Raw genomic sequence first — 72,089 nt, 5'->3', positions numbered from 1 at the left:
ACTTTATTAAGGAACCTAATGACAATGGGGCATATTTATCAAGCTTCATATGGAGCTTGATGCCCCGTGTTTCTGGCAAACCTTCAGGCTTGCCGGAAACACAAGTTATGAAGCAGCGGTCTGAAGACTGCTGATCCATAACCTGTCCTCCTGCTCTGAGGCGGCGGACAGATATCACCAAAAATCAACCCGATCAAATACGATTGGGTTGATTGACACCCCCTGCTAGCTGCTAATTGGCCGCGAATCTGCAGGGTGCGGCATTGCACCAGCAGTTCTCGATGTGCAGCGGACATGATCCGCAATATCGGATTATGTCCACTCGCACAATCATAATTCAGCCCTATGTGTAGATTAAGAAGAGAAGGGGACAGAGCCTTGCCATACCCTAACAGAAAGTGGTGACGGGACAGAGGATGCCCCAGAGAAGGCAACACTAAAGGTATGGTTAGACAGATAGGAAGAGAACCATGAGAGAGCTGTGTCGCACTTGCAAATGCCGTAGGATTGGAGGGTTTAAAGCAGAAGAAGGTGGTCGATAGTATCAGAGGCTGCAGACAAATCAAGGAGGATAAGCAGAGAGAAGTGGCCTTTGGATTTTGCTGTAAGTAGGTCATTGGTAACCTTAACAATTGCTGACTCTGTGGAGTGATGGGGGGGATATCCAGATTGTAGTGGGTCAAGGAGGAAGTTTAAGGAAATTGGAAATGTAAGGAAATTGGAAAGACGTGCATATACTAGTTTTTCAAGAAGCTTTGAGGCAAGAGGGAGTAGGGAAATAGGGCGGGAGTTGGATGGGGAGGTTTGATCGAGAGAAGGTTTTTTGAGGATAGGTGTGCATTTATTTGAGTAGAGGTTCATGGGAGCCCCTACATGCACATCAAAGTTATATAACTATACCCTTTTTATAAGAGGTTAATCCCTTCTTTTTTTAAAAGAGTTTAGAAAAAGACACATACACACTATTGTTTTCAACCTTATTTACTAAAATATTAATAAAAATATGCACTTTTTTACACTTTTTATTTTACAGTTCTCATGTGTCATGATATATACATAAATAATGGTATAGTATGAATCTGCTGGGTTTACTAAAAAAAAAAAACAATATATTACGGGGCTGAATTATCATTGTGCAAGCGGACATGATCCGATATTGTGGATCATGTCCGCTGCACATCGATAAATGCAGACAGCATACGCTCTCAGCATTTATGATTGCACCAGCAGTTCTTCGGCTTACAATGGTACCGTAATCATAGACCATCAATTGTTTAAGAGATATTACTACATTAAGTGACTGAGTTTATATTGGAGACTGTCTATGGGCTATAAATATGCTGCAGAATCCTGAGGAATTTAAGGAAAGGTACGCAGTACCACTATATACCCCCTGTTTGTATCTATATACAAAAGTATTAAGCCTAGCACTACTTGTGTTTCAACTTTCCAATTTACTTCCATTAAGAAATTTGTGTAAAGTCTTATTAAGTGCACGCTTTCAGGGGATCAAGCTCCTACTGAGCATGTGCACAAGCTCACAGGGTATATGTATGCTGATGTCTGTCACATGATACCGGGGGCAGGAAAATGGAAGAAAAAATAAATTTGCCAGAAAAAAAAAAATCTACTGCTTATTTCAAATTCAGAGTAGGTGTTATTGAATTGTCTTTTTATTATATAGCCATAAAAAAATAAATGTTATACATTTTGAAATTCTCTCTTTTAGATAGAACCAATAACATTCTGAGTACAATCTCTGTTTAAGATGTTTTTTTCTATTATATATGCGGAAAGAATGCCACTGTTCTTTTTCCTCTTTTCTGTGCCTAATCAGTAAGTACATTATTTACAAAATCATCGTCTGATTGACGACATTTGTGACTTTGATTATTCCTAGTTGTTCCTATTTTTAATAACCACCCTGCTGAAGAGAATATGGTAAATCAACAATCTCCCACCAGGCTAACATTAATCCCTCTGGTGCTGAAATGGACAGCAACTGCAGCCTTGCCTCTGTCTCAGCTATACAGCTGTAGGTTGTCAGTTTACAGCTTTTTAGATTTCTTACCTGTTGGTCACCAATTTGATTTTGTTTTTTTCTTGTGACTCACCTGTAAATCACCCACCAGCCACAGATTTGTTATAATATGTCTTCCACAAGGTGAAGTTATTTTTCAGATGACTTTTATCACCTTAGTTTCTGTCTGAGCCAGAGGCAGCTACTGTCAGCGGCAACAAACTAAGAGAAGATACAGTACATTCATACAGCTCCTGACAATGCAACATAAAAACAATCACAACGATTTTATCCTCGTTGCTCTCTAATGTGCTGCAAAAGCAGCCAATGTATGTGCATGTGCTTATAACTTATGACTACAGAGAGCTCACTTAAAGGATCATCTACAAATCATGAGAAACATATTTTTTAAAATAAATCCCCGGAACAGGAGGATTAATGGGGTAGACGTCCTTATTTTCTATAATCCATGACAGACTATATCTTTATAGACTCTTGCAATTTCAAGTCACAATCTGTTCCTTAGGGACAGTCTTGATTCATGTATCTCTGATAAGTAAATCCTGGCAGAGCTAATGAAATATAAGGTTGTGTGACTCTCTTAGGAATGGTCTAATATGCAGATATATCTATGAAAAGATTTGTCTTAGTTGTGGTTGGAATATTATTATGTAAGTGTGTGCATATTTGTAACCCAATGAGCTGTCTGTCTGTTATTTTACTTTAAAGGTAGCAAGACTACAAACTAGAGCTGTTTATTGCGGTTCCTCTGTAGTGCTATATGTTAGTAGCCAAAAACATTACACAATGGTTTTTGTTACCAGAGACAACATATCACATCCAGTTTTTAAAAACCATTCTGTGACACTGTAATTTAGCATATTTTTCTATTTAAACTTATTTGAGTATTTATTCTCAGAATTTTAAACTATGTATGTGACCCCCTTCATCCCAATTTACAATTAGATATTATTATACTGTTCTAATGTCATTTTCTGATGAAAGAAATTAGTAATTGTCAAATCTGTGCGTTTTCTATACATTTACAGAGTAACCACGTTTAATTCATTTTCTGTTCCTCCTCTGTTTAATAGTTACTGTGCATGGTTTTTAATAGAAGACTAAAAGCAAACATTAATTTTATGATCAAACATATTTTCAACACTAGCAACAAAAAAAGTGCTGCATTTCCTTTTTGTCTCATTCTGTTTACATGCACACACACGCCCCTCTTTCACCGGCTTCCTCAATATACTCATGTAAATATATATCTGTGCTCTATAGATACATAATATTACAGAAATTTATTCTCTTCTATCAGCCTATCTTTTTTTTTTTGCCTTCTTTTCTCTCTCTATTTCTTATTTATTCCACTCTCTCTCAGTATATATTTATATCTGCTACTTTTTCTTTATACATATATTTTTTTTTACATTCTAATCCTCTCTCTGTTTCTCTCTGCTGCCTTGTGGGACTACTTGACTGTTTTATTAGTTTTTTTTATGACTGGGTAAGAGATGAAAAAAAGTAAAAAAAAAAAAATTAATAAAAAAAAAAAACAGTTTTCAAAGCTGCCTCTTTGTGTCACTCACTCCTTTGCTCCTTATAGCCCCTGATGTACAAAGTCTTTGTAAATATGGTCTCGTTAATGCCCATGATCTACCCTTTCTGCATGGTGGCAGCTGCCCTCCCTCCTGTCTACTTCAAGTGATTCACCTTTTCTCTAGTTCGCAGCAGAGGCTAGGAATTGGAAATACATTACAAGAATCTTTGGAGGATTTTCCATGGATTTAATTTTAATGAAAATGTGGATCGTAGCAGAGAAACAAAATTGTTTTATCATCAGAGTCTGATTGAGTGATTGCCAGAAGGAAGCCTTGCATCTGGACACATCCTCTGCGTCCCCTTTGCTAAATCCCATAGCTTGGGGTCTGTGTCACTGCAAAGAGGACAAAAATTAGCCTGTGAGGATTGCAGAGCTAGGGTGGTTTATGTCTTCCTTGATTTCAGAGCCAGGCTTAGCTTTTGGGCTAATGACACTAATGAATCTGTGATGAGAATTTTTCTGGTGCCTGTTTTAGATCTTTTTCTTCATTGGCAATTATTATATGACTTTTGCTATTTAATACTTGACTCTAAAGTTCATGTAAACATTGTAGCCATGTATTCATCTGCAAAGCTAGGGCAATAATAGCGCAACATATTATTTAAAGAAAATCCTTTGCTGTTATATTTAAGATCATGAAATATGCATCTGAGTGAAAAATCCCTTGCAGAATTATTTACGTTGATGCCACCCTAGGTACACATTTGTGCTTTGGGGTGTCTCGTGTTCTCACGTGAATTCACTGTTTTTCAACTGCAGTCCTTAGGGCACACATATGTCCAGATTTTCATGATACCTAAACTAGAGAGCAGTTAAAATAATCAGCTCATAGATAACCATGGTTACTACTCTTACCCATCAGCTGAATATTTCACCTGTTCTCTAGTTCAGATAACATGAATATCTGGCCTGGGGCTATGCCTTGAGATCTGGAGTTAAAAAAAATAGAGTGCATTGTAGTATTTTTATTAAAAAAATGAGCATTTAAAAAAAAACAAAAAAAAACTGCACTAGGCAGTTTGGGGGCTTTAAAGTTGGTGGGAGCGGGGTGTTAGAAAAAAACGGCATTTAAAAGTGCCTTTACATTGCGGTCTATGGGGATTGTGTGTTCCCATAGACCGCAATGTAAATATATATGTATATAATTATATTCATATCTAATTATTTGTAAATATGTGTATATACACATATTAACACATACATATATATGTATATATTCATATACATATATATTACAAAATTCAGCCCATTGCTTTCTTACCCCCTTTGCTGCATGAGGTTCTGATTCCGTCTCTGATGACATAGGAATGAGGCTCCCATAGGAGCCTATGGAACGGGTTAGCGCAATGCTTCCTAGCAATGAGAACGTGAGCTTGTGTTCACATTGAGATTTACTTGTAATACCAGTGCACTTTATTGTGCTCTAGTATTACAAAGTTGAGCACTTATATCTAGAAATAACTAACAAAATATTTAACGAGATAAATAACTGGCATTTTTATATCAACCAAATTATACCTATAGGTCATCGACCAATCATTTGAATAAAAGAAACTCTGCTCCAGATGATGACCTAGATTACAATTGGAGCACAAAAATATTAGCTCTACTGAGTATTTACACCAATCAATAGCGCTCCCATTCTTGTGCTCATATTAAAAATTGGAAAAAAAAAAGGTTATCGCTCATTTGAAAGCTTCAGGCACTCTTATACCACGGATTTGTAACACCAGATTGCACACTAATCTTATTGCAGTCCCGTGACATAGCCCTCCACTTGTAATCTAGGCGAATGTATGGTCTCAACTGTCAGAAAAGGAAGTGCATGACAAATTATTTTTTTTTATTTATGCTGCAGTCACCATTTTTCATCATGTTAGTGTTAGTGAAACTAATATCTCAATGAAAGAAACTAAAAGCAATATTGGCAATTTGAAAATAGAGGAATTAATGACGATTTAGACCTGTCTCTCGTCCCAGCCAAAATCAACTCAGTCATATTCAGAGCAATACTTATCTTGTTCACTTATTGAACAAGTTGTGAAGGAGACTGGCATCACAAAAGCAGCTTCAAAACAATACTAATCAAAAGAATTAAAATGAGAAAACATTAAACATGCTATTATATATTTTGTCAGGGTGTAACATGAAATTATTTATTTTTCACGGCATTTCCAAAGTAAATCTCCAACCCTAGCTGCAATTCCAAACTCTAATCCCTTACCCTAATCCCTAATCCTAACCCTAATCTCCAACCATAATCCCTAACCCTAATCCTAGCTGCAATCCCTAACTCCATTTCCTAATCCTAACCATACACTCAGGTGGATTGAATTAAGACTGCATGCATCTCATACCTTAGTTTTTCTCCCTCAGAAGGGTGGGAGGGAGAGAAAAAAGGGAGAGAGAGAGAAAAAAATGTACGATAGGAGAAAAGAAAGGGAGTGGACAGAAATAAAGGATGGAGATGAGAAAAGGGAGGGAGAGGAGAGAAAGAAGGGAGGGAGAGAGAAAAGGAAGGGAGGTAGGGACAGGCTCTCAAAAACACACATTCTGTTTCACACACACTCTGTTTCACACACACTCTGTTTCACACAAACTCTGTTTCACACACACGCTCACATTCTCTCTTTTTTTTTTCTTTATTTCACTTTTTTTTTTAATACACTTATTCTGTAAACATCAAGCAAGATCTTTCAGGGCTGAAAGGTTTTTTTTCGGGTAAAAGACTCAAATTCCATTCACACAACATCCTCTCAAGTGGCTCCTGCAACAAGGCTTGTTCTGAAAGCTAAGTATTTATTTTCTTGTGTAGCGGCATATCACTACTTCTGCACTGTAAGACTTCTTGGATCCCAACATTTTAAAAAGAGGGACACCCTTTGGAGAGTGTGTGTACACACATACATTCTATATATATATATATATACACACAGTATATACGCTCAAATAATCCTCCAGACCCCACAAACCGTAGTACCTGAGAGGGAAGCAGCACTCACTGCTCTTTTAGAATGTAATATTTTAATGTAACATTTTGGGGTGATAAGCCTCTTCTTCAGACAAAAAATAAAGTACAACCTGGCATATTTATACATAAATGTAAATTCAACAACTCACCCCCTCCTGTGAAGCCACATTGTGTTCCGGTGTTTCTAGCTAATTTCCAGGCAAACTGCATACTGTAAATGACCTGTGGTCATAGAAACTTGTAAACAAACTGTGTGCAGCCACCCAGGTGCTGAGTCTACCTAGCTAAGCTTTTCAACAAAGGATACCTAAATAATGAAGCAAATTAGATAGTAGAAGTAAATTGGAAAGTTGTTTAAAATTGTATGCTCTATCTGAATCATGAAAGAAACAGTTTGGATTCCCCGTCCCCTTAATATAGTCAGATACAGGGAAAATGAATTCCCTTTACAAAAAGACATTGACTTCAGAACTTATAGAAAATAGGAAAATAATTTATTAAAGCTTTATTTATAATATTCAAAAAAATATCTCAGATTTCGTTATTCAGACATCAACATACTTCATGAAAACCATTCAAATTAAAATGGAGATGTCTCCTAAATTGCAGGAAGCAATGAAAAGATCACTGTGGTCCTTAATAACTTTCAAATAGATAATACATTCCCTTTAAATAAACCTACAACACATCCACCAATGGGTAACCCCAACTATCTCTAGTTGAGATATGTTACAATGGTATATACACGGTTCTATGAGTAACCAAAATGTTCTTAATGACTTTTCAAATAGATAGTACAAAAATTCCCTTTCAGGAAACCTGCAACACCTCCACCAAATGGTAATCAACTATCTCTAGTTTAGAGGGAATGTGTTACCATGGTATATTTAAAGGGGAGGAAAGTCAAAATTTAACTTGAATGATTCAGATAGAGCGTGTCATTTTAAGAAACTTTTAAGTTCACTTCTATTTTCATATGTGCCTTGTTCTCTTGGTATCTCTTGTGGAAAAATAATATGCACATATCCTACACTAGTGGGAGCTAGCTGCTGATTGGTGCCTGCACATATTCGTCTCTTGGGATTGCCTAACTAGATGTGTTCTACTAGCTGCCAGTAGTGCAATGCTGTTCCTTCAGCAAAGGATAATAAGATAATTAAACAAATTTGATAATAGAAATAAACTGAAAAGTTGTTTAACCTTGTATGTTCTATCCAAATCATGAAAGAAAATGTTGGGGTTTCCTGTCCCTTTAAGGAGGAGTGTTAGTCTTATTGTTTGTATCCAAAGCGCCTTAACTTTATACTTACAGGATCGTCATATGAAATTCTCACCAATCTCTGCAGCTTGACAGTGCTCTCATTAACTGGAAAAGATTTCAGCCAAAAATTAAAACCTTTGTTTTTCCTTAGAAGATCCATTGTCCCATCTCACGCAAACCTTTGCAGAACTCACCAGGTCAATATATTTGGTACAGTCTCACCACAAAAACATTCCTGCAAATGAATGGTGTCTCATAAAACCACCTATGTGCGTTTCATCCCCTTTTTCTCAAAAGGGACTTCTTTAGGGCTATGTATATTATAGGTATATTTAATGAATTTATTAATATTTTTTTCTGTATGGTAGGAATTCTTGTGAAATGCTTGTGCAATGCCGTACCCTGCACATTCGCGGCCAATCGGTCGCTAGCAGGGGGTGTCAATCATCTCAATCGTATCGGATTGGGATGATTGCAGTCCACCTAAAAGGTGGCGGAGAAGTTAAGGAGCAGCGGTCTTATTACGTTTCAGATGATCCTGAAACTTCAGGCGTAGAAAACACCATCTGCTGCTTGTTAAATCTACCCCCTTGTCTCCAGTTGCATTAAATGTTTTAACACTGGCAAATAACTAGCAATTTACCATTTGAGCAATGTTTAGCACTAAACATTTTCTTGTAGTTCTGTTTTATCATGGACCTTTAGGCTCGCCAGAAACAGGAGTTAAGAAGCAGCGGTCTTAAGCTGCTTCTTAACTCGTATGCCACCTCTGAGGCGGCGTACAGCAGTCAGCCCGATCACATACAAATGGGTTGATTGACACCCCCTGCTAGTGGCCGCAAATCTGCAGGGGGCAGCATTGCACAAGCGCGAAGCGGGTCCATCTTCAAGACATCCGATGCGGATCATCCTCTTCATTGCATCGGCCAATAGGATTTTTTCTACCTTAATTCCGATTGGCTGATAGAATTCTATCAGCCAATCGAAAATGAAGGAACGCCATCTTGGATGACGTCACTTAAAGGAACCTTCATTCAGTCGTCGGCCGTCGGATGAAGAGGATGCTCTGCATCGGATGTCTTGAAGATGGATCCGCTCCGCACCGGATAGATGAAGATAGAAGATGCCGTCTGGATGAAGACTTCTGCCCGTCTGGAGGACCTCTTCTGCCCGGCTTGGATGAAGACTTCTGCCCGTCTGGAGGACCACTTCTGCCCGGTTGGGTGAAGACGTCTATCGGTAGGGTGATCTTCAAGGGGTTAGTGTTAGTTTTTTTTAAGGGGGGATTGGGTGGGTTTTAGAGTAGGGTTGGTTGTGTGGGTGGTGGGTTTTAATGTTGGGGGGGTATTTGTACTTTTTTTTTACAGGTAAAAGAGCTGATTACTTTGGGGCAATGCCCCGCAAAAGGCCCTTTTAAGGGCTATTTGTAATTTAGTGTAGGGTAGGGCTTTTTTTTATTTTGGGGAGCTTTTTTATTTTGTTAGGGGATTTAGAGTAGGTGTAATTAGTTTAAAAATCTTGTAATTATTTTATTATTTTCTGTAATTTAGTGTTTGTTTTTTTTCGTACTTTAGATAATTTTTTTAAATTGTAATTAATTGTATTTAGTTTAGGTAATTAAAGAGCCATAGTACCCAAATGTTTAAACACTTTAAAGTGATGTAGCATAGCTGTAAAAAGCTGACTAGAAAATATCACCTGAACATCTCTATGTAAAAAAGAAAGATATTTTACCTCAAAAGTTCCTCAGTAGCCACATCCCATTGTAAAGGATTTCTAAGCAGCATATTAGTATGTCAGTCCTGGGACAGCTGAAGGGATGAGCGTCGTGCACTCTCATGTTATTTCCCTATTCAGTTTAGGGAAGTTTACAATGAAATCTCATGACAGTTAAGTCAAATCTCATGAGATCACAGTAAAATAGTTCATGACCTCAGCACTGCTGATGCTTATTAGCTGCTGTTCATTTCTTCATTTTTTATTTTTTTTTACCTGCAGCTGGGAGCAGCTGAGTTTAACTTTTTACACAGCACTTACTCTGCTGAGCTGAGGAAGTTGTGAGGTAAAATATCTTCCTTTTTTATATAGAGATGCTCATGTGATATTTTCCTGTCAGCTTTTTACAGTTATACTGCATCAGTTTCAAGTGATTTAGCATATGAGTATTATGTCCCTTTAATTTAATTATAGTTTAGTGTTAGGTGTAATTGTAACCTAGGTTAGGTTTTATTTTACAGGTACTCTTGTATTTATTTTAACTAGGTAGTTATTAAATAGTTAATAACTATTTAATAGCTATTGTACTTAGTTAAAAAAAAGTTAGGGGGTGATAGGTTTAGGGGTTAATAGTTTAATTTAGTTTTTTGTGATCTGGGGGACTGGTGGTTTAGGGGTTAATAGGTTTATTTAGTGGCGGTTATGTGGGAGGCCAGAGGTTTAGGGGTTAATAACTTTTATTAATGGCGGAGATGTCGCGGAGCGGCGGAATAGGGGTTAATAGCTTTTATTAGTGACGGCGATGTCGGGAGCGGCAGATAAAGGGTTAATAACTTTATTTAGGTGTCCGCGATGTTTGGGAGCGGCGGAATAGGAGTTTATAACTTTATTATAGTGGTGGCGATGTCGGGGAGCAGCGGAATAGGGGTTAATAACTTTATTAGTGGTGGAGATGTCGGGAGCAGCAGATTAGGTATTAATAACTTTATTTAGGTGGCGGCGATGTCAGGGGCAGCAGATTAGGGGTGTTTAGACTTGGGGTTTATGTTAGGGTGTTAGGTTTAAAAGTAACTTTTTTTTCGCCCATAGACATCAATGGGGTTGCGTTACGGCGATCGCCATTCCGCACTACAGGTGTTAGTTTTTTTTCTAACACTCTCTCCCCATTGATGTCTATGGGGAAAGCGAGCATGTATTCTCAGTCCTTGGCTTTTGTGTGCTTATTGCCACCATATCGCACGCACAATGAGGCTTTTCAGAAACTTGTAATGGCAGCACTATGGAGGGTGAAATAATGCATCTTTTGTTGCGTTCGTTTTGCACCCTCTATAGTGAAAAATTTGTAATCTAGGCGTATGTTAGTTATTGAAATGCTATTTATAGCTTGGAGGATTGAATAAACACAATGGCATCTATTTATCAAGCCGTCAACCGCAAACACGCTGGAATTTCACAGCGTATTTGTGACAAGCCTGATTCCCCTTATTTATCAAACCCTACAGACCGGCAAAAGTAGAATTTTGTGACGTAACATACGATCCGCCGGACTCAGTCCGACACAGATCGATGCTTACGTCATTACAGATGTTCATGCAAGTTCGGCACAATCTGACTACTTTGCTAGTTATCAATTGTCTACCAGGTACGCTCGGCACTATTCCGGCCCAGCGTACCTGGTTTTCAATCCGCCGCCCTGGAGGCCAGGATGCCATAGGAATCAATGGGAGTCTGAAAGCAGCGAAAGCTCATGTTCACTGCTGCCCGATATCCCATTGATTCCTATGGGAACGTTTACACCTAACATCCTAACAACCCTAATCTGCCCCTCCTACACCGCCGCCACCTACATTATACTTATTAACCCCTAAACCACCACTCCCTGAACCCACCGCCACTATAATAAATTTATTAACCCCTAAACCTCCGCTCACGGACCCTGCCGCAACTAAATAAAGTGTCTAACCCCTAAACTTGTATTTATTTTAACTAGGTACAATAGTTACTAAATAGTTATTAACTATTTAATAACTACCAAGCTAAAATAAATACAAATATACCTGTAAAATAAAACTGAACCTAGGTTACAATTACACCTAACACTACACTATAATTAAATTAATTCCCTAAATTAACTACAATTAAATAAAATTAAATAAAATTATCTAAAGTACAAAACCCCCCACTAAATTACAGAAAATAATAAAATAATTACAAGATTTTTAAACTAATTACACCTAATCTAATCCCCCTAACAAAATAAAAAAGCCCCCCAAAATAAAAAAGCCCTACCCTACACTAAATTACAAATAGCCCTTAAAAGGGCCTTTTGCGGGGCATTGCCCCAAAGTAATCAGCTATTTTACCTGTAAAAAAAAATTACAACCCCCCAACATTAAAACCCATCACCCACACAACCCTACTCTAAAACCCACCCAATCCCCCCTTAAAAAAACCTAACACTAACCCCTTGAAGATCATCCTACCTTTAGAAGACTTCACCCAACCGGGCCGAAGTCCTCAATGAAGCCGGGCAAAGTGGTCCTCCAGACGGGCAGAAGTCTTCATCCAAGCCAGGCAGAAGAGGTCCTCCAGACGGGCAGAAGTCTTCATCCAAACGGCATCTTCTATCTTCGTCCAGACGGCATCTTCTATCTTCATCCAGACGGCGCGGAGCGGCTCCATCTTCAAGACATCCGATGCGGAGCATCCACTTCATTCGGAGTCTTCTTCAACAATGACGGGTCCTTTAAGTGACGTCATCCAAGATGGCGTCCCTTCAATTCTGATTGGCTGATAGAATTCTATCAGCCAATCGGAATTAAGGTAGGAAAAATCCTATTGGTTGATGCAATCAGTCAATAGGATTGAAGTTGAATCCTATTGGCTGATCCAATCAGCCAATAGGATTGAGCTTGCATTCTATTAGCTGTTCCAATCAGCCAATAGAATTCAAGCTCAATCCTATTGGCTGAGGATTTTTCCTACCTTAATTCCGATTGGCTGATAGAATTCTATCAGCCAATCGGAATTGAAAGGACGCCATCTTGGATGACGTCAATTAAAGGACCCGTCATTGTTGAAGAAGATTCCGGATGAAGAGGATGCTCCGCGTCGGATGTCTTGAAGATGGAGCCGCTTCGCGCCGGATGGATGAAGATAGAAGATGCTGTCTGGATGAAGACTTCTGCCCATCTGGAGGACCTCTTCTGCCCGGCTTGGATGAAGACTTCTGCCCGTCTGGAGGACAACTTCGCCCGGCTTCGTTGAGGACTTCGGCCCGGTTGGGTGAAGACTTCTCATGATAGGGTGATCTTCAAGGGGTTAGTGTTAGGTTTTATTAAGGGGGGGATTGGGTGGGTTTTAGAGTAGGGTTGGTTGTGTGGGTGGTGGGTTTTAATGTTGGGGGGTTGTAATTTTTTTTACAGTTAAAAGAGCTGATTACTTTGGGGCAATGCCCCGCAAAAGGCCCTTTTAAGGGATATTTGTAATTTAGGGTAGGGCTTTTTTTTATTTTGGGTTGCTTTTTTATTAGACTAGGTGTAATTAGTTTAAAAATCTTGTAATTATTTTATTATTTTCTGTAATTTAGAGTTTGTTTGTTTTTGTACTTTGGAAAATTTTATTTAATTTTATTTAATTGTAGTTAATTTAGGGGGGGGCAGATTAGGGGTTAATAAATATAATGTAGGTGGCGGCGGTGTGGGGGGGCAGATTAGGGGTTAATAAATATAATGTAGGTGGCGGTGGTGTAGGGGGGGCAGATTAGGGGTTAATAAATATAATGTAGGTGGCGGCAGTGTAGGGTGGGCAGATTAGGGGTTAATAAATATAATGCAGGTGGCGGCAGGCTCCAGGAGCTGCGGTTTAGGGGTTAAACACATTATTTAGTTGCGGCGGGGTCTGGGAGCGGCGGTTTAGGGGATAAACACTTTATTTAGTTGCGGCAGGGTCCGGGAGCGCCGGTTTAGGAGTTAATACATTTATTAGAGTTGCGGGGGGCTCCGGGGGCGGCGGTATAGGGAGTAAACAGTTATTACTGGTTGAAGTGGAAAGGGTCAGTTAACTCTTTCTGTGACAAACTGGTGACTGTTGCAGGGTTGGTTAACCCTCTTTCCATTACAATTACTAAAGCACACTATCATCCTTTTACCCTATAATATAAATATTTTCTGTGTGATAACTATGAAATAGTGGAATTTCTAATGGATTGGAAAGACATCAAAAAAACACCATCCAAGTTGAATTTTATGTTTTTGCGTTACAAACTCTAGTGCACTGAATATCACTATAGGCTAGATTACAATTGGAGCACAATCAATAGCAAAGGATGAGTTATCTTTTGCGCAACCTTTCACAAAGAATATCACACAAACTGATACTATAAGTGGATGGTTCCGAAACTTTTTAAGCATGCCCTATACTTTTGATGGATAGCGAGTGCAGAGATATTTGTGCCCTCATCCAAAATACCGCTGTAAAATTCAGTTTTTTTAAGACTGGAAATAAACTATTATAATTAATAGTATAGCACAAAAATACATGATGAACTCCACCACTTGTGCACCATCAGCTATCAGACATGATTTTTACTGTACGTGCCTATAGATGTCTATTATATTAGGAGGGATTTAGTGCACCTGTGCTATTCAATATGCAGAGCCCTAAAATGATCACTTTAGCAATAAAAAAAACTTGTCACTTGTAATATGTGTGAAAAAATAGGAGCGCTATTCATTATGTTAGAGAAATGTTAATGCACAACAGAGCTCCATTTGTAATCCAGGCCTATATGCTTTAAAACTATTTAAAGGGATACTAAACCCAAATTTTTTCTTTTATGATTCAGATAGAGCATGCAATTTTAAGCAACTTTCTAATTTATTCATATTATCAATTTTCTTTCTTCTCTTGGTATCTTTATTTGAAAAAGCAGGAATTAAAGTTTTAGAGCCCGCCTATTTTCGTTTCAGCACCATGGATAGCCCTGACTGATTGGTAACTACATTTACCCACCAATCAGCAAGCAGTACCCAGGTGCTGAACCTAAAATGGGCCAGCCCTTAAGCTCTCATTCCTGCTTTTCAAATAAAGATACATACGGCTAGATTACGAGTTTTTGACGGTAAGGCTTGCGGGGCTAACAAGCCTTTTTTTCCCACCGTTCCCTTAAGACAACGCTGGTATTACAGGTTTTTTTAAACCTGGCGTTAGCCGCAAAAAGGTGAGTGTAGAGAAGAATTTAGCTCCACATCTCACCTCAATACCAGAGTTGCTTAAGTCAGCGGTGTACGTGCTCGTGCACGATTTCCCCATAGGCAACAATGGGGCTGAGCTGGCTGAAAAACACCCGCAGAAAAGCAGCGTCCAGCTCCTAACGCAGCCTCATTGTTTCCTATGGGGAAATGAATTTTATGTCTACACCTAACACCCTAACATGAACCCTGAGTCTAAACACCCCTAATCTTACACTTATTAACCCCTAATCTGCCACCCCCACTATCGCTGACACCTACATTATATTATTAACTCCTAATCTGCCGCTCCGGACACCGCCGCCAACTACATTATCCCTATGAACCCCTAATCTACTGCCCCCAACATCGCCGACACCTACATTATATTTATTAACCCCTAATATTCCGACCCCAACATCACCGCTACTATATGAAATTTATTAACCCCTAAACCTAAGTCTAACGCCCCTAACTTAAATATAATTTAAATTAAACGAAATAATTTTAACATAATTAAATAAATTAATCCTATTTAAAACTAAATACTTACCTATAAAATAAACCCTAAGCTAGCTACAATATAACTAATAGTTACATTGTAGCTAGCTTAGGATTTATATTTATTTTACAGGCAACTTTGTATTTATTTTAACTAGGTACAATAGTTATTAAATAGTTATTAACTATTTAATAACTACCTAGCTAAAATACGTACAAAATTACCTGTAAAATAAGTCCTAACATAAATTACAATTACACCTAACACTACACTATCATTAAATAAATTACCTAAACTACCTTTAATTACAATTAAATTAAATAAACTAAATTTCCAAAAAAAAAAACCCTCTAAATTACAGGAAAAAAAAGAATTACAAGAATTTTAAACTAATTACATCTAATCTAATCCCCCTAATAAAATAAAAAAGCCCTCCAAAATAATTAAATTCCCATCCCTACCCTATACTAAAGCCCACCCAATCCCCCCTTAAAAAAACCTAACACTACCCCCCTGAAGATCTCCCTACCTTGAGCCGTTTTCACCCAGCCGGGCACAAGTGGACCTCCAGAGGGGCAGAAGTCTTCATCCTATCCGGGCAGAAGAGGTCCTCCAAGCGGCAGAAGTCTTCATCCAAGCAGCATCTTCTATCTTCATCCATCTGGAGCGGAGCGGGTCCATCTTCAATCCAGCCGACGCAGAGCCATCCTCTTCAAGCGACGTCCTAACACTGAATGAAGGTTCCTTTAAATGACGTCATCCAAGATGGCATCCCTTGAATTCTTGAATGCCAATCGGAATTAAGGTAGGACAAATCATATTGGCTGATTGGATCAGCCATTAGGATTGAGCTCGCATTCTATTGGCTGATTGGAAAAGCCAATAGAATGCAAGGTCAATCCTATTGGCTGATCCAATCAGCCAATAGGAATGAACTTCAATCCTATTGGCTGATTGGATCAGCCAATAGGATTTTTCCTACCTTAATTCCGATAGGCTGATAGAATCCTATCAGCCAATCGGAATTCAAGGGACGCCATCTTGGATGACGTCATTTAAAGGAACCTTCATTCAGTGTTAGGACGTTGTTTGAAGAGGATGGCTCTGCGTCGGCTGGATTGAAGATGGACCCGCTCCGGATGGATGAAGATAGAAGATGCCGCTTGGATGAAGACTTCTGCCGCTTGGAGGACCTCTTCTGCCCGTATCGGATAAAGACTTCTGCCCCTCTGGAGGTCCACTTGTGCCCGGCTGGGTGAAGATGGCTCAAGGTAGGGAGATCTTCAGGGGGTAGTATTAGGTTTTTTTAAGGGGGATTGGGTGGGTTTTAGAGTAGGGTTGGGTGTGTGGGTGGTGGGTTTTAATGTTGGGGGGTATTGTATTTTTTATACAGGTGAAAGAGCTGATTACTTTGGGGCAATGCCCCGCAAAAGGCCCTTTAAAGGGCTATTTGTAATTTAGTATAGGGTAGGGAATTTTATTATTTTGAGGGACTTTTTTAATTTATTAGGGGGATTAGATTAGGTGTAATTAAATCTTTTTTTTTCTGTAATTTAGTGTTTGTCTTTTTTCGTAATTTAGTTTATTTAATTTAATTGTAATTAATTGTAGGTAGTTTAGGTAATTTATTTAATGATAGTGTAGTGTTAGGTGTAATTGTAACTTAGGTTATGATTTATTTTACAGGTAATTTTGTACTTATTCTAGCTAGGTAGTTATTAAATAGTTAATAACTATTTAATAACTATTGTACCTAGTTAAAATAAATACAAAGTTGCCTGTAAAATAAATATAAATCCTAAGATAGCTACAATGTAACTGTTAGTTATATTGTAGCTAGCTTAGGGTTTATTTTATAGATAAGTATTTAGTTTTAAATAGGATTAATTTATTTAATTATGTTAAATTTATTTTGTTTAATTTAAATTATATTTAAGTTAGGGGGGTAGGGTTAGGGTTAGACTTAGGTTTAGAGGTTAATACCTTTAATATAGTAGCGGCGATGTTGGGGGTGGCAGATTAGGGGTTAATGATACAGTTCTCTCTATCAATGACTGAGGTGGGCGACCCAGACCCCCCCCCTTTGCTGAAAGCTCAGATACCCAGCACAAGCCTAGTCTGTCACAATACACAGAAAGAAAGTATGTTTATTCAGACTGCCTGCTGTGACCAGATAAACATTACAGACCCCCTTACTGATTAAGACACACTTATAACAAACCTGATGTATGAGAGTTAAAAAAAACCCATTTGTTTAAATAGAGAAAATTTGTCACATCTCAAGATCACGGTCTCAGAGAAGAGGTCAGTTCAATAGAGTTATTGTTGTGTGGTTTTCCCAGATTCAAATCTGTAAATTAAATTACCCTGAGAAACATTTTCCCCAGATCACAACCCCCTGGGTTTGAAGGAGATGCAGGGTCTGTACTTTAGTTCATTTAGTTTGAGTTTTAGTTCATTTTAGTTCAATGCTCAAAATCGTCAGGAAGATAGTAAATTAACACTTATATGGTAATCAAATGGCAGATCACCAAGTCCTTTCAAGTCCCAATACACAATATACTGCCTAGAGGAGACATTAACAGGCATGTGAAAGCAGATTGGGATTTTTAATAACCTATATTATAAATTTTCAAATATTTAATTTGTGCCCCAGTATTATATATATATATATATATATATATATATATATATATATATATATATATATATATATATATATATATATATATATATATATATATATATATATGGATTCTGAGGGATATCTCAAGTTTCAACCATGTTGCACAATACATTTAAATATGAAGTGAAATAAATACGTATCTATATTGATATTTAAAATGTTTAACAAATTATTTCAGGATGAATTGCAGTTCATTATTAACATCTGATAAACCAAGAAGGTTCCAAATATGACTGGTATATTCTGAAATGGACAATGCCTGTGTTGTTGGTGCTATGAATTGCATCATATAGTTTTATGCACTCAATATTAAAGTGATATAAACAGATATACAATGTATTCCTATTAGATTAAATAAAATATTCACTTCTAATTACATGTATGTAAATAATATGGATGGAGGAACTCTTCTGCTCCAATCGAATGAAGTCTTCTGCCGCTCCGGATCTCCTTTTTTGGCCCATCGGTGCCTGGCTCGGTGAACACGGCTCAAGGTAGGGTGATCTTCAATGGGGTAGTGTTAGGTTTTTTTAAGGGGGGATCAGGTGGGTTTTAGAGTAGGAGTGTGTGGGTGGTGGGTTGTAATGTTGGGGGGGGGCTCTTGTATTTTATTTAATACAGGTAAAAGAGCTGATTACTTTGGGGCAATGCCCCGCAAAAAGCCCTTTTAAGGGCTGGTAAAAGAGCTGATTACTTTTGTAATTTAGTATAGGGTAGGGAATTTTATTATTTTGGGGGGCTTTTTTATTTTATTAGGGGGCTTAGATTAGGTGTAATTAGATTAAAATCCTTGTAATATTTTTTTATTTTTTGTAATTTAGTGTTTGTTTTTTTTGTAATATAGTTTAGTTTATTTAATTGTATTTTATTTTAGAAAATTGTATTTAATTTATTTAATTAATTTATTGATAGTGTAGTGTTAGGTGTATTTGTAACTTAGGTTAGGATTTATTTTAAAGGTAATTTTGTAATTATTTTAACTAGGTAGCTATTAAATAGTTATTAACTATTTAATAGATATTGTACCTTGTTAAAATAAATACAAAGTTGCCTGTAAAATAAATATAAATCATAAAATAGCTCCAATGTAATTATTAGTTATATTGTAGCTATCTTATGGTTTATTTTATAGATAAGTATTTATTTTTAAATAGGAATAATTTATTTAATTAAAGTAAATTTATTTAGTTTTATTTTAATTATATTTAACTTAGGGGGTGTTAGGGTTAGGGTTAGACTTAGGTTTAGGGGTTAATAACTTTATTATAGTAGCGGAGACATTGGGGGCGGGAGATAAGGGGTTAATAATTGTAGGTAGGTTGCAGCGATGTTAGGGAGGGCAGATTATGGGTTAATAAAATTTATTATAGTGTTTGCGAGGCGGGAGTGCGACGGTTTAGGGGTTAATACATTTATTATAGTGGTGGCGATGTCCAGTCGGCAGATTAGGGGTTAATAAGTGTAGGTAGGTGGCGGCGATGTTGGGTGCGGCAGATTAGGGGTTAATAAATATAATATAGGTGTCGGCGATGTTAGGGATAGCAGATTAGGGGTTCATAGGGATAATGTAGGTGGTGGCGATGTCCGGTCGGCAGATTAGGGGTTAAATAATCTTTTTATAGTGTTTGCGATGTGGGGGGCCTCGGTTTAGGGGTTCATAGGTAGTTTATGGTGTTAGTGTACTTTGTAGCACTGTAGTTAAGAGGTTTATGTTCTGGCGTTAGCCCATAAAACTCTTAACTACTGACTTTTAAATACGGTAGAAGTCTTGGCGGTAGAGGGTCTACCGCTCACTTTCTCCAAGACTCGTAATACCAGCGTTAGGCAAATCCCATTAAAAAGATAGGATACGCAATTGACATAAGGGGATTTTCAGTAGCCTCGAGTCGCGGAAGAAAAGTTAGCGGTACACCTGTACCTGCCAGACTCGTAATACCAGCGGCCGTTAAAAAGCAGCGTTGGGACCTATCAACGCTGCTTTTTAAGGCTAACGCAAAACTTGTAATCTAAGCATTAGTGATTTTTTTTGTGTAACTTAGTTGTTATTTTTTTGTAACGTAGTAATTCTTTATTGTAGATTTAAATAACTTGAGTAGGGTTAGGTTTTTAGAAATGTAATTTAGGGTAGGTTAATTAGTAGTTTAATATAGTTTATTTTAATTCTAAAGGTAAGTTTAAATGTATTATAAGATAGGGATGAGTTAATATTTAATGTAAAGTTAGCTGGTTGTTAGGTTTAGGGGTTAATAGCTTAATTTAGTTTATGGCAATGTAGGGGCTGGCGGTTTAGGGGTTAATAGGTTTAGTAAGTGGTAATGATGTGGGAGGCCAGGGGTTTAGGGGTTAATACATTTATTTAGTTGCGGTGGGCTACGGGAGTAGCAGGATAGGGGTTCATACTTTTATTTAGTTGTGGCGCTGTCGGGGAGGGCGGGATAGGGGTTAATATATTTATTTAGTTGCGGCGGGGTCCGGGGAGTGGTGGGATAGGGGTTAATATATGTATTTAGTTGCGGCAGGGTCAGGGAGCGGCGGGATAGGGGTAAATAACTTTATGTAGGTGGCGGCGATGTCGGGGCGGGTGTTTAGACTCGGGGATTATGTTAAGGTGTTAGGTGTAAACGTAACTTTTATTCTACCATAGAAATCAATGGTATATCTGGCAGCATCGAACATAAGCTTTCGCTGCTTTCAGACTCCCATTAATTCTTATGGCATCCGCGGCCTACAGGGTTGCAGATTGAAAACCAGGTACGCTGGGTCAGAATATTTTCGAGCGTACCTGTTAGAAATTTGATAACTTGCAAAAGTTGTCAGATAGTGTCGAATTTGTATTCGGAGCATCTGTAATGTCGTAAGCATTGATGTGTGTCGGATTGAGACCGGCGGATCGTATGTTATGTCACATATTTCAACTTTTGCCGGTCTGTAGGCTTTGATAAATGGGGCAAATCAGGCTCACCACAATTACTCTGCGGAATTCCAGCATATTTGCTGTTGATGGTTTGATAAATATCCCTCAAGAACTGAATGTGAGGAGTAAAAGAAAGATCTGAGTCAAGTGTGACCCCAAGACATCGGGCATGCGGGGTAGGGGTAATGTTGGAGGTTGGAGTTGTCGACAGTTATAGAGAGACTGGGGGTGTAGATTTTGGAAGAAGGAGAGAAAATAAGGAGCTCAGTTTTGTAGAGATTTAGCTTGAGGTAGTGAGAGGACATCTAGGAAGAGATGTGAGAAAGACAGTTAGTGACACGGGTTAGCATGGAAAGAGATAGGTCTGGTGCAGAGAAGTAGATTTGGGTGTCGTCTGCATACAAATGATATTGGAACCCGTGGGACTTCATTAGGGAACCTAATGATGATGTGTAGATTGAGAAGAGAAGGGGACCAAGGACAGAGCCTTGCGGTACCCCAACAGAAAGTGGTGACAGCGCAGAGGAGGCCCCAGAGAATGAAGCAAAAGGGGGGATCCGGTACACGGTCAAAAACTCCAGTTAGTGCAGAAAAAAAGCCTTATAGCAACAATTGGAACCTCAGTTTACCCGGAGTGCCATAGCAGATGGCTGATCAGGCCAAGAGACAAGACAAAAAGTACAAAAAATTAATAGCAGGCACTGCTCAGCTAGTTAAAATAAAAAATACACATTTTATTAGTACACATAAAAATGGAGAGCTCCCAGAGAGGGGACAACACACAAGGACTGTCTTAGGCGTTTCACGCCCCCTAGTGGCGCTTAATTATAGACTGCAGGTGAAGTGATGAGGCCACCTATTTATGCAAAGAGCAGCAACAGGTTAACCCCCAACTGACCACAAAAAAATTTAAAAACATACTTAAAGGGACGGTCTAGGCCAAAATAAACTTTCATGATTCAGATAGATCATGTCATTTTAAACAATTTTCAAATTTACTTTTATCACCAATTTTGCTTTGTTCTCTTGGTATTCTTAGTTGAAAGCTTAACCTAGGAGGTTCATATGCTAATTTCTTAGACCTTGAAACCCACCTCTTTCAGATTGCATTTTAACAGTTTTTCACCACTAGAGGGTGTTAGTTCACGTATTTCATATAGATAACACTGTGCTCGTGCACAAGAAGTTATCTGTGAGCAGGCACTGATTGGCTAGACTGCAAGTCTGTCAAAAGAACTGAAAAAAGGGGCAGTTTGCAGAGGCTTAGATACAAGATAATCACAGAGGTTAAAAGTGTATTATTATAACTGTGTTGGTTATGCAAAACTGGGAAATGGGTAATAAAGGGATTATCTATCTTTTAAAACAAAATAAAAATTCTGGTGTAGACTGTCCCTTTAATGCAAAGTGGAAAATAAAAAAGCAACATTGCTTATACAATATAATAACAAAGATATTCAAAATAGCAAACAACTCACATGTGTGAATTTATACATATTTGTAAAATTTTACAATTTATGAACTAATATTTAACACAATGGTCTATAGGCAATGCTAAATACTGGAAGGTCAAAATGTTAATACCCATAATAATAATAATATACAAATCTATTATGCATGGGTCCTAATGTTAGAAAATATAGAAGAATATTATGAATTATGCTGAAATTTATGTGAATATAAAACTCAGTCATCAATAAAATAACTGATGTCAAAGTCTCTATTGATACCTGAGGGGGTTTTGGTTTGAAGTTTTAATATCCAAAACAATTCTTTTTTGTCAAGGATTTTGTGTTTGTTACCCCCTCTAATAGGTACCATGCTAAATCTATTATTTGTACCGATATATCTGCTTTATTTGTAAAGCGTATGCCATTGAAATGGCTGGCAACAGCAGATTCTTTCAGATAATTTTTGACATCCCTAACATGTTCTCCTACTCTTTTTCTTAACTCTCTTAATGTTTGTCCTGTATATTGATATTTACATAGGTTGCATGTCAATAAATATACAGCCCATTGGGAACTGCAGTTAGCATAAAAATCAATATCAAAAACTTGGTTGGTGATACTAGAAGTAAATGTATGACCTTTTAGTATTAAGGCACAAGTGTTGCAGTTTCTACTACCACACCTGGAATTGCCTTTGTGTGTTAACCATCTCGATTCTGGCTCTAATGTGTTCATTTTAACCATACTTGGGGAAAGAGACTGACCCAAGCTTCTAGGTTTTTTAGGAACAAATTTACATTTGTCAACACAAGACTTCAATATGTCATCTCCCAAAAGGAGGTGCATATGTTTTTTAAGTATTTTGACAACTGAATCAAATTGTGCGGTATATGCAGAGGTGAACACCACAGAATCTGAAAATTCGTCATTACTTTGTTTTTTCTTAGATTTATGATTAAAACTTAGAGTTTTGACCTATTGGCGGCATTGTGCTAAAGTATCCTTCTTATAGCCTCTTTGTGCCAATCTGTTCTCAAGCTCCATTGCCTGTTGATCATAGACCCCATCTGATTTGGTGTTGCATCTAAGTCTAATAAATTGACCGCTAGGTATTGCTGTGACAAGATGTTTAGGGTGTTGTGATGTGGCACGTAGTATAGTATTCCCTGACGTTGGTTTTCTGAAATTTTTTGTACATATTTGATCATCTTCAATGTATAGGGTCAGGTCTAAGAAATTAACTTCTGTACTACTATATGTGCCTGCGAATTTTAACCCCATATTATTATTGTTAAGGTAATGTAGGAATTTGTGGAATGTGGAGTCATCAAGTAGTTTTTTGACAATAAATAACAGGTCATCAATGTATCTTACAAACATGATGACATACTCATGCCATGGATTCTGTGAGGTGTAAATATGATTGGGTTCCCACCAGGACACATACAAATTGGCAAACGATGGGGTAAATTTTGCCCCCCATCACCGTGCCATAGATTTGTTGGTAAAACTCTTGATCAAATAAGAAAAAGTTATGAGATAACAGATACCTGATAATGTCACCAATGAAATGTTTAGTAATATTGTCCAAATTTAGCTCTTTGGCCAAAAAGGATTCAATGATTTGTACTCCTAAAAAATGTGCGATGCATGTGTACAATGAAGAAATGTCAACTACTATCCAAGTGAAATTGGACTGCCATTGGACATTTTCCAAACTTTCAAGTAGATGGGAGCTATCCTCCAGATAGCTCAACTGTCTAGTGGCAATAGGTTGTAAAATGGCATCCAGCCAGGCACCCATGGGTTCAAAAAGGGAACCGATGCCAGAGACAATTGGTCTACCCGGAGGGTTCTCATAATCCTTGTGCACCTTCGGCACATCGTAGAAAATAGGAGTATTGGGATTTGATGGAACTAAAGTATTCAAATCCTTAGTGCCAAAGATGCTCAAGGATATGCCATCTTCAACCAGTCGTGACAATTCTTTTTTGAATGTCATGGTAGGGTTAGATGGTAATTTACAATACGTTCCTCTATCCGACAATTGTCTGTTGGCCTCAGAAAAATAATACTCCTTATTCATAATAACAATGCTCCCGCCCTTGTCTGAATTTTTTATGACAATGTCATGATTGTTGTGTAGGGATTGAACTGCCATACGTTTCTTATAAATCAGATTAGGGGCAGGAGCATTGTTCCTAATGCTTTGTTCTAACTTCATGATGTCATCCTGTACTGCTTTTTTATAGGCATTTAGCATTGAGCCTCTGTATTGTATAGGGTAAAAATCAGACCTGGTTTTAGAAGGTTTTTGTAGTGGTTTTGTGCTAGAAATAGAGACATCATTGCCATACAAATCATTTAAAGTTGCTAATGTGCAAGCATCTGTAAAAGTCAAATGGGGATGGATATAGGAAATGTGTTTAGATTCATCACTTTCTGGATGATTAGAAATTTCGCCCCTGTCTTCATAGAGAGAAAAAATCATCTTAAATGCTAATTTCCTGATAAATTTATTTACATCCAGAAGAGTGGTGAAACAAGTGAATCTATTGGTTGGAGCAAATCCTAACCCTTTGGCTAATACACATTTTTCACTGATAGTGAGATTGTGTTTGGACAAATTGATGATACTGACATTTTCAGATAAAGAGAAGTCATGATTTAGTGTCCCTTTTTCTTCTTCTTTGCTTTTTTTTTTTTTTTTTTAAAGATTTTTATTGAGGTAATAACAATTACAATAATATATTCATGTACATCAAACTTAGATAGTAATATATCGCTGAGTAGTACAATAGTTATGTATCTAAACAGTAGAAATAAATATTATTGATGTTTTAGAACATGTTAAAATTAGGACCTCATTTTAACAAATATAATTTCCTCCATCAGCACAAGGGGACACTCATGATACCTGATAAGTTTAAATATTATAGAGGGGAAAATCTAATGACACAAATGGCCACTCATGGACCATTGATAAGGTAAACATTGCCGCTTTTAAGCAACAATTAGAAATATATAGAAATAATCATGGTTAGGGAGAATAGATGACAATTTTCACACACAGCATTGTAAAAACTTCCTTATCAAGACACAACCTTTCTATGTAGACTTTGTGTGAGACCGGAGGGTTCTTTAAGATGTGGTAATTAATGATGGGGTGGGGGATAAAACATACTCTTATCTATAGGAGGAATCTATAGCAGTTAACTGTGGGGAATAATAACAGACATGGTGGGTTATCCAGTTAAACTATATGATTGAAAAACGTGAGATTAAATGCAAAGGCACTGCCTTTTCATATAAGGAAGTATAACTAAGGAGAGGTGAACCTGGGAGCTAATAGCCAGAGTGTACGTTTTAAAGGTTAAGACAGGCAACTTAGGTGGCTCTACTGTGTTAGTCCCCCAAACCATATAAGACAATCAGGATTATGGCAAGGTAATGATAGGGAAACAGTTGTTATTGAATAATTTACCCCTTTGAAAATATGTACATTAACTAATAGACTTAGGGTGCACACACATCATACCACCAGCAGAGAAATACATGCTGCACGAACATAGCAGAGCCATAAGAATGATTCAAGAAAATAAATACACAAGTAACATTCCACATTGGACTAATGAATAATTAAGTGTCTAAAGAGTCCATAGTTGAGACTTGTGTTGCTGCTTGTACTCCGTATCTCTATTCTGACCCCTTACCCTGTTGTATCTCCTGCAGCTAAAGCATGGTATAGGTGTGTAAATATAGCTAGATTTACATATAGAAATCAGTGTAATGTTATATCTTTAATGCTAAACTTCAGTTCTTATGCACCGTATTAGCTTAATGCATGTTCTGTACTCTATGTGGGGCCCAAGGCAAACTGGAGGCAAATTCCTAGTAGAGTGCTGATCAAAGTACTTTGTATAAAACGTTTGCACGAATTTAACTATGTGGGCACCTATGTCATCTCACTACATTAAAGTTCAGTACCCACAGCAAATTTGTACTCCAATAGATTGCCGGTATTATATCGCTTAGCAGATTTATGGGGCTATACCTGAGTTGTCTACACACAATCTGCCAGGCAACAGCGGCTTAGGGCTTAAGTTAAACAAGTATACTTCAATACACATACAAGAAAAGAGAGACATGCAGTTCTGCTATTCAGACACAAAATGAAGCTCTATAGCAAACTGGAGCATAAACATGTAGATATACAGTAGTCGTGCAGGGGGATTAGCCACAAATCTGGAAGATATATGGATACTCAATGTTTCAGACTCATAGATCGTCATAAAGAGTTCCAAAAGAAGTGTGTAAGCGTCTCTAAAAGATCCATGAAATGTATATTAGAGCCGGTAAATGTCAGCTCTGTGCAGCATGGTTTAGTATCCTACCCCTCATCAGCTCTCCAGAATCATCAGCCCACTCTGGTCAACGACAAGCTACCTGGGTCTATTAAAGGGATCAGCCATGTCCTAGTTCGTAGGTGCCCCAAGGTATCAGATGAAGCTACACACTCATCATGTAAGAGCCGGTCAGCCCTCCCACTTGCAAACTGAAGAAAGTTAAGACCCATAAGACGTGGCTGCCTCTTCTCGAGCGTGATTCTCCCCTCGGTCTGGGCAGACCCAGCCTCCGCTTCTGAGCATGGTCGTGTAAGATCTTCCAGCTCTAGGACTCCGGCGGCCCCAGCTAGCAGATCAGTGCCAGGTATCACATTGAATTTAGCATGAGCCTTTACATCGCTCAGAGAAACACCTACTGGTATGTGGCTCATTACATCTAGCTGGTCGGCCATCTTAACATAAACAGACTGCCTCGTCAATCTGACCTTTGAAGGAGTGGTAGAACATTCTGTCTGTTCCGGCAGTGCCATAATCTGCTCAGACTCCCTCGGGCTCTCAGCTGCTGTGCGCACTTCAGTAGTCAGAGCATTTTCCAACCCGATCACTACTGTGCTCTCCACGATGTCCAGGGTCGCCACTCCGCTGTCCAAGGGGGCTGTGTCTGATCTCTGGCATACAGACGTGTCATTCCAGGCATTATAGATACTCTTAGACAGGCTCAAGAAGTGTTCACAGAATATGCGCTGTATGTCCTGTACAGTAATGGCGTTGTTAGGTGCACCCATATTATCGTGTAGTTGCAGAAATAATTTGCAGTAGTAGCAGTAATTAGTACTGCCCGTAACCCCAGTCACCTGGGGGGGGAATATGCGATGGCCCTGGCTTCACGAACTGCCCAACAACTGCAGAGCAAAGGCAGAGATGTGAATCCAAAGAGTTTCCCCCTAGGATTATCAATTTCTTGATTCCTATAGTAGTCTGCTGGTCTCTGGTCACAAAATAAAATATTTTCACTATGAAAAACAATAAAATATTGCATACAACTCTGTGATAGACCAGGAGCTCCCACAAGACACGTCCTGCCGCTGCAGCTGTAGGCTCCGTCCCCCCTCTTCTTTGCTTTTTCTTTTCCTCTTTTTTCTCCATCTACATCTTAATCTTTTTCTGATTGGGTTGTCCTGCGAGTATTGGGGTGGACCACTTGCTGGCATTCCCCCGACTCCCCTCCTGAGCTGTCCTGTAAAAAAGAAGAAGAAGAACAGGGAGAGGAAGATGAGGGGGAAGAGGAGGAGTAGGCTACACTAAAGGAGGCCCAAGAGAAGGCAACACTAAAGGTATGGTTTGACAGGTAGGAAGAGAACCACAAGAGGGCTGTGTCACAAATGCTAAAGGATTGGAGGGTTTGAAGCAAAAGATGGTGGTCAACAGTATCAAAGGCTGCAGACAGATCAAGGAGGATAAGCAGAGAGAAGTGGCCTTTTGATTTTGTTGTAAGAAGGTCATTTGTAACCATAACAATTGCTGTCTCTGTGGAGTGATGGGGATAAAATCCAGATTGCAGTGGGTCAAGGAGGGAGTATAATGTAAGGAAATGGCATAAGCATGCATATACTAGCTTTTTGAGAAGCTTTGAGGCAAGAGGGAGTAGGGAAATAGGGCAGTAGTTGGATGGGGAGGTTGGATCAAGAGAAGGTTTTTTGAGGAAAGGTGTGACCAGTGCATGTTTCAGAGATGAGGGGAATATACCGGTGCTGAGGGAGAGGTTAAAAATGTGTGTGAGTATAGGGGTAAGGGTAGAAGAGAGGGAGGGGAGTAGCTTTGAGGGGATAGGGTCAAGAGGTCAAGTAGTGAGGTGAGAGCTCAGTATAAGTGCCGAAACTTCTTCCTCAGTAGCAGGTACTGTATGCATGACGATAAGAAACATCTGGAATATTAAACTCCAAATTGGTTTATTGGTAATGTATTAAGCTGTTTGATGTTGTTATATTTTTAATGTTTTGAAGCTAAAATATTCTTTATTGCTGTAGTTTAATTGAAGCTGGTATTTAAAGAGGTACTTTATAGTTGCAATGCTAGTATTAAATAGACCAGTGTATTTCATATATTAAATATACTAGCGCTAAGTCAATTATTATTGAGAAAAGGGTCAGGCATTAATATTTATAAATTTGATTAAAAAAAATTGCATTTATTATTGTGGTTAAATCTCTGGTTGATGATTTTAAGTTTTATAAGACTATTTTGGGCCAAATAGTTTAATTATATTTTTCTGAAAGTTCTATTAGATTTAGTAAGATTTTGTAAGATTTGTGTTGAAATATTTGGTTATATTAACATAGTAACATAGTAACATAGTAGATAAGGTTGAAAAAAGACTGAAGTCCATCGAGTTCAACCTATACAAATCTAAAATACTTACAAAAAGCTCCAGTTAAGCTTAAATAACCCCATTAAAATGTGACCCATTTAATACTAGCAATCATATCCATAAATTTTGTTTATATACAGAAATTTATCCAGACTATTTTTAAATGTATCTATGGTATTGGCATTCACTACCTCCTTTGGTAATGAGTTCCACAATTTTATTGCTCTTACAGTGAAAAAACGTTTCCGTTGCAGGAGATTAAATCTCCTTTCCTCCAACCTTAAATTATGACCTCTTGTCAGAACCAATTTTCTTGGAATAAAAAGAGCTTCTGCCATCTCTGTATATGGGCCTTGAATATATTTATATAAAGTAATCATGTCACCTCTCAAGCGCCTTTTTTCTGAAGAGAACAGACCCAGTTTGGCTAGCCTCTCCTCATAGGTTAATTTCTCCAATCGCCCTATTAGCTTTGTGGCCCTTCTCTGAACTTTTTCTAGTTCTGCAATATCTTTTTTAGCAATCGGTCCCCAGAACTGCACTCCAAACTCAAGGTGAGGTCTTACCAGGGCTTTATATAATGACAGAATTATGCTTTCCTCCCTTGAATCAATGCCTCTTTTAATACATGCTAGTATCTTATTAGCCTTTGAAGCCACTGCCCTGCATTGTGCACTCATCTTTAGCTTGTTATCTATTACTACTCCCAAATCCCTTTCCTCCTGTGTTTGGCTAAGTCTTGTCCCATTTAAAAAATACATAGCCTGCTTATTTTTACTTCCAAAATGTAGAACCTTACATTTTTCCGTATTAAATCTCATTTTCCATTCACTTGCCCATAGTTCTAATTTTAGCAAATCCCTTTGCAAAGAGAGTTCATCCTGCTCTGACCTAATGACCTTACTTTACTTAGTATCATCTGCAAAAATAGAGATGTCGCTATTTAATCCTTGCTCCAAGTCATTTATAAAAATATTAAAAAGAACAGGGCCCAGTATTGATCCCTGGGGGACGCCACTGATTACCTTTGTCCAATCTGAGTATGATCCATTTACTGCTACTCGTTGCGCCCTATCTTTTATCCAGTTATTTATCCATGAGCTAACATTTTCAGCTATTCCCAGTCCCTTAATTTTGTGCATTAATCTCTCATGTGGCACTGTATCAAATGCCTTTGCAAAATCTAAGTATATCACATCAACTGATTCCCCTTTATCTATATTTTTACTTACTTCCTCGTAGAATCTAATTAGATTAGTTTGACATGATCTATTTCTCCTAAAGCCATGCTGATTAGAACTCATAATCTTGTTTACACGAATATGCTCATCAATATAATCCCTTATAATCCCTTCAAATATCTTCCCCACTATTGATGTCAGACTAACTGGTCTATAGCTTCCTGGATCATCCCTGCTTCCCTTTTTGAAGAGTGGCACCACATCAGCTTTACGCCAATCCTGGGGTACCATGCCGGAGGATAATGAGTCTTGAAAAATTAAGAGTAAAGGTTTGTCTATAACAGTGCTAAGTTCATTTAACACCCTTGGGTGTATTCCATCTGGGCCTGGAGTTTTATTTACCTTAATATTTTTTAGTTTTTTCCTGATATCCTCTAAACAAAACCCAGTTAGTGGTATGGACTGGCATGTTCTATTCTGTTCCAAAGTATCATTCAATGGTTCCTCTCTTGTGTATACTGAAGAAAAAAACTGGTTTAGTACCTCAGCCTTCTCCCTGTCATTATTTATCATGCTACCCTCCACACATTTTAATGTACCTATATTATCCTTCTTAGATTTTTTGCTATTTATGTACTTAAAGAACCTTTTAGGGTTAGACTTAGAATCCTTGGCAATTAATTTTTCATTTTCAATTTTGGCTAATATGATTGCTTTTTTGCATGCTTTGTTACATTCCTTATAAATATTGTATGCTGAGTCTGTATTATTTTCTTTTAATAATTTAAATGCCCTACGTTTTTTCCTAATTTCTTTTAACACATTTTTATTTAGCCATAACGGCTTAGTTTTTTTATTTTTATTTTTATAACCATATGGTATGTATTGATATGTATATTTATTTAACAAATTTTTAAATATTATCCATTTATCCTCTGTATTTTTATTAGAAAATACATTGTCCCAATTTATATTATTTAATGATTTCCTTAAATCGTTGAATTTTGCTTTCTTGAAATTAAAAGTCTTAGTTAAGCCTTTAAAACACTGCATATGAAAAGAGATTTCAACTGTGACCATGTTATGATCACTGTTACCCAAATGTTCTTTAACTTCTATGTTTGATATTATATCTGTATTGTTTAATAGCACTAAATCCAATATAGCTTTACTCCTAGTTGGCTCCTCTATTAATTGTGACAAGAAGTTATCCCTGAGAACATTTAAAAATCTATCCCCCTTAGCTGAATTACTAGTTTCATTGGCCCAGTTTATATCAGGGTAGTTAAAATCTCCCATAATTACAGCACTGTTATTAGCAGCCTTACCTATTTGGATAAGTAGTTGAGTTTCCTCCGGGTCACTAATGTTGGGAGGCTTGTAGCATGTTCCTAGTAATATTTTTTTAGGATTTTTCCCCCCACTCTTTATTTCAACCCACAGGGTCTCTACATTGTCACTTGTATCATAAATATCTTCCCTTATTGTAGGTTTAAGGTCAGGTTTAATATACATGCAGATTCCTCCACCCCTTTTATTATTCCTGTCCCTCCTAAATAATGTATACCCCTCGAAGTTAACTGCCCAGTCATGTGAATCATCCCACCAAGTTTCAGTTATACTGATAACATCATAGTCCTCTTCTGCAACTAAGAGCGTCAGCTCCCCCATTTTACCTGTCATGCTTCTTGCATTTGTTGTCATACATTTAATTTTCATGTGCTTTCTGCTGCTACTTGGTGTACTTTCCTCTATACTTTCTAATGTGACATTTCTTAAGTCATCCCTTCCTTGAGATATTAAGGGAGTGACATATTCAGACACTGATCTCTCTGTTCTATTTTGTTCTAATTGACCCTCCCCCCCTTTGCCTAGTTTAAAAGGTTCTCTAAACATGCTACCATCCTTTCCCCCAACACACCTGCACCCATGTCATTCAGGTGCAATCCATCCTTACTGTACAATTTGTACCCTAGTGAAAAATCAGCCCAGTGTTCTAAAAAGTCAAACCCCTCATTTTTACACCATGTTTTTAGCCATGAATTAACAGACCTTAGCTCCTTCTGCCTTACTGAGTTAACACACGGCACTGGTAATATCTCAGAAAATATTACTTTGGAGGTCCTTGCTTTAAGCTTGCTACCTAACTCCCTGAAGTCATTTTTTAGGACTCTCCATCTCCCACTGATTTCTTCATTAGTACCAATATGCACCATGACTGCAGGATCAGACCTGCATCCCTCTAACAATCTATCAATACGCTCCACAATATGCCTAACACGAGCCCCTGGAAGACAGCAAACTGTTCTATGTAAAGGGTCTGGATGACAAATTACCCTATCAACCTTCCTTATAATAGAGTCTCCTACCACCAACATCTGCCTCTGGCCCTGACTTGTATGCCCCTCTTCCATGACTGAAGGACTGCCCACCATAGTATGCTCCTCTTCCACAGCTAAAGGACTGTTCACTATACTAGGCAACACGGCCCTCTCTGACACTGCCACCCCCGAACTGATATCCCCAACATCTTCACTTAATCTTGCAAATCTATTGGGGTGTACCAGCTCAGAACTGGCCTGTCTCTTCCGCTTACTTCGCCCTCTAACTGTGACCCAGCTACATCCTGGAGTCTCCTCATCTGAATCCTCCCCATTCCCAATGCTGGAACCATTAACAACCAGCTCAGTCCTATCCATTTCCCTTTCAAGTGTCTGAATTTCATGTAGTGTTGCAATTCGTTCCTCCAGATCCCCAATACGAGTTTCTAAAGAGACAATATGCTCGCACTTGCCACAAACATATAATCCCAGAAGCGGCTGCTCCAGTGATGCAAACATGTTGCAAGCTGTACACTGAATGAGACTCTCACACATTCTTAATAAAAGGTTTAACTTAAAAGTATAAAATAAATATATTTCCCCTTGGTTACCCCAAAACCTTGTTTGCCTAACTACCTTGGTTAGCTAACTATTATACTTAAACAGACAATGTTACTTTAACAGAGAATCAATACAGCAAGCCTAAAAGAGCAAGCTCACAGAGTAAATGTGCTAAATTTATAGGCTTGCAAGGCCCAAACAGGTGAATTGTTAACTAAGCATTGTTAAAGGGACACTAAACCCCAAAAAATTCTTTCATGATTCAGATAGAGAATACAAATGTAAACATTACAATTTACTTCTATTATTAATTTTGCTTCATTTTTTAGATATCCTTAGTTGAAAAAAAAGCAATGCACATGGTTGAGTCAATAACACAAGGCTTCTAAGTGCTGCAACCAATCATCAGCTACTGAGCCTATCTAGATATGATTTTCAGCAAAGAATATCAAGAGAATAAAACAAATTGGATAATAGAATTAAATTAGAAAGTAGACTACAGAGATTTGAAAAAAAAAAAAACATTTTACAAGGTAACTCACCTGGCTGGTCTCTCTCCAATCAAGACACTGAGTGTAATTATTTCTTATTTCTGTTGGGCTATCATGGAATTATTTCTAAATCTCATTGTAATATTTCAATCTTTTATTCACCAAACTTTGTTTCCAAACCTCTTCTCCCACCCTCTGTGCTTCAAACCACTCCCCCCCTAAACATTCTCACTAGGCATGTTTACCCTTCTTTCTCTTTCCACAGCTTCACACCTCACATCAGCACAGCCATTCTACAAACATATCATCAGACTACAGAGATTTGCACGCACTAGCCCCCCAGTCCCTTCCCACCACCAACCCACCCTAGTGTTTACCTTAATATATACACACACCTTCTAACAGTAATTATGTGCAGCTGTCACTAATAATCCAGAATACAGAAACCACTTCAGACTCACAGCCTTTGTACTGACATTTTACCACATTCTTTTACACTTTTTAAAACCTATTTTGCTCAGACACCAAACCCTTTTTTCCCTATGTCATCACTCACTCTCAATTCACTCTGCCTTATATCAGACTTATTTCCATTCTCCCTTACCTTCTGTGTTCATTCCCTCTCCTTTAGATTGTAAGCTTGAGAGCCTCTCTATCTGTAGGCCACTTTTTTATTTAAAGTGAATTATTACTGATTGTGCTCAAGGGCAGGGCATTTTTCTCCTTTTGTATAACTCCTTATTGCACCTACTACTGTAATGTACCCCAATATTGTACTTGTTTGTGTATTTAATGCATCCCTGTAATGTTTTTTATTCTTTGCATAGCGCTGCGTAATCTGCTGGTGCTTTATAAATAAATGATAATAATAATAATAATAATAATAATAATAATAAATAATTTAAAAATGAATGCTCTTTGTAAATCATGAAAGAAAAAATTTGGGTTTCGTGTCCCTTTAAGTTACTAGTCCACATTTTGGCATTGGACTAAGTGTTGCTGGTTAAATACAATTTGTTCTTATAAAATTCATGTGGGGTATTTATTAAGGCCTAGATTTGGAGTTTGGCGTTAGCCGTGAAAACCAGCGTTAGAGGCCCCTAACGCTGGTTTCTTACGGACTCCGGTATTTCGAGTTCATTTACCGACACTCAAAAATCACCCAACGCTCAAATTTCTACCGACACCTCAGACCCAGTAGTAAACATATACCGACAAAATAAACATTCACAAATCACAAAACAAATATTACACAAAGTACACTTACACTCATACAAACACTACACTATATTTATTTTTCAGATTTAATAATTTTTCAACAAAATACAAAGGATCAAAGTTGCGAGATCTCGGGTGTTAGAAAAAAAACTACACAAATCCATTTTCCCATTGACTTACATTGACACACGGGAAAAGACCCTCATATACCTACATCTAACTAATAACATTATCACAAATATAAACTCATCGATGCATACAAACAATATACACCACATGACATACAAAAAATATTTATTTATTACAAAAAGAACACGATTTAGTTACTTTTTAACACAAGATCATGACGTCACTCACTTTACGAGGAAAACCAGTCTTAGAAAAAAAAATGACCAATTTTTAGAGCCTCCATTGACTTCTATTGGGAAGACGTGCTCGTGCACGCGAAACCCACATTTCCCTAACGCACGCAAATAGCGTAGACAGAAAAACTCCAAATACCAGCGCTAGCAAATACATGCTTTTATGCGTTAGACACAGCTATGATAAATAGATCAAGAAATGACTATTTCCCTATGGTGGATTTATGGATTTTACTTATTGAATATTTACAACACCATTAAATTGTTTCAGACTTTTATATTACATCAACTACAAATCAACATCACTAGTAAAAAACTTTTTTGAACAAAATATTACATTTAAACGGACACAAAAATAATGTCAACTTTTCCGTATTCACAAACACTACACAATGGGAAACAATTCTCATTTACCTTTATTATTGCATTTCAGTTATTCAACTCATATGCTTGCAGCAACAGCATATCTACATAGGCTTAACACATGATCAGTCATCGATGCACATACATTACTTTTAACATTCACTCATACATGTGCATTCAAATGATGGGGGGAAAACACATTACATTCTCTCGAGGAATCACAAAACAGAACATATGGATTTTACTGTACTTTTAACATCATGATTCCATCACCAGAAACCATTAGGAATTACGTACAACAAGAACATCATTACACAAGATTACAGATGTCACTTTATGGGAAGGAACAACAATGCCAGACCGCTATATACAAGTCAGCATATGTGGGACACAATCACAATATATACGTACATGTACATAACACGCATCACCCATCACGCAACCACAAAGCACACATTTATATTTTATTCAGCACACAATAACAATGTAGCACAATACAACAACACAATGAGGATTTCAGAACTACATAGGCAGGTTAATAATATGATGACGTCATTAGAAGATTCAACCATACACATCACAGATTCAGGACTGTACCGCCCCTTTCGGAACTTTAACACTCAATACTACAATACAACATATACGTAAACAACAGTTTGGAACAGCATTATTAGGGAGATTTGAATGGGACAATTAATAAATATTGTCAGATCGCAAATCACTTATATATATAATACTACAGATGACAGCCGGAAGTTATTCAGCATTAGTGCCATTTGAAAGGGACGCATACAATATTGACAGCTTGGCAATCACTTATATACACAATACTACAGATGACAGCCGGAAGTTATTCAGTATTAGTGCCATTTGAATGGGACGCATACAATATTGACAGCTCGGCAATCACTTATATATACAATACTACAGATGGCAGACGGGAAGTTCGGAATTATTATTGCGATTTTAAAGGGACGCATACAATATTGACTGCTCGGCAATCACTTATATATACAATACTACAGATGGCAGACGGGAAGTTCGGAATTATTATTGCGATTTTAAAGGGACGCATACAATATTGACAGCTCAGCAATCACTTATATATACAATACTACAGATGGCAGATGGGAAGTTCGGAATTATTATTGCGATTTTAAAGGGACGCATACAATATTGACTGCTCGGCAATCACTTATATATACAATACTATAGATGGCAGACGGGAAGTTCGGAATTATTATTGCGATTTTAAAGGGACGCATACAATATTGACAGCTCGGCAATCACTTATATATACAATACTACAGATGGCAGACGGGAAGTTCGGAATTATTATTGCGATTTTAAAGGGACGCATACAATATTGACTGCTCGGCAATCACTTATATATACAATACTACTGATGGCAGACGGGAAGTTCGGAATTATTATTGCGATTTTAAAGGGACGCATACAATATTGACAGCTCGGCAATCACTTATATATACAATACTACAGATGGCAGATGTTACTTTATCGTTTACAAACAATGTTGCAGCAACATTGATCGATCACATTCGATGCACATTATACACAACTATGCACTTTCATTCATGTTAGCCTGGACGTGTGCTTGTTACTATAAGATCGTGTTTAAGAAATATTGATTACGCATATGATCAAACATTACAAACATGCACTGTATGTGTGATATTTGACACTTTCACATTGAAATTCATTGTTGGAAAACAACATTTCAGCAAACAACAAAAAAACGCCCACTGTGAAAGCATTCGCGCCGCTCACATACAAACAAGTGAATACAATCAGCAATCATTACAAACTCACTACCATTGGACTAATTGTACTATAAATCCCCCAAACAACATGGCCAAAGCATCACTTGTGATCCACATCAGATCAAGTGCATACCTTGTTACGCTGTTTTGAAAGATGGATGACGATGACATGGTAGACGCTGCTGGTGCTGCTATTGGCGAACTAGCTGTTGGTCGAATCAGGCAGCCTCGGCGGCTCAGACTGAGACGAAGGGGTCGTCTGGTTCGAGGTCCTCCTGTCTACAGGGTGAGACCCACCTTGGAAAACATGAGCGACTTTGAGGTTTATGATAAGTATCGGCTCAATCGCGAACAGCTCATTGGCCTTTCACGATCTTTTTAAACCTCATTTGGAGCCACGTATAAGAATAAGGACTGCTGTTCCCGCCATGAGTAAGATGCTAAGCTGTCTATACGTCCTGGCCTCCGGGAGTTTTCAATCCGGAGAACTGTACATGCATGGCCTGGCTCAAGGTAAATTCTCTGTGGTGTTTGATAACTTTCTGGACGCCATGGTACGTATCAGTAAGCAATACATAGGATTCCCACAGAATGATGGTGATTGGAGGCGCCTGAAGCGGGAATTCTTTGATATTGCTGAATTGCCCAATGTCTTGGGAGCCATAGATTGTACCCACATTGCGCTGCGTGCTCCAATTGATGACTTGCCCTTCAGAAATCGCAAACATTTTCATAGCCTCAACGTGCAGTATGTTTGTGACGCACGGATGAGGATTATGCATGTGTGTGCGAATTTTGGAGGGGCTAGTCATGATGCCCGCATCCTCTCTCTGTCGTCCCTGTGGAGACCGTTTGAGGAAAGAGAAATGCCCCCTGGTTATCTCGTTGGTGAGTATTTGTGCACAACATGGTTAATTAGTTTGACAATTGCCACTGTAGTTTTAAAATGTTAGCGTAATGTTCAGCTATAGGATGCAATTTAACCATTTTTTTTTCCCGCTAATGTCTACTTTTAGTTCAATGCAGATATGTAGCATGTCTTACCTTAAAGGGACATTATACACTCATTTTTTCTTTGCATAAATCTTTTGTAGATGATCTATTTATATAGCCCATAAAGTTTTTTTTGTAAAAAACTGTATAGTTTTGCTTATTTTTAAATAACATTGCTCTGATTTTAAGACTCCTAACCAAGCCCAAAAGTTTTATGAGAATACTGTCAGCTACCTTCTCCAGCTTGCTCCTGTTTGTGTAAAGGGTCTTTTCATATGCAAAAGAAGGGGGAGGGGAGAATGTCTTATTTGCCACTTGCAGTGGGCTTTCCAGCTACCTTTTCAACAGAGCCAAACTGACAGCTTCTAAGTAAGTTTTTAAACAGTTTTATACTGGATTTTTATATCAGTATCTGTGCATCTTATTCTTTATAGTAGTGTCTATTACATGCAGTTATATGAAAATGAGTGTATACTGTCCCTTTAAATGCTCAGATAGAGAATGTAATGTAACCATGTAGTTTGCATTTTACACAAGGTTTGGTTTAGGAGAAATACGCATATGTAGCATGTCTTAGCTGAAATGGGAAGATATTAGCTAATGCAATTTAACCATGTCATTGTCTCTTTCCGCTAATGTCTAGTTTTAGTTCAATGCAGATATGTAGCATGTCTTACCTTAAATGCTCAGATAGAGAATGCAATGTAACCATGTAGTTAGCATTTTACACAAGGTTTGGTTTAGGAGAAATACGCATATGTAGCATGTCTTAGCTGAAATGGGAAGATATTAGCTAATGCAATTTAACCATGTCATTGTCTCTTTCCGCTAATGTCTAGTTTTAGTTCAATGCAGATATGTAGCATGTCTTACCTTAAATGCTCAGATAGAGAATGCAATGTAACCATGTAGTTAGCATTTTACACAAGGTTTGGTTTAGGAGAAATACGCATATGTAGCATGTCTTAGCTGAAATGGGAAGATATTAGCTAATGCAATTTAACCATGTCATTGTCTCTTTACGCTAATGTCTAGTTTTAGTTCAATGCAGATATGTAGCATGTCTTACCTTAAATGCTCAGATAGAGAATGCAATGTAACCATGTAGTTAGCATTTTACACAAGGTTTGGTTTAGGAGAAATACGCGTATGTAGCATGTCTTAGCTGAAATGGGAAAATATTAGCTAATGCAATTTAACCATGTCATTGTCTCTTTCCGCTAATGTCTAGTTTTAGTTCAATGCAGATATGTAGCATGTCTTACCTTAAATGCTCAGATAGAGAATGCAATGTAACCATGTAGTTAGCATTTTACACAAGGTTTGGTTTAGGAGAAATACGCATATGTAGCATGTCTTAGCTGAAATGGGAAGATATTAGCTAATGCAATTTAACCATGTCATTGTCTCTTTCCGCTAATGTCTAGTTTTAGTACAATGCAGATATGTAGCATGTCTTACATTAAATGCTCAGATAGAGAATGCAATGTAACCATGTAGTTAGCATTTTACACAAGGTTTGGTTTAGGAGAAATACGCATATGTAGCATGTCTTAGCTGAAATGGGAAGATATTAGCTAATGCAATTTAACCATGTCATTGTCTCTTTCCGCTAATGTCTTTTAGTTCAATGCAGATATGTAGCATGTCTTACCTTAAATGCTCAGATAGAGAATGAAATGTAACCATGTAGTTTGCATTTTACACAAGGCTTGATTTAGGAGAAATACGCATATGTAGCATGTCTTAGATGAAATGGGAAGATAGAGAATAATATTGAACTAGATTTTTTAATTTAAAAAAAAACATTTGTTACTGGATTATCGTGTACAAAACTTTTTATTGGACTCCAAATACTATTTTCAGGATTCTGTTAGAATTATGTTCTGTTCATAATTTATAGGTGATTCTGGGTACATGAGCCGGCCTTGGCTCATTACCCCCTTGTGTAGCCCGACTGATGTGTCTGAGGAGCGCTACAATAGGGCTCATAAGAGAACCAGGGCGGTGGTTGAACGGATGTTCGGGCTCCTGAAGATGAGGTTCAGGTGCCTGGACAGGTTGGGAGGAGCCCTCCAGTACAACCCAAAGAAGGTGGCTAAGATCGTTGTAGCCTGTAGCATCCTGCATAATATTGCACAGCGGGCTGGGATGCTGCAGGCCGTCCCGGCGGACCGAAACCTCCTCAGAGATGAGGAGGATGATCCTGTTCTAGAGGGGCCATTCCGGGACGAGGGGCTCAATGTCAGAGCAGACATCATCAACCGCCACTTTAGACGGTAAAGAATAGAAGTTAGACTGGAGTATTGTCAATAGATGTGAACTCTAGGGAAATGACAAGTAGAGAATTGTGCAAACATGTTAGGATTGTTCATCAAATGCTAAAAATGTGTTTGATTTATTAATATAGGTGATGCTCTGGGCATTGGGTCCTGTAGCGAGTCTTTGCCACCTGGTTTTTAAAGAGGACATCAGCTGGTAAGTATAAATGTATGGACTGTTGCTGGCATGAATTGTACACAAATACATCATATGGCATACATTTTCTAAACTAGTATTTAGTTTACACATTACTTAAAATGTAAATACTCAGAAAGGGATCCTCTAGCATGACTATGGTTCAATCTCACACATTAGAGGTTTGTTCTGCTCAATATGACTCATCTTCACACTTGATAGAACATAACACAAGATGCTACACACGCTTAGTAAGCTAGTGACTGAAATTGATTCTGAAATGGGGGGTGGGAGAGGGGTACAGAACTGATTCACACACTTGTAGTAATTTTTATTAAACTTTTTCTGCCATTAGGGAGCTGACTTAATCTAAAGACTGAAAGGGAAGAATTAGAAGCCTGACAGTGAAGATTGCCCAGACTGACAGTGGAAAAAGCCAAGATTGAAATTAAAGTATACCAATGGGATCATGTCTGGCATTATCTTTCCAATCTGCTGACCTTGAAAACCATACAAAGACATGTTCACATGGTAAGTGCCAACTATTTGATAGAATAAGGCTGTGGAGGCATCCTATTGGAGACACTTAGATTATTTTCTAATTTTTAGATGGTATTTCACAGTCCTCTATTTTTGAAATGATGAATAACACACCTATTGAAGATCAACTGTTTACCCCTGAATTGACTTTCAAAGACCATGCATTATCCAGGTTGGTGTACCAATGCATGCTAGTTAAGAATCACAGGAAGAATGTTGAATATTAGTAGCTTACATACATTAGTCATATTTAGTTCTTAATTAGATATTTAGGGATCACAATCAGACACTTAAATGATTTTACTTTTTTAGATGGTATTTCACAGTCCTCTATTTTATGAACTGATGAATAAGACACCTATTGAAGATCAACTGTTTACCCCTGAATTGACTTTCAAAGACCATGCATTATCCAGGTTGGTGTACCAATGCATGCTAGTTAAGAATCACAGGAAGAATGTTGATTATTGGTAGCTTACATACATTAGTCATACTTATTTCATCATTAGATATTTAGGGATCACAATCAGAAAAAGGAATACATATTATAGTTGATATAGAGGTATTTGAATGGACATGAAATATTACATTTATGTTCAGCATACATATATATTATTGAAATGTGATATACATTATTATGTATAATTAGAAATTCAGATATTTAAATTTATTTTTTATTACACAATATAATGGTGTATGTTTATTTTATTTTTTTTTAAATTTAATTAATAAATATCTTTAAAAAATGTTGAACAAAGTTAGAACATAGACACAAGATGATTGTAAATGTATTTTATGAATATTTGACAACGTGTGTATTAACTTTGTTAAATTTTTGTTTTTTTATTTCAGATTGTCATCTGATGACTTCCAGGAATATTTTTTTGTTTTTGTTTCAGAAACTTTTAATTTTTTAAATGGTAATAATAAACATTTTATTATTAAATACACTCTTTTGAACAGATTATTATAAATATCCATATAATCTGTCAATAAAAAACAATTTGACTCCCATGACTGGTAGTTGGCTATTTGACAAGCACATGCATAAGATCAAATAATGCATTAATTTTATAAAATCCACTGATTCCGAAAATATTACATTAAACTATCTTTTTTAACATTAATTGGGGAGTGAGATCCATGGATGCTTTTCTTTGGAAATTCTTAGATGTTAAAATAATTTCGGATATGTAGTCAAAATTTGTCATAAATTATTTGTTTTCACTTTTAAGAAGGGGAAGTGGTTCAATTACATTAAAGTGACAGTGTTGTTCAATGTAAAATTAATTTTATAAGATCTTGTATCTTCCTTAGGTATCTCAAAACATTTTTTTCTAAATAATTTAAATTTTTACTTTTATAAATGGTAGGTCATTTAACTTGATTTTTTTAACAAGCTAGTTATTGGATGCCAGGTTAATCAATGTAATTTTCAAGTGGAGTCATTTAACTATAGTTATTAATATTATGTAGTTTTTAAAATCTTACCTCTTGGGTTAGACATCACATATCTATATATAATTTTCATTCCCCTTTAGTTTATTTTGACAATGTTAAATCAACATTCCAAATGTTTTGGTCCTTAAAGGGACATTCACAAAGTATATTGTGTATTGATTTTTAAATAATTCATAAAAGAATTTAAACATATTTAGAAAGTACTATAGAATTACATTCAGTCTTTAAATATACTTTGAAAAAAATACATCAATGCACATATCTTAGTCAATTACATAAGGCATCTATGTACAACCAACAATCAGCATCAAAATAGCCTATGTAGATATGTATTTAATCCAAGAATATATATTATTACAATCTAATGATTGAATACCAAAACATATTAAGTTGTTCAAATATTATAATCTTATCCAAAATGCATACATAACAGATAGCTTAATGTTCCTCTAAGCTGAAGACTCCAAAATACCTCCTTTACAATATATATTTCAGTCAGTGTGTAAAACAATCCAAAAGTTAATCTAAATTTGCTTTACTCATATGTTATACTAATTTAGCAAAAGGAAGGTGCCTAGGTTTCTGATATTTTAAGCATTATTGTGAAATGTTTATTTAAAGGGACATGAACTCAAAATATACTTAAAGGGAGACAGTTAAAGAATTAATGATTTATACATTCTGAATGAGTATTCTATTTTAAGCAACTTTAAAAATTGTCTCATATTATGAATGCTCCTTGTGATGTTGCACAATAGATAATTTATTTGCTTCAGTACTCTGGACAGAACTTGTTTTTTTTGGTTGGATTAATTTATCCAACAATCATCAAGGACAACCCAGGTTTTTTGAAACAATTGTCCGTAATCTAAAATATCATTATTGATTTGCAAAGAAAGATAACAAGATAATTCTTAACATTTGAGAATCGGATTAAATTATAAAGTTGTTTAACATTTCATGCTCAATCTGAATCACGAACGCTAAATTTGTTTGGACAGTGTCCCTTTAAGAGATTTAAAGAGTGTATTTACTTCTCTTCTTATCTTGACATACTTTGCTTGAAAAGCATATCGAGATAGGCTCAGTAGATGAAGATTGTTGGATGCACAGAGATGCCTTATGTGATTGGCTCAACCATGTGCATTTAAATTTCTTCTGTTGAGGATATCTAAATACTAAGATAAATTGATTTACATTTTAAAGTCTAAACAATTTTCTATCTCTACAGATCATTTGATACAATTGTTTGTTTGTAATGTCTATTTAAAAATAAAGACGCCATTGCACAATAACATATATGAGCACTTCAGACAAATACAAGCTCGAGGTTTATTTACTAATAACAAACAAACCTGTAGTTTAACATTTATAAACAGATTATCCAAGTTACTGACATTATAACCTGAATTTGAACATTCAGAAATATTGCGTGGGAAACGCATCTTGAAACACAAGATTAGCATCTTTAAACATTAGAGTCTAATGTCACGCAATAGCACACAATCAATGTGCATTATGAAATACATTTAATAGAGCAATATCAATACTTCACAATAAGTCAAGAAATGGATTTTATGAACAATAAAGACATGCAATATTAAATGTTTATTTGTATTAAAGAAACAGACCGTTATTAAACCGAGAAATGTCTACAACATTTAATAATGTGACAGTATTAGATTTTAAAGAGAATTTAATCATTAATATTTAACGGATCACGGATATTAAATCTGCGTCACACATATCCGCATGACAGGCCCATGAGTTACAAATAAGTTTACATGAAAAATGAAGTTACAGCACCACCAGGAGGTATGTGTAAGGAAGTTACTAAGATATGAAACATTAAGGAACGGCCAATCAGAGTTCATCACACAAACACAACTTGAGTCAGGATGGTCTCACAGACATTCTAACTATATTTCAAACTTTTATCCAATCAGATGTACAGATAACTTGTCGCATGGTGCATCTCATGTTTACTTCACCATATAAAAGTCCATTACACGTTGCCATCTTTGTCAGTTCTCTAATGCCTGCAGGCAGTATATATATTTATATATTTATATATTATATTAGTATCAAACCGAGCAGGCATGTCAGCTCCCAGGTTCACCAAGGAGGAGAGCGCTGCACTGGTCCACGCCGTCAAGGACTTTTATCCCCAGCTGTTTGGGAACAAGAGGAGGTTGACAGATGCAGTCTATCACCAATGCGGTTAGATTGGTGTGTGACGTCCAGAGGAGCCAGGATCAAATCATGAGGAGATTCGGAGATATGAGGTTGCGCTTAACAAAAAAAGTCAACCTCATAAGGGACTGGGTACAAGCCTGTAAAAGAGGGGGCAAAAGAGAGGCCCCGCGGAAACTGTACCTACTCCCTTATGAGGTGACTTTATGCGAGCTCCTCAATCTCCGGGTCCCCAAAAGATTTAGATCCTCGGCCTCCTCTTCTTCCCTCCCAGGTGCAGGATCTGAAAGTCCTGACGCGGGGGCCAGGGCAGCTGCTTCTCCGTCCGGTGGCCTGGGAGGAGATGGAGAATCTGAACCAGGTAATTATCCAACTTCACATAATATCTTAATATTTTTTTATTTAAAAAAAAATGTGTATATAGTCAGATACTAAACCTATACAGATCTCACAACATACACTACATATGATGTTTAGATATCTGATTTTATATTAGTGACACATGAAATAGGAATGATGTTTCTTGCGCTATACAGAATATGCATCACAGAGCGAAAATGGAATAGCGCATACACGTTAACATGGGTTAGCTGTAAGTGGCATTGCTTTATACATGTTGGTCAAATGACGGATGCGTAATTCCGCTTTGAATCATTGCGCAATGATCTCGAAAATGGAATTTCGCATACACGTTATCATGGGTTTGCTGCAAGTGGCATTGCTTTATACATGTTGGTCAAATGACGGATGCGTAATTCCGCTTTGAATCATTGCGCAATGATCTCGAAAATGGAATTTCGCATACACGTTAACATGGGTTTGCTGTAAGTGGCATTGCTTTATACATGTTGGTCAAATGACGGATGCGTAATTCCGCTTTGAATCATTGCGCAATGATCGCGAAAATGGAATTTCGCATACACGTTAACATGGGTTTGCTGTAAGTGGCATTGCTTTACACATGTTGGTCAAATTGAAATGTGAATTATTATATATGTGAAGAATACAGTATTCTTATTTTCAATATTATACATAATAAAAAAAGAAGAATACAAATAAATTATAACATATGCCCATCAATTGATGAGAATGAAATAACACCAAAAAATAATTTAAGCTACAGTAAACAACACAACTGATTGAAAATAAGAGTACAGGATATATTTATCATGAATTGAATTGAGGAAACAATTAACTCATGGGACTACCAAAGGATTAATATTTTTAAATTGATTTGCTAATAATGTAAAGATTTAAAACATGGCATGATTTGTATTAATGATATCCAATCCTCATTTAATATATTACAGATCTGGATGTTGGTGCTGGATCCTCAAGGCAGGGCTTGTCACAGTATGGTATGTCTCATTTTAATTGACATTTGTCTTAGAAACATGGACAGAACATTACATACTAAATCCACATTGTTCAATATTTATATGTATCTGCAAAATGGATTTTAAAACTTTTTGCAAATAAGAATAAATAAAACCAAAAAATAGGATTACATTGTAAGACTACTCTGATTTTGTTTGGAATTTAAGATATCCCATCTATTCTGGATGTCTTAATTTTAATGTAAGATTCTTTGAATGTCCAATTTATATTCTTCCCTTGTGTATTGCTTAATCTTATTTGTATACATTTTTAAAAAATACACACAATTTTGCATATGTTTATATTTTAAAAATATAGATTCCATTTTTGAAATTGATCACGTCATTTAAGGGACATGCCAACTAAATTTAACATAGAATTATTTGTAAACGTGATTTTATTGTTTTGTTTAAACATTTTATGAGCTACATTGGTTCAGTCTATTGTTTTAGTTCTTAAAAAAAAAAAAAAGGATTTTGGTTTAGGTTAAACAATGCATTACTGGTATTATCCGGCTGTTTTTCTATGCATAAATTGGCATATTTACAAAAGTTAAAATCATGTGTTCAGATAACAGTAGTACATAGTTTAAAAAAGTATACAATTACACATTTAGAGCTTCATGTCCCTTTAATAGATGAAAATTAAATAATTCTTAGGATATCCTTAAATAACATATTAGATTTGAATTGCATGCTCAATCCCATTCATTACATCAACATATGGAGTAGAGAATTCATTAACACCAACATTGTCAAATCAATCTATTTTTATATTAAAGGGACACTGAGCTAAAATTATTAATGTTGTAATTCAGATAGAGCATGCAATATTAAGCAACATTTAAATATAATACTATAATCATATGTGAAATATTCTATTGCTAAATGTATTTTAAAATCAAGATTGTACGTTTATCTGCAGCTCAATTTTGGTTGACAAACCTGGGTTTTTATTGATGATTGGTGGATACCTTCAACAAACAATATTTATTGAATCCAATATTGCTTATCTGCCTTTAAGATTAAAATGTAGCAACATTAAAATTATAATAGGAGTCAATGTTAAATCATTTGGAACAGCTTGAACAGTGAAATCAATGATTGAAATAAATCATGTCAGTGCCCCTTTAATAAACAATAGATTAATTAATCCTTACATTCTTTGGATTAGACAATATTGATATATAATTCACATATTCACTGTTGGAGTTACTTTATAGATATAAGCATACTCTAACAGCACCATGATTACATATTTGTACTAATCAATTTTGTTTGGTATTGTGATCAATATGTGTTGCGTCCTAAACAAGATTACTGTACATTGCACAAATGGCTCGATGTGCCACATGTCTTTGTTTATATTTGTCAACAGCTGTTATTCAAAATGTGGTTTGTGTGTATTCTTTTAAGAACATTGATCAATGGGTATATTTAGATATGCAATAGCATCGTATGAGATGAGTTTGATGTCTAATATAGTCAGAAATTAAACATATGTTCAATACATCATTTTTTACAGAATCACCTTGATTCAATCAAGCATTTTTTTTTATAATGACTGCTCTATTCTTCACATTTTCAAGTTGATTATTCTAATAAATCGATACAGATGTGATTTAGTGATATCCCAAATGTGTTCACTAATATATATCTATATCATTCATAGAGAGAGTTGGTGTGGGGAGCCCTGAGGAATCCAGCACTGACACAGAGCCGCATTTGCGGTCTTCTGGTAAGTTCATTGACTCATTTATATGTCATTGAAGGTGTATTGGTAATCAATATTATGAGCATGATTCTGATGAAGCATAACATTTGAAACAAACATATAATTTACTCCTCTAATTATATATTCATTTTCTTTGAATATTGAAAGATTAATAATTAAAACTTTCTTAGTCTACACCTTTGTTATTCAGAAGATGTATAGCATATGTTTGTTTCCATGTTCATTTTTGACAACAGTCATCAAGTGATACACACATGAGAAATCTTAAATGTTCTATGTACTATGCTTCTATGATTTTAAAATTAATACAAACAATACATTGAAAATATGAATCATTGAGAATAACAAATCTAGTGTCATTTGTATGCACCATCAAAATGATGTCAATCATAACTTTGGGTGTGTATATCTTTAATGCAACATTGATGTGTGTTTTTGAGCAACAGTAACATATGTTATAATATCGGATCTTAACGTGTACACAACATGTTATGTTTTACAGAGATTGATTTAACATGTGGGACGGAGGAGGAAGAGACTCCCTTGAAGTCTGATGGTATGTGAAATATATCTAACATGTTTCCAACATGTTGCTTTATTGGAAATCATTTTATTGAAGACATTCAAAGTCTACAGCTTTTGCACTTTAAAAAGGAATATTATTTGTCTGTTCAAATACACTACTGCCCCCTTTATATATCAGGCATCATGAAGATATGCTTGGATTTGTTTAAATATTTGGATTTGAAATTCATGCCATCATGATGTCACATGCATATTCTAGGCCAAACCACAATAATAATTTTAGAATTGCACAGACAGTCATTGCTATTCATATGAGTGCCTATATGCATACCATATCCTCATGTCATCATTGTTTAGAAATTCAAACACACTTCTAAGTATATTGCAAACATAATCAAGTTGAAATGCGTTGATTTGATTTCATGATGTATGAGATGTTAATATATTTATTATATTTATTTCAGATGGATCCTCCGCTTCTGGTCATCATTGTTCCTCCCCTGCCCAGCCCCCTGCCCAGTCCCCTGCCCAGCCCCCTGCCCAGTCCCCTGCCCAGCCCCCTGCCCAGCCCCCTGCGCAGCCCCCTGCCCAGCCACCTGCCCAGTCCCCTGCCCAGCCCCCTGCCCAGTCCCCTGCCCAGCCCCCTGCCCAGCCCCCTGCCCCTCCCAGCCCTTCCCATTTGTCCTGTCCTATCCCTCCAAAAAAACGCCCCTTCTTCCCTCTTTGCCGCTCTCCCCGTCTTTTGGCCCGTACAGCTACCCCAGCTGCCCAGCCCCCAACTCACCACTCCCCAGCTGTACGGGCTACCCCAGAGCAGCAGCACATCCCTCCCAATCCCATTCCTCCCCAACCCAATCCCATCCCTCCACAACCCAATCCCATCCCTCCACAACCCAATCCCATATGCATACCATATCCTCATGTCATCATTGTTTAGAAATTCAAACACACTTCTAAGTATATTGCAAACATAATCAAGTTGAAATGCGTTGATTTGATTTCATGATGTATGAGATGTTAATATATTTATTATATTTATTTCAGATGGATCCTCCGCTTCTGTTCATCATTGTTCGTCCCCTGCCCAGCCCCCTGCCCAGTCCCCTGCCCAGCCCCCTGCCCAGCCCCCTGCCCAGCCACCTGCCCAGTCCCCTGCCCAGCCCCCTGCCCAGTCCCCTGCCCAGCCCCCTGCCCAGTCCCCTGCCCAGCCCCCTGCCCAGCCCCCTGCCCCTCCCGGCCCTTCCCATTTGTCCTGTCCTGTCCCTCCAAAAAAACGCCCCTTCTTCCCTCTTCGCCGCTCTCCCCGTCTTTTGGCCCGTACAGCTACCCCAGCTGCCCAGCCCCCAACTCACCACTCCCCAGCTGTACGGGCTACCCCAGAGCAGCAGCACATCCCTCCCAATCCCATCCCTCCCCAACCCAATCCCATCCCTCCACAACCCAATCCCATCCCTCCCCCCTGTCTCAACCTTCATTGTCCTGGGTGTCGGATTGTCCTTCCCAGGCACAGCTGTAAGTATCATTCAAAATCAACATTATAAGATACTTAAAGGTACACTGAATGAAAATTTTTCAATTGTGATTCAAATAGAGCATGCAATGTTAATCAAATTTATAATTTACTACTCTTATCAATTATTCTTCATTCTCTTGCTATCTTTATTGAAACAAAAAAATGCCTATATTGTTTTTTATTCCAATAAAATATGGACATCATTTCTTTATTGTTGGATGAATGTATCCATCAATCAGCAGGGACAACCAAAGTTGATAACCAAAAATGGCCTGCCCTATAAACTTACATTCTTGCATTTAAAATATAGCTAGAGAATTCAAAAATTTAAAGAATACGAGTAAATTAATAATTCTTTTTAATGTCATGCTCTATCTGAATCAGTAACTAAAATATTTAGGTTTACTGTCCCTTTAATTTGATATCACTACATATACCAATCACCACCATCAGTGGGAGATGGAGAGTCCTAAAAAATGACTTCAGGGAGTTAGGTAGCAAGCTTAAAGCAAGGACCTCCAAAGTAATATTTTCTGAGATATTACCAGTGCCGTGTGTTAACTCAGTAAGGCAGAAGGAGCTAAGGTCTGTTAATTCATGGCTAAAAACATGGTGTAAAAATTAGGGGTTTGACTTTTTAGAACACTGGGCTGATTTTTCACTAGGGTATAAATTGTACAGTAAGGATGGATTGCACCTGAATGACATGGGTGCAGGTGTGTTGGGGGAAAGGATGGTAGCACGTTTAGAGAACCTTTTAAACTAGGCAAAGGGGGGGAGGGTAAATTAGAACAAAATAGAACAGAGAGATCAGTGTCTGAATATGTCACTCCCTTAATATCTCAAGGAAGGGATGACTTAAGAAATGTCACATTAGAAAGTATAGAGGAAAGTACACCAAGTAGCAGCAGAAAGCACATGAAAATTAAATGTATGACAACAAATGCAAGAAGCATGACAGGTAAAATGGGGGAGCTGACGCTCTTAGTTGCAGAAGAGGACTATGATGTTATCAGTATAACGGAAACTTGGTGGGATGATTCACATGACTGGGCAGTTAACTTAGAGGGGTATACATTATTTAGGAGGGACAGGAATAATAAAAGGGGTGGAGGAATCTGCATGTATATTAAACCTGACCTTAAACCTACAATAAGGGAAGATATTTATGATACAAGTGACAATGTAGAGACCCTGTGGGTTGAAATAAAGAGTGGGGGGAAAAATCCTAAAAAAATATTACTAGGAACATGCTACAAGCCTCCCAACATTAGTGACCTGGAGGAAACTCAACTACTTATCCAAATAGGTAAGGCTGCTAATAACAGTGCTGTAATTATGGGAGATTTTAACTACCCTGATATAAACTGGGCCAATGAAACTAGTAATTCAGCTAAGGGGGATAGATTTTTAAATGTTCTCAGGGATAACTTCTTGTCACAATTAATAGAGGAGCCAACTAGAAGTAAAGCTATATTGGATTTAGTGCTATCAAACAATACAGATATAATATCAAACATAGAAGTTAAAGAACATTTGGGTAACAGTGATCATAACATGGTCACATTTGAAATCTCTTTTCATATGCAGTGTTTTAAAGGCTTAACTAAGACTTTTAATTTCAAGAAAGCAAAATTCAACGATTTAAGGAAATCATTAAATAATATAAATTGGGACAATGTATTTTCTAATAAAAATACAGAGGATAAATGGATAATATTTAAAAATTTGTTAAATAAATATACATATCAATACATACCATATGGTTATAAAAATAAAAATAAAAAAACTAAGCCGTTATGGCTAAATAAAAATGTGTTAAAAGAAATTAGGAAAAAACGTAGGGCATTTAAATTATTAAAAGAAAATAGTACAGACTCGGCATACAATATTTATAAGGAATGTAACAAAGCATGCAAAAAAGCAATCAAATTAGCCAAAATTGAAAATGAAAAATTAATTGCCAAGGATTCTAAGTCTAACCCTAAAAGGTTCTTTAAGTACATAAATAGCAAAAAATCTAAGAAGGATAATATAGGTACATTAAAATGTGTGGAGGGTAGCATGATAAATAATGACAGGGAGAAGGCTGAGGTACTAAACCAGTTTTTTTCTTCAGTATACACAAGAGAGGAACCATTGAATGATACTTTGGAACAGAATAGAACATGCCAGTCCATACCACTAACTGGGTTTTGTTTAGAGGATATCAGGAAAAAACTAAAAAATATAAAGGTAAATAAAACTCCAGGCCCAGATGGAATACACCCAAGGGTGTTAAGTGAACTTAGCACTGTTATAGACAAACCTTTACTCTTAATTTTTCAAGACTCATTATCCTCAGGCATGGTACCCCAGGATTGGTGTAAAGCTGATGTGGTGCCACTCTTCAAAAAGGGAAGCAGGGATGATCCAGGAAGCTATAGACCAGTAAGTCTGACATCAATGGTGGGGAAGATATTTGAAGGGATTATAAGGGATTATATTGATGAGCATATTCGTGTAAACAAGATTATGAGTTCTAATCAGCATGGCTTTAGGAGAAATAGATCATGTCAAACTAATCTAATTAGATTCTACGAGGAAGTAAGTAAAAATATAGATAAAGGGGAATCAGTTGATGTGATATACTTAGATTTTGCAAAGGCATTTGATACAGTGCCACATGAGAGATTAATGCACAAAATTAAGGGACTGGGAATAGCTGAAAATGTTAGCTCATGGATAAATAACTGGATAAAAGATAGGGAGCAACGAGTAGCAGTAAATGGATCATACTCAGATTGGACAAAGGTAATCAGTGGCGTCCCCCAGGGATCAGTACTGGGCCCTGTTCTTTTTAATATTTTTATAAATGACTTGGAGCAAGGATTAAATAGCGACATCTCTATTTTTGCAGATGATACTAAGTTAAGTAAGGTCATTAGGTCAGAGCAGGATGAACTCTCTTTGCAAAGGGATTTGCTAAAATTAGAACTATGGGCAAGTGAATGGAAAATGAGATTTAATACGGAAAAATGTAAGGTTCTACATTTTGGAAGTAAAAATAAGCAGGCTATGTATTTTTTAAATGGGACAAGACTTAGCCAAACACAGGAGGAAAGGGATTTGGGAGTAGTAATAGATAACAAGCTAAAGATGAGTGCACAATGCAGGGCAGCGGCTTCAAAGGCTAATAAGATACTAGCATGTATTAAAAGAGGCATTGATTCAAGGGAGGAAAGCATAATTCTGTCATTATATAAAGCCCTGGTAAGACCTCACCTTGAGTTTGGAGTGCAGTTCTGGGGACCGATTGCTAAAAAAGATATTGCAGAACTAGAAAAAGTTCAGAGAAGGGCCACAAAGCTAATAAGGGGATTGGAGAAATTAACCTATGAGGAGAGGCTAGCCAAACTGGGTCTGTTCTCTTTAGAAAAAAGGCGCTTGAGAGGTGACATGATTACTTTATATAAATATATTCAAGGCCCATATACAGATATGGCAGAAGCTCTTTTTATTCCAAGAAAATTGGTTCTGACAAGAGGTCATAATTTAAGGTTGGAGGAAAGGAGATTTAATCTCCTGCAACGGAAACGTTTTTTCACTGTAAGAGCAATAAAATTGTGGAACTCATTACCAAAGGAGGTAGTGAATGCCAATACCATAGATACATTTAAAAATAGTCTGGATAAATTTCTGTATATAAACAAAATTCATGGATATGATTGCTAGTATTAAATGGGTCACATTTTAATGGGGTTATTTAAGCTTAACTGGAGCTTTTTGTAAGTATTTTAGATTTGTATAGGTTGAACTCGATGGACTTCAGTTTTTTTTCAACCTTATCTACTATGTTACTATGTTACCACTATTTGGATCCAACAATGTATGTACAAATGTTCATACATTATCTCTAGTATAACCCAGTGGGAATGTAATTTCTTCTGGTTGCTATGTTTACACAGCTTGTCCTCAATGCCAAAATGTTTAAGGATAGGTGTGCCTACCACAGTATAACAAAAATCTTTAAATTGCTAATGTAAGTACAATGTAAATCCTTTTACAAGATTTTAGACACTCAAGCTGTAAAAGTGGATCATCAAAAACCAATTAAAGGGGACAACATGTTGGATTAAAATGTCCATTTAATGGTTTAGGTCTGTCTGAATAACATAGTTCATGTGTAAATAATCAATGTCAACAAATTAATTTAAAGAATAATTTGTCTTTATGATGACAATGTATCTTTGCTTTTAATTTTGTCTGTAATCAAGTTGTAATCAAGTTGAAATGCGTTGATTTGATTTCATGATGTATGAGATGTTAATATATTTATTATATTTATTTCAGATGGATCCTCCGCTTCTGGTCATCATTGTTCCTCCCCTGCCCAGCCCCCTGCCCAGTCCCCTGCCCAGCCCCCTGCCCAGTCCCCTGCCCGGTCCCCTGCGCAGCCCCCTGCCCAGCCACCTGCCCAGTCCCCTGCCCAGCCCCCTGCCCAGTCCCCTGCCCAGCCCCCTGCCCCTCCTGGCCCTTCCCATTTGTCCTGTCCTATCCCTCCAAAAAAAACGCCCCTTCTTCCCTCTTCGCCGCTCTCCCCGTCTTTTGGCCCGTACAGCTACCCCAGCTGCCCAGCCCCCAACTCACCACTCCCCAGCTGTACGGGCTACCCCAGAGCAGCAGCACATCCCTCCCAATCCCATCCCTCCCCAACCCAATCCCATCCCTCCACAACCCAATCCCATCCCTCCACAACCCAATCCCATATGCATACCATATCCTCATGTTATCATTGTTTAGAAATTCAAACACACTTCTAAGTATATTGCAAACATAATCAAGTTGAAATGCGTTGATTTGATTTCATGATGTATGAGATGTTAATATATTTATTATATTTATTTCAGATGGATCCTCCGCTTCTGGTCATCATTGTTCCTCCCCTGCCCAGCCCCCTGCCCAGTCCCCTGCCCAGCCCCCTGCCCAGTCCCCTGCCCAGCCCCCTGCCCAGCCCCCTGCGCAGCCCCCTGCCCAGCCACCTGCCCAGTCCCCTGCCCAGCCCCCTGCCCAGTCCCCTGCCCAGCCCCCTGCCCAGTCCCCTGCCCAGCCCCTGCCCCTCCCGGCCCTTCCCATTTGTCCTGTCCTATCCCTCCAAAAAAACGCCCCTTCTTCCCTCTTTGCCGCTCTCCCCGTCTTTTGGCTACCCCAGCTGCCCAGCCCCCAACTCACCACTCCCCAGCTGTACGGGCTACCCCAGAGCAGCAGCACATCCCTCCCAATCCCATCCCTCCCCAACCCAATCCCATCCCTCCACAACCCAATCCCATCCCTCCCCCCTGTCTCAACCTTCATTGTCCTGGGTGTCGGATTGTCCTTCCCAGGCACAGCTGTAAGTATCATTCAAAATCAACATTATAAGATACTTAAAGGTACACTAAATGAAAATGTTTCAATTGTGATTCAAATAGAGCATGCAATGTTAATCAAATTTATAATTTACTACTCTTATCAATTATTCTTCATTTTCTTGCTATCTTTATTGAAACAAAGAAATGCCTATATTGTTTTTTATTCCAATAAAATATGGACATCATTTCTTTATTGTTGGATGAATGTATCCATCAATCAGCAGGGACAACCAAAGTTGATAACCAAAAATGGCCTGCCCTATAAACTTACATTCTTGCATTTAAAATATAGCTAGAGAATTCAAAAATTTAAAGAATACGAGTAAATTAATAATTCTTTTTAATGTCATGCTCTATCTGAATCAGTAACTAAAATATTTAGGTTTACTGTCCCTTTAATTTGATATCACTACATATACCAATCACCACTATTTGGATCCAACAATGTATGTACAAATGTTCATACATTATCTCTAGTATAACCCAGTGGGAATGTAATTTCTTCTGGTTGCTATGTTTACACAGCTTGTCCTCAACGCCAAAATGTTTAAGGATAGGTGTGCCTACCACAGTATAACAAAAATCTTTAAATTGCTAATGTAAGTACAATGTAAATCCTTTTACAAGATTTTAGACACTCAAGCTGTAAAAGTGGATCATCAAAAACCAATTAAAGGGGACAACATGTTGGATTAAAATGTCCATTTAATGGTTTAGGTCTGTCTGAATAACATAGTTCATGTGTAAATAATCAATGTCAACAAATTAATTTAAAGAATGATTTGTCTTTATGATGACAATGTATCTTTGCTTTTTATTTTGTCTGTTGTGTAGTTATCATTAATATTTGTTTTTTTCTTTATTTTAGGCTGTGACTCAACATGGCTCACGTTAGAAGGTCTAGAACGCGTAGAGCAGGCCGTGTTGAGGAACGCAGCTGTCCTGAGGGGGATGGCCGACACCATGCAGGCCCAGCTACAGGTTCAGCATATGACTCTACGTCAGATGAGGCGGTGGAACTCTATGCTTGAATCTGTAGCTGGACAGGCACAGGACGATGAAGGGGATGACCAGTAAGTGGAGGATCTGGAGATGCTCCAAGGGCGCTGATAAGAATCCTCCGTCCACATGTTGATGTTTGTTTTTATGGTTGCCATTTGGCCTTTTTTATGTTTATTGTTGTGCCTGTTGCACTCTTTTATCTTGTCATATGTCTCCAATGGGGCTATGCTGGCCCTTGGCAACTCTCTTCATGGACTGTGATGCACTCTGTTACCTTGTCATATGTCTCCAATGGGGCTATGCTGGCCCTTGGCAACTCTCTTCATGGACTGTGATGCACTCTGTTACCTTGTCATATGTCTCCAATTGGGCTATGCTGGCCCTTGGCAACTCTCTTCATGGACTGTGATGCACTCTGTTACCTTGTCATATGTCTCCAATGGGGCTATGCTGGCCCTTGGCAACTCTCTTCATGGACTGTGATGCACTCTGTTACCTTGTCATATGTCTCCAATGGGGCTATGCTGGCCCTTGTCAACTCTCTTCATGGACTGTGATGCACTCTGTTACCTTGCAATATGTCTCCAATGGGGCTATGCTGGCCCTTGGCAACTCTCTTCATGGACTGTGATGCACTCTGTTACCTTGTCATATGTCTCCAATGGGGCTATGCTGGCCCTTGGCAACTCTCTTCATGGACTGTGATGCACTCTGTTACCTTGTCATATGTCTCCAATGGGGCTATGCTGGCCCTTGGCAACTCTCTTCATGGACTGTGATGCACTGTGTTACCTTGTCATATGTCTCCAATGGGGCTATGCTGGCCCTTGGCAACTCTCTTCATGGACTGTGATGCACTGTGTTACCTTGTCATATGTCTCCAATGGGGCTATGCTGGCCCTTGTCATATGTCTCCAATGGGGCTATGCTGGCCCTTGGCAACTCTCTTCATGGACTGTGATGCACTGTGTTACCTTGTCATATGTCTCCAATGGGGCTATGCTGGCCCTTGGCAACTCTCTTCATGGACTGTAATGCACTCTGTTACCTTGTCATATGTCTCCAATGGGGCTATGCTGGCCCTTGGCAACTCTCTTCATGGACTGTGATGCACTCTGTTACCTTGTCATATGTCTCCAATGGGGCTATGCTGGCCCTTGGCAACTCTCTTCATGGACTGTGATGCACTCTGTTACCTTGTCATATGTCTCCAATGGGGCTATGCTGGCCCTTGGCAACTCTCTTCATGGACTGTGATGCACTCTGTTACCTTGTCATATGTCTCCAATGGGGCTATGCTGGCCCTTGGCAACTCTCTTCATGGACTGTGATGCACTCTGTTACCTTGTCATATGTCTCCAAAGGGGCTATGCTGGCCCTTGGCAACTCTCTTCATGGACTGTGATGCACTCTGTTACCTTGTCATATGTCTCCAATGTGGCTATGCTGGCCCTTGGCAACTCTCTTCATGGACTGTGATGCACTCTGTTACCTTGTCAAATGTCTCCAATGGGGCTATGCTGGCCCTTGGCAACTCTCTTCATGGACTGTGATGCACTCTGTTACCTTGTCATATGTCTCCAATGGGGCTATGCTGGCCCTTGGCAACTCTTCATGGACTGTGATGCACTCTGTTACCTTGTCATATGGCTCAAATATTCCTTATTTTTACAAGATTATTTATAAACGTTGTTGATGTTTTCTTACATACTAATAAAAGACATGTCATTGCACGATTCTTTGTCCTCATTCTTCATTTTATTGATTGGAAGCTCTAGTTTATCTGGTTGATCCTTAAAGGGACCTAACAAAAATAATGGATTTTCAAGAATCATATATGTAATACAATTGTAAATGACTTTAAGATGAACATCTCCAATGTAATTTTATTATTTGTGTTTATATATTTTTCTCAAAGCTTTATCATTGCATGATTATGATTAGCATAGTAATTCTTTTATATATGTATATATAGATTGTTATTTGTGTATATATGTATATTTCAATTTTCACATCCATGTGTGTATTTAGAAACTCTGCATGAATTGATGCACCTTTAACAAATGATCTGAGGATTGATACAATGATATAATCCCTGTAAAGGGTTCATTTTATTGAAATAGTATTGTCTATGTGTATCCTCTTTTTAAAAACAAAATAATGTCCCTTTAAGTGATGGTGAGAACAATTGTTAATGAATGTATTTTCATTTCTAAAGTGTTTTTGTCCTTTTTACATGAACAAGGACATATAATCTTATTAATAAACAATCTTATTGTAATGTTGACAGCACATGTATTTCATTTTCAATTCTATCTTATTGTAAAAGTGTAACCAAATAAATCTCTGTGTGTAATGCGCATATTTTAGATGATGAATATTTTTTAACAAATATGTTAACAAAATACTTCTCCTCCCATATATGGCTATAGGTAGGCTGACCATATTTCAACTTGAATAAATGACACGTTTGATCAATACATGTGTCATTATTGTTATTCCAAAACAATCTAAACATATCTTAAAACATCAATGGCATATGTATTTCTCATGTGAATCTTTTAAATGTTAAAGATATACACCATAGCTATAGTTAAAGGGACAGTCAAGTCCGAAAAGATGATTCATGATTTCGTGACATTCCTAGATAGCAATCTACACACATACTAGTTACTAAAATATAAATACGTTTCTTATTGATATGCCAAGCTGTCAACTGAGTCCTTGTATTGGCTGCGGTTTTTCAGCGATCTCGGATGCGCCATGTTGCTTAAGACGTCACCTGCCAGGCTGTCCAATGATTCCTTGTATTGACTGACGTTCTTACGTGATCAAGAATGTGCCTTTTATTGGATTGCGTTTTGACGCGATCAAGGATGCGCCTTTTTTTGGTTTGCGTTCTTACGTGATCAAGAATGTGCCTTTTATTGGATGGCGTTTTGACGCGATCAAGGATGCGCCTTTTTTTTTGCGTTCTTACGTGTTCAAGAATGTGCCTTTTATTGGATGGCGTTCTTACGTGATCAAGGAAGCGCCATGTTAATTAAGACGTCACATGCAAAGGTAAAAAAACGTCTGATTGTATTACGTAGTCCCGCAATATTTGTTTGTGCACGTTAAACACGTTTGTGAATGAAGCCAGTTTTAAAAACCTTGCGAATATGGATTTTTTGCATCATGTTACATTGTTGACCCGTAGCTGATAAAGACCACCACATTCTCTTTTGCTGGATGTCTGGTTGAATAAACGAACGAAAGCAAAATGTTTTCATGCATATGATATTTCGAGGCAAGTGCAAATCTCTATAGTCCATGTTGTTTAATATGTTTGTCAACAATATGCTCCTTTTTCTGAAAAATGACTGTTGTGTTTAATTTTAAAGATATCTAATTCATAAATATGCGCTATTGTGTTAGAATAAAGTAATCAATATGCATTTAACTTTATCATATGCTAAATATATGATGCCGACTTCTTCTAAATGTAATTTCGTTGTATATTTTATTAAAGGTTCATTAGACACTCACATTATAAATCAAATCTTTTAATTTGTTCTCTAGTTAGATAGTCCATTGTTTAACAAATACACGTTTCATTTTGCTTCTGTTCAAATAAAATGTAAGTAATTTTCAGACTCCTCGCCAAGCCTCTAAGTTTCATGTGAGTACCATCTCCAGCTTTCTCCTGTTTTGTGTATGATGGTGTATTGTCTTGTTTTACGTTTGTAATGGGGGTTCATCTATATTTTCAATAGAGCCAACCCGATTTTCTTTGAAAGTGTTTAAAGCTTTGTAATATTGATATCAGTATATGTTAATCTTGTTGTTTCTAGTAGTGTCTATTACATACAGTTCTGTTAAAAATATAGTATACTGTCCCTTTAATGCAAATGTTTATTTTTGTATCATGTATGAGTTCCACATTGGTTAATCTCCAAATATATTATTGTTAGCATATTTTCACCCCCACTCCTAAAAGGACTTTAAACCATATTAATTGTTAAAACAAATGTCTTTATAAAAATAAATTAACACAATAATGTCTCTTTAAGAAAATAGACTTTATTTAACACGTCAATATAAATCTGATTTCCAAATTTATTGTTTGAACAAGTACATGTAGATATACCAACAATCTTCAAATATATGTTAGCATATGTAATTTTGTTAAAGGGACAGTTTAGAAAACAAATAATGTTTTGCATTATTCTAAAAGTCAATTTTGTAATATCAATGATATCAAATGTTTCTCACCAATTAATCATTTGTCTGTGTTTATTTTAATTTGCGAGCTAAACCTATGAGGTTCGTGTGCTCATTTCTTCGAGCTTGAAGAGTGCATGTAATCATTATACAATTTGACCACTAGAGGGCATTTGGATAGCATTTGTATATGTAAAACCTTGTGCTCATACAGCATATTATCTATCATGTATTGATCATTGATATCTAAAATGTTGTTATGTCAGAACAACAAATAAGTGGTCATTTTTCATAGTCATAGATACAAGGGTAAGCACATAAGTCACACGTATTTCTCCATGTTTTGTTGTTTCCAACTTGATAATGCGTAATACAGTGTTTTCTTTGTAATCAATAATTTTCTGACTGTCCCTTTAAGCTGTGTTATTGGCATTCAAACAGTAATATGCCATCATGGATAATTGTAATGGTAATTTTGTTTGCGATTTGGGAAACAGTTTGGACATCACATCACAGAAACCAATCAATATCATGAACAAGGATAGGTATGTGATGATGTGGTTTTCACACACTTATAACCCACACTCTGCAAACAATCTGCCTCCATGGACCCGGTCCCATAGAAGTAGATTATATACAGAGTGTGGTCCACAAGTGTATGAAAACCACATCATCACATACCTATCCATTACACATTAAATAAAAAAAACATTAAACATGAAAACAAATACTTACTTCCTCTTCCTTCCCCTCTTCCCACGGTGCTGAGGCTCTGGGAGGGGCAACTGCCGACTCTGACGAGTTCTCCTTGGTACTGGGACGACCAAGGTGAGGAGGAGAAGATGGCTGAGGAGGAGAAGATGGCTGAAGAGGAGAAGATGGCTGAAGAGGAGAAGATGGCTGAAGAGGAGAAGATGGCTCGGCAGGAGGAGATGTCCCGGCAGGAGAAGATGGGCCAGCAGGAGAATATGGGCCGGCAGGAGAAGATGGCCCAGCAGCAGGAGGCCCAGCAGCAGGAGGCCCAGCAGCAGGAGGCCCAGCAGCAGGAGGCGGACCAGGAGGCAGACCAGCATGCGCCTCCCGGAAAAAATTAAACATCTCTTGGTGTAGATTAATGATTCTGTTTTGCCCTTGTTCTATTCTATTAAGTATGTTTATTATTTGGTTTTGGCCTTCAATTATTTGGTTTTGTCCATCAAGAATTCGAGTTCGGCCTTCGATATTTTGTATCCGGGAGTTACGCATCTGGTCTATGTAGTCCAGTAGAACCCGCACCTCCGCTATTTCCTCTTGTTGTGCTTGGCGGGGTACCCGTGCACGGTGGGGTGCCCGTGCACGGCGGTGTGCGGGTTCTTGAGGGGCCTCTGGTTCCGCGGCCTCTTCATCTGCTTCCGTGCCCTCTTCGTCACGGGGGGCCTCTTCCCTCCGAAGTGGAAATTCCTCCCCACCACTCTCATCCCGGGGAGATGGAGGAGGCTGTATTTGTTGTGCTGCCTCCTCCCCAGACTCTGTATATTTTAAAAAATAAAAATTGTATATATTAGCATATTTGCAAATGAAGCTTTAAATGACTTCGCTTACGATACAATTACAAATGCAGAATCATTAATCCACTTTGAAATCTAACAATCAATACGATTTCCGCATTTTCTAAACCGTGTTTGTGATATCTCTGGTCAATCTGAATGTTTTAGCGTTTGTTTTCAGTCTGTTTAAATGCACACCTAACCTATAGCCTAGATACTGATGTAACCGCAAAGTAATTGAATGCGTGTAAACAACGTTATAGCATTAATCTGATCCTTAAAGGGACATGAAACCCAATGTTTTATCTTTCATGATTTAGAAGCATACATTTATAATCAACTTTCTAATGTACTTTTCTTATCTAATTAGCTTCATTCTCTGGATATTCTTTGCTGAAAAGTATATCTAAACATGCTTAGAAGATGCTGATTGTTAGCTGAATATAGCTGCCTCCTGTGATTGTTTCACCGTGTGCATGGCTATTTCTTCATTAAAATATATCTCAAGAATGATTCAAATTAGGTAATATAAGTACATTTGAATGTTTTGTCAAATTGTATTCGCTACCTCAATCATGAAAGTAAAGGTTTGCGTATAGTGTCCCTTGAAATACATTCGTATGTGAATTTATTCTTCAATGAGCTTACCGTCAGATGAGAATGGCAGGTTCCCGGTATCAATTCCAAAGATACCGACTACATCCACCTCGGAGATGCTGGGCCGCAACATTTCCTCCCATTGGCAGTACTCGATTTCCAGGGCCGCCACGGGTTCCTGCGGAATGTCGGGCCTCCAGGCTTAACTTTTTCTTGAGATCCATCTTACAGTCCCGGTAGCGATGTTTTATAGAGTCCATATCTCTGTTCCGGCCACCCACTGCATTGACTACATTCCTTTTTTCATTCCAGAGCCTCCTCTTCTCAGTCGGGGTAGTCTTCTGGTGCTGCAGCCTCCTATACCTGGCCATATAGGTCTCTACGAGGGCCTCCTTCTCCTCCATCGAAAACCTCGCCTCCCTAGTCGCCTTGGCCTTCCCCTGTGATGATGCCCTCTGTTTCCCGGACTGTGAAGCCCTACTCTGGCCCAGCCACTTGTTCATCTTGAACCAAGTGGCTGGGTCCACCCACCGCTTCCACCCCCGCTTCATGCCCCCCTTCCTGCCCTGTTCCTCTCCCCCTCCCTCTCCTCCCCCCTCTACCTCTCCCCTGCCTGCCCTCCATCTGTTCCTTAAACTAAACCCCAAATAATCAAACAAAAAGTGAGTGTGATGAAATGAAAGGGGATCAAAATAAAGAACTAAAAAGACAAAAAAAGTGCTGAAAGTGTGAGAGGGATCTAAAAAAACAAAGAGGGTAAGGAGTATTTAAATAAACCAAAAGAAGAAGAAGACTAAAAGGAGGATATGTAAACTAAATGTAACTAGGGGATGGGTATGGGATGGGTATGGGGTATGGGATAAGAGTAAATGGGATGAAAGGGAATGGGACTACAGGGAATGGGGTATGGAGTGTAGTATGAGGGGGTATGGGGTATGGAGTGTATGTAGTGTTATTGATAAGTGTATTTATGTATTGAATGTGTTTGCGTGTAAAATGTGTTAAGTGTACAGAAAAATCACTCGCTCGCTAACTCACACTTCTACTAATTCTCACTAACACACTACTACTAATTCTCACTAACAAACACTCCCACTAACTCTCACTAACTCCCACTACCACTAACTGACTCACACTAGCACTAACTCTCACTAACAACTCTCACTAACAACTCCCACTACCACTAACTCACTCACGCTCCCACTAACTGACTCTCTCCCACTCCCACTAACTCCCACTAACTCACTCACGATAACACTAACAACTGACTCTCTCACGCTAACACTAACTCACTCACAATAATGCACAAACTCTCTAATCTTAAACCTCCAATCTCCAAAGACCCACCAGCAACACAGTCAAAGAAGCCATGCTTGTGTGGTGCTTATATACCCTGTGTAAATGTTTAATGATGTACCAATTTCCGTTGTAAATTGTGTTCAGGTGTGCTTTATTAGCAATTAATATTAGTGCAATGTGTATTAGTTGTGTGAATTTGCGCATGCTCATTTGGAGTTAGTATTTGTGGAATGTGTAGAATGCGATGATGTCATAGTGGTCGTTTTCGATAACATTGTCCAATAGTATTCTGTTTAAATGTGAATTTGCGATGGTGTGGTATTAGTGAAGTGTTGTATATGTATGTTTGTCCTAATATATAGTGATATTGAATGCGATTATTTTTCTAGTGTATGTATATATTTTTTATTCCTTGTTGTTATTTTGCGAATTTCCGCATCTTAAAGTATATGCGTATTCCCCGTATTAAATTTTATTAAAAATCCCCCCGCTTGTGAATGTGTAATGCTTGTGTGCTTTGTTGATTGATTGTTGTTGTGACATTTGCGGCGTGTTATTGTTGTGCATGATGTGGTATGCGTCATATGACCGAGCTGTGCGTATTTCTCGCGAGATCGAGTGTTAGGTGAAAAAAGCTATTTTTTTGCTTTTCCATTGATCTCTATGGGAGACTGTCTAACACGGGCAGTATTCCGCGTGTGACATACACGCGTTAGGAGCATCGTTAGATGGTCTTTTTTAAACTCTAAATACCAGAGTCAAACAATGCCGTGCGTTAGACATAAACCACGCGTAGCGTTAGCAGGCCATCTACCGCCAAACTCCAAATCTAGCCGTAAGTGTTTCATTTTGAGTTAAGGTTAATTTATAGAAATAATTACATACATGGGATAATAGACGATATCTATTCAATAGTAATTAATCTAAATATCTCTATAGCCTGTTTATATTTTAATATTGTATTGATACATTGATAGATATAACTGGCCATAGATGATATTCAGCTACTACATAAATATAATCAATGTGTATATAAAGATGAACTGATCAGAATTTAGGAATATTTTATAATGAGATTAAATATTAATTTTTAATAATAATATTGTTGTCAAATTTATAGATATCTCAATAGTGATATTTTGGGGTACACTACAGAGATTTAGCATCTTACTGAAGTGTATTGACAAAATTCTGCTATATAAATTGTAGATATTGCTGACGATAATATTATACTGCTATTAATTATTAATATTCATAATTACAATACGTAACATGTTGGTGGCAACTGCTGCTGATAAATACACCAACATTACTGGAGGACACCCCTGAGACATATTAAAATTATGAAAAAGTTCCTTTTATATGAAAACCAATTTAAACGGTAAGTGATATCTGTACAAGAAGACGATTACAAAGCAACCCATAAACGGACTATGCGTTTTAAAATATATACTTCATACAGGCCAGGTACAGACGTTTCTGGTACCAGCGCCACTTCCTCAGATTGAAAGGCGCCACTGTGGTGTTGCAAAAGCGCTTCTGAGGGATACTGGAGGGAAGGCGCCAGCAACTCCATTTTTTGCCCAAGAGGAGCGCGGTAATTTGGCTTCAGGCATTTGTACGAGGCTGGCTGGTGAGGAACAAGATTGTGTGGCTGAAACGTGAGCAATTACTCCTGAGGTTTGTTACTGTTCTGCGTTATCACCTCAGCGCGATTATCATTCAAAGAAGATTCTGGATTCATCTGACTCTGAGACGAGCACAACAGCAAATACACAATGTGATCTGCATTCAGAGGTGGATACGCACCAAACTGCAACGCAGAAAGTTCCTTGCTGATCGTCAGCGGATAGTCGCACTTCAGCGCACAGTTAGGCTTCGGTTACATCACAGGAATGACGCAGCCCGTAAAATCCAGAGATTTATGCAAGACTGCTTCTCTGCAGACGACAAGCCAGAGTGATGCAAGGAATTGTAAAAATCCAGGCTCTGTGGCGCGGCTACACCTGGAGAAAGACTCATGATACAAAGGTATTACAAGGTTTAAGACTTTGTCTCCAGAAAGCGAACAGAGAAGCAAAAGAGCAAGATAAACTTTACTACCGCATGTCGCTGGCCCTCGAATATCTTCTATCTTTTAAAGATTTATCCTATATACTGGAAGCTTTGCAACACCTCAAATTTGCCACCAGATTGTCCTCTGTGTGCTGTGAGAACATGGCGCAGAGCCGGGCGGTGAAAGTCATATTCACCCTGATCCATAGCTGTAACTGTAGCATTCCCTGCATGGAAGTCATCAAACTGTCTGTACAGGTTCTGCTAACCCTCTCCAAGTATTAAAAGACTATGCAGGCTGTGTATGAGGCAGAGAATTCTGTGGATGTACTGCACAATCTGATGCAGATTTACCGCGAGAAGGCCGGGGACAAGGTGTCTGACAAGGGGGGGCAGCATCTTCACCAAGACCTGCTGCCTGATGGTGATACTGGCCCAGGATACAGAGAGAGCTCGGAATATTTGTTCAATCCCTAAAAGTCTGGACAGAATCTTTAGCATTTCCAGACTTACGTCTCGTAAGCATAAGATGGATGCAGAGCGTATTCTGTACCAGCAAAGGATTAATGCTCCAACTGGGGTGAGCAGCGTCCTCCTAAGCACTCCAATATGAACTAAAGTCATGTCCAGGATAAAGCCGGACTTGGTTTTAAATAAAGACAACATGAGAGAGATTGTTGACCCCCTAATCGCTATACGTATGGTGATGGAGACCCTTGGCGCAGTAGCCTCAAATTTTACATAAATTGTAGATACAATAACTGAATTTTTTAATGCATAGCATAGTGCTGTTTTCTATCATTTTGCTACAGATATATGTTTACACTATATAAATTAAACATTATACATTTGTATTATAAATAGCTTATTATGTTGTTATACGCACCCTGTATAAAATGTCTGCCTTGTGTAGTGTAAATAGCTTTGTACAGATTTTCTACAGAAATTGTATAATAAAGTACAGTGTGGCAGTTAAAAAAATATAAATATATATATATATATATATATATATATATATATATACTTCAGGGTTTGCAAAACCTTGAAAGACAGATACCAATATACCAAAGTATGTCTAAAAAATAAATATATACATTATTAGCTACAAAAAGCATCTAAAATAAGGTTACTTGATTAAAGGGACAGTCTAGTCCAAAACAAACTTTCATGATTTCATGTAATTTTAAACAATTTTCCAATTTACTTCTATCACCAATTTTGCTTTGTTCTCTTTGTATTCTTAGTTAAATGCTAAATCTAGGAGGTTCATATGCTAATTTCTAAGCCCTTGAAGGCCGCTGCCTCTTAACTCAGGGCATTTTGACAGTTTCTCACCACTAGAGGGTGTTAGTTCATGTGTTTCTTATAACACTGTGCTCACGCATGTGGAGTTCCTAGGAGCCAGCACTTATTGGCTAAAATGTAAGTCTGTCAAGAGAACTGAAATAAGGGGCAGTTTGCAGAGGCTAAGATACAAGATAATCACAGAGGTAAAAAGTGTATTAATACAACTGTGTTGGTTATGCAAAACTAGGGAATGGTTAATAAAGGGATTATCTATCTTTTAAAACAATATATATTCTGGTGTAGACTGTCCCTTTAATGGGAAAATACCATACAACATGAACATATACATATCAGTTATTGTGTATCTGATCTGAACCAACAACTCTGAAATCTGCATTATAAATGTGTGATTCAAATTATACAATTTGCCACAAAGTAACTTAGAGAGTAAGATAGTTATTACTATTGCCAGAAATCAATCAAATCGTATTTAGAATTCATACCCAGGGGAACCCTTGTACGAAGTCTTAATATCCAGTATATCTCTCTTCTAGCTAGGAGAAGATCTCTGTTACCACCCCTATTGGGACTAAAAACTTTTTTAGTAAAAGTCCACCTGAATGTTATAGTACTGCTATTGTGATGATGGACAAAGTGTATACACACTTTCTGAGGCACCAGCTCCTACTAAGCATGTGCAAGAACTCAGTATATACGTAGATGCATCTTGTGATTGGCTGATGGCTGTCACATGATGCAGGGGATGGAAAAGGGAACTAACTTTGAATTATGACAGCAAAAATGTCTACTACTCATTTGAAATTTATAGTAAGTACGTTTGCATTTTTTTGTATAATATATTTGTTGATTCTACAATTCCATTGTATTTAATTGTCCATTAAAATAACTAAACTGGATTAGAAGAAAAGAAGAGATTTTAATTTTCCCATAGTGTGGTTTTATAATATAATCTTTTTTTTTTTTATACACATCACTTTTGTTAAGGAGTAGTCACTAAAATGTCACATTTATATATATTTTGTTATTGTGTCATAAGTCCAGGTAAAGGTTATGACTGTATTTACAATATATATTTGGTTTCAGTGTAGACAGTGAATTTTTCTTTTAAAATACATTGTATAATTTACGCACAACATGTATGAGACTGCAGCCTGGTCAATGGGTACAAAATAATCCAATAATGAGGTGTGGTATTATTGGAATCTAAGAAATAGAGTCAGTTACTGTAATTAGACAGATAGCTGGTGATTGAGGGATAGGAGACACTTACAGGAGGGGGTGGTATGTGGAAGCTTCCAAGGTATTCTGTATATTGATTCCAAAATCTATTGAGTCTTTGACATCCAAAGCTTGTTTATTTTTATTTATTATAGTTACTATTATGTAATTATCTGGTTTCACCCATCCCTTAAGATATGACTTCACATAGTCATCCTTTTTGATGTGGACACTGTTGACTTGGACACTATTGTGTTTTGATATAAAGAAATAAACATCAACGTTAAAAAGTACCTGGACATTGTGCAACAAGAACTCCTTATGGACCCAAAAAGTGGGATGGGAGGTCACGGAGCTTGTTGGCCCTCTGTTCTGCGAAGGGGATCTAAAACTGTATAAACATGCTGTATGACTAGATGTGTTATGTTAAAATTAAAATGTTTTAATAAAAATGATTTAAACATAAAATACATTGTATAATTAACACTAAGAAGAAGCATAGAAATTATTATTAAACCATGTAATTGTGTTCAACAACAACATTATTTTGTGAATAATGTATGATTTATGTTAATGGGTATGTTAATGAAAAGCTGAAAATCATTAATAATTATTTTTTTCTTCATACGTTCAAAAGAAATCACTGTTAAAGGTTCCCAGTGTACAAACTCCTCAGAGATAGAGACATTAGATATCTTAAAGGAACACAGCGAGATTCTCACTAAATCTTGATGGGATTAAGGATAAGAATTGTGAGTTGTAAATCAAAGTGGAGTTCTAAGCAAGAAGTCGTGCTCTGTATTCACTAAAGGTCAGCATTGTCTCTCTGAGGCTTCATTAATTAGACAGTTGAGCATGTTATAGCATTAATATGTGACACAAATCTTTGCAGAACTTACTAAAACATCAGCAAGACAGAGGTAATAAAATCTAGAGCCTTATATATAGTCACAACTAGAAATGAAAATTATTCTGAAATCAGATTTAATTTGCTTCAAGCAAGGAGCTATTAACAGCAGGCTAGTTCATAGAATAGTTGTATATTTAATAGCTGGTAGTAAAAGCAAAATTCCCTATAAAAGTCTACGAAGTTCATTCGACAACAAAGATTTGAAATGCAGATAAGGACAATATTGTTAATCTGAAAATATTGACTCTTCCATTTATTTATATACAAACCTGAAAATATGAATTTATTTAATCTGTTTTTTTTTTTTTTTAAAGTATTAAGATGTGAGAAAGATACATTCTTTAGTAACTTCACTTCATATGAGAATTTCTACACAAAGCTACTAATCTATATGAAATGTGGCATTGAGAGAGCTTTCTGGAAAAAGTTTTAAACAATACACTCTTTTTATTTTCGGTTGTGTTGGGTGCATAAGTAATATGCATGGGCATCCATTTTTGAACAAATTTGAAAAAAATATGAATTTTTCAATATTTGTCAAATTTGTCTGAAAACAATAAACAGCAGTCACTAACAACAAGCAAACAATAAAAACTAAAAGGCAAGACATGCTTTTCTAATGATTTGTCAATATCCTTGCCTGTTCTTGGTTAGTCCTCACTGCGTTAAAATAAATATAAGATTTAAAAAAATAGAAATGTTTGTTCTGCTGTTGGCTTGTAGCACTAGTACTACCAAAATTGTTATTGTTTAAACAGATAGATAATCCCTTTATTACCAATTCCCCAGTTTTGCATAGCCAACATTATTATATTATTACACTTTTTACCTCTGTGATAACTTTATATCTAAGCCTTTTCTGGCAGCCTCCTGATCACATGAGTTTTTTTTATTATCTATTGACTTGCATTTTATCCAATTAGTGCAGTGTGTGCCACAACCCACGGGCATGAGCACAATGTTATATATATAGCTCACATGAACTAGCACTCCCCTTTCATGAAAAGCTAATAAAAAACATGTGATAAGAGGCTGTCTTTAGTGGCTTAGAAACAGGCAAAAAAATTAACAATAACAATTTTGGTGTTAACTGTCCCTTTAAAGGGGCATTCAAGTCAAAATAAACTTTTATGATTCGGATAGGGCATGCAGTTTTAAGACACTTTCCAGTTTACTTCCATTATCACATTTTGCACAGTCTTTTTATATTAGCACTTTCAGGGAAACAAGATCCTACTGAGCATGTGCACAAGCTCACAGGGTATACGTATACTAGTAGAAGGCATCTAACCTAAGGAGCCAGCAAATTTTTGGTTCAGACCATGGACAGCACTTGTTTATTGGTGCTGTCCAATCAGCAAGGACAACCCAGGTTGTTCACCAAAAATGGGCCGGCATCTAGACTTACATTCTTTCTTTTCAAATAAACATACCAAGAGAATAAAGAAAATTTGATAATAGGAGTAAATTAGAAAGTTGTTTGAAATTGCATGCTCTATCTGAATCACAAAAGAAAAAATTTGGGTTCAGCGTCCTTTTAAGTTTGAGCTGCTTCTCTGCTGCCCTGAAGACATTCCACATAGGAAAAAGCAGATGGTTTGATTTTTGTTAACAAACTAATTCAAAGCATCCCTTTTAATGAATAGCTGATTAAACTAAAGGTTCCTTTTTTTATGACAACTGACAAACTGTTTGTCAGAAATGCATTTTCTGTCTGTGTACAGCTACTCATTAGGGGGTACACAATTAGGGGTACAAAGTGCCAATGTTTTAAGTTAAAAGAATATAGATGCATGAAACAGACTTAACAAATTAAACTAATACAATCAGAACATGACCCTGATCTACAATCTACAAATGTTTTTGCATTAGAAATCTAACTTCTGCACAGTTTTGGCCTTAAGACAAACAGGCAGACTGATTGCAAACCAATTGTCTGTGTCTGTAATAAAAAATAATAATGTGTAGACAAAGACATTTTTAAAACTATACTTTCCTATTTAAAAAAATATAATATCCAAAAAATGCTCTATAAAGTGACATTGTTGTCCTTGAAGTGTGCTAGTTTTGTATTGTGCTTTTTTAGGAGGTCTGTTCATAGTCTAGAGGTTTTTTTTTTTTCAAGCAAGATAGTGTAATGCATACACTGCTTTATTTTCAGCATGAGCTTTTTTATACTTTTATATATGACCTTGGAAGATCTGGAAGGTCATTCTACTGCCCCAGGCACAACATATTAAATTGTTACTTATTTATAAGAATAGCATATTTTTATTGTCTACCCAGCCAACCAATGGATTCATAATTTCACCATCCCCCCATGCAAAAAAAAAAAAGAGAAATCCAAATAGCTGCCAAGTCCCAGATACCCAAATTAGTAAAAAAAAAAAAAAAAAGAAAGAATAACTCTGACAGCAATTAGTCAAACCCCACTGAAG

The sequence above is a fragment of the Bombina bombina genome, chromosome 3 (genome assembly GCF_027579735.1).
Source record: "Bombina bombina isolate aBomBom1 chromosome 3, aBomBom1.pri, whole genome shotgun sequence".
NCBI lineage: Eukaryota > Metazoa > Chordata > Amphibia > Anura > Bombinatoridae > Bombina > Bombina bombina.
This window is presented reverse-complemented; position numbering follows the sequence as displayed.